The following is a 68,462-nucleotide window of genomic DNA, read 5'->3' as shown; positions in this document are numbered from 1 at the left end:
CCACTATCTATATTAGAGTTCAGGGTGGGGGCGGTGGTCGCCGGCGGTGGTGGGGCGGTGGCGTGGGGATCGCCGGAGAAAAATCTCGGCACGGGGGGGCTACATGGATGGCCGGGGCGGCGGCGGACTGGCGGTGGGGAGTGTTTTAGGGGCGGGCAGGGCGGTGCACTACCGGCCGCGGGCGGCGGGGGGCGGTTGTTTGGCCGGTGGTGGCTGGCGGCTCAGGGGGGTGGAGGTTGAAGATGAACTGCAGGCCCTTGATTTCGTATCCAACGGCTGCAAAATCGACTGACCAGAGGTGAAAAAGTCAGTCGACTGACTTGTAGCCTCACCTCTAGTGCGTTCAGTTTCGACAGTAAAATTCAGTTTCGACAGCAAAAATCAGTTTCGACAGTTCAGTTCAGTTTCGACAGTTAAATTCAGTTTCGACAGTTAAGTTCAGAGATGAGCGGCTGATGTATACATCTAGCACTTTGTGGTTATGTATTTTACGTCATCTATTGGAGATGCTATTAGAATTCCACTCGGGTTAACATTGTCTCTCTTGTCCTGCTTCAGCCTCGGCGTCGTACAACTCACCGGAGCTGCTCCAACGACGAAACCCTCCATCACAACGGAGCAGTACCTCGGGCTCCATCTCCAGACGCCTAAGATCTTCTTCCCCTCCTCCGACAGCCAAGTCAGCCGGAGCATCCTCACCGGCCAACCCAATCACGCTGAGATCGGCATGGCTTCGCGAAAGAGGTTGTACACTTCTTGTGGTTTGACTTAATCTCACCATGCTTCTTTGCATCATGTGATCTTCCAATTCTTGTGAACCAAACACCCAGATTGGCAGAAATCCTGTGTTTTTAAATTCTCTGTTTTGCACGTGCATTCCTATCCTATTCCTGTCTATTTCCTATCCTGCATTGTTAGAATCCTCAAATTCAAACAAGCCCTTACACAATTACTTCTGTTACAGATATGTGTCAAAGAAAACCTTGTGTGGTTCGTCCTACTCCTGTGGTGTTGTGTTCCACCCCAGCTCAGCTGCTCCAACAACGGAAGGGTTCACCACACCAGGGATCCGCTCTCCAGACTGTCTTTCGCCGCCTCAGATCTTCTTCCCCGCCGCCGGCAGCCATGACAACTGCATTACCATCATCAACTGAGCAGGTGACCTTGAGGACTACACGGGTCCGCAAGTGAGGTCGCACTCTTCCGTGTCTGCTTACGTTATGCATCGCTTAATATGATGACATGCTACTTTATCGTCGTGTTCACCTATTAGACTCCGACTCAGGTCCAAACTTATGCTGAAACTTGAGTTTTTAAATGGTTGTGGGGTACATATTGGGGCAGCAATCAGTACTATCTATCTATTATCTGGTTAATCTCGGGTGTCTACTATGAGTTTCATGTTGGGTGCAAACAAACATTAAAGGAGCCATTATCTCTATTTTTTAACTAAAGCTATTATCTGCCTGCTATCATTGGTTTTGGGTCTATCCACAGTTTGCTACCTTCACTCTGGATTTGTGCATGCACTCCTTACATAATCTCACTGTGTTTTATTCCTATGCATGTCAGTTATTGTACACAATGGAACTAAACATGTAGAGCAAAAGAGACGAGCCTTGCATGGCAATAAAATTTCATGCAGACGTCGCTCCATGGTGGGCGCAAAGGCAGCCCCCCTCCACCCATTTCGGATCGTAATCAAGAGGAAGATAACTGTTCTAAGGGGGATTCAGAAGCAGAAGACCACTCCTATTTACCCCATGAGGTCTTCGCTCTAACTTGGCATGCTGATGATGGTAATATCATGCATATGTTCCTTGCATTGCTTACTGTATACATCAAAGATGTCATCTGCTTAGTTTAGACATGCTTTGTGTCAATGCCATCTATTTAGTTTCTTTGTCGTATATGTGAATCATGCAATGCCATCTTGTTTAGCCAGGCATCATATATGTGAATTTTGCAATGCCACCCTGGTTAGCCAGTCATCTTATATGTGAATTATATCATGACATCATTTTTTTATTACGTGTTAAATTTGTCAACAATTTTAGTACATTCAATTACTCTTCCTGTGCATCAGCCATTCTGCACAGTCATGCAAAAATCTGGAGTGGAAACAAGGTCTTCAGAGCAGACAATGCTATCTGACGAAGCGCATGTCTTGCTGGTTACAGATAGCTCCTCGGAGGAGGATTCAGAGACAGATGACCAGTCCTATTCACTACAAAAAAAGACACATTCGTGACATTTTGGGCCGAACGAAATCTTTTATGTCATACTTATGACACTTCTATGACGATAATTGTGACAAAACCCAGTATCATCATAGATGTGGTGGGGTCCAACTTCTATGACAAAAAATCATGACAGAAAATGGGCTTTTCGTCCTGGGCGGGCCGGAGACGCACCTGCATGACATTGTTTGGGCCGTCCATGACGGAAAAAACCGTGGTAGAAGCAAGGGCGCGGAAAATATCAGGGAGTCCCCGGTTATGGTGGGTGGTCGGGGGCCGAGCGATGCGTGTTTCTCTCATACGTACGCACGTGTGTGCGAGGCGTTGGGCTCTAACTGAACCCGAGCGATTGCACTGCAGGCTACTCGTTACTGAACCCGAGCGATCGATCGATGGTTGTTAACTGAACCCGATCAAGCGATTCCTTCGCTACTGCTGCTAACTGAAGTCGATCGACGCTGCCTCTGGATGAACAGTGAGCGTTGCGGGGGGGTTGGATGAAAAGTTCCCGGTGGGGGTGGATGAACAGGACCCCGTGGCGTTGCCTCTGGATGAACAGTGAGTGTTGCTGGGGGGTTTGGATGAACAGTTCCCGGTGGGGGTGGATGAACAAGACCCCGATAATTCGAGCCGGTTGGGGCTGGATGAACAGGACCCCGTGGAGGGCAGGATGAACGGTAGACGGTGGAGGGCACGATGAACAGTAGCCCGTGGAGGGGTGGTTGAACAGGAGCCCGTGGAGAGGGCTGGTTGAACAGTAGCCGGTGGAGTAGCGCGCGGTGGAGGCTGGATGAACAGGAGCCCGTGGATGAACAGTCGCAGGTGGAGGCTGGAGGAGGTCGACGGTGGATGAACAGTAGCCCGTGGAGGCTGGAGGGGGTCGACGGTGGAGATGAACAGTATCCCGTGGAGTCCCGTTTTGCGGTACGCCACACCCCTCCCGATGAACAGGACCCCCGTTTCGACCATAGCGCTCCAACACAAGTCCGTTTCCTCTGTTTTGCGGTATGCCACACCCCTCCCGATCAACAGGACCCCCGTTTCGACCGTAGGAGGTCCGTTTCCTCTGTTTTGCGGTACGCCATACCCCTCTCGATGAACAGGATCCCGTTTCGAACGTGGCCGGTCGAACACAAGGCCGTTTCCTCCGTTCTGCGGTACGCCAGGCCTCGTTTCCATCGGCTGTTCCGTCCAAGCCCTCCCGATGAACACGACGACGCATTCCGTTCTGACCCAACCGGTTGGCTCCCCATGAACACGACGACGACGCTGTTTCTCCGTTCTGACCCAGCCATGTACACGAGCCCTGGCCGTACGTATGCGCGAGTAGGCGTTCGAGGCCCTGCCCGTATGTACGTACGTGGCCGTATTTTCTTTCTTGCACACTGGCCGTTGTACGTACGTGTACATGCTACGTGCGCGCCTCTACTACGACACGTGCGCGCCTCTACATCGACCAGTATGTACGTACACGTTCGTGACCAGAATGACAACGCTACGTACGCTTCGACCAGGTGGGTCCCGACTGTCAGGCACTTCCTTGCCTGCGAAGATGTAGTTGGTGGGTCCCAGCAGTCAGGGGGCGAATCGTTTTTTTTCAGACGCACTTCCTTACGTGCGAAGATGTAGCTGGTGGGTCTCAGCAGTCAGGGGGAAACGTTTTTTTCGAGAAATACGGTGGCCCGTCCGGTGGGTCCCAGCTGTCAGGTGGAGGAATAATTATTTTGCTTGTAATAAGGAGGCACTTCCTTGCTGCGGCCGTGGACCCAGCTGTCAGCCTCTCCACGTACAGTCCACGTCTGATGGAAGCCGTTCCTTGACCACGTTGACCACGCCGCGCCGAGAGCACCAGGGCGGTGGACGACGGCGAGGCCTAGGAAGGGGACGACGTGGAGCCGGGGAAGACGCGGCAGTGGATGCCCACGCGTAGAGGAGTACGAGGGTTCACCGGTTCGCTGCGGTGTGAGGCTGCCGTCGCCGCAGAATAACAGGGGGTGTGGGTGAGTAGAGGGATGGCCTGGCCAGCGGTGGGAATAGTAGGGGGCGGTGAGGCCTCCGTGGCAGCACAGCCGGCCACGGGAGGTAGGAGCATGCGGCACGACCGACGCTGCTTTGGGCGGCTAGAGCAACAAGACCAGAGGTTGAAGAAGCACTACGGCCGTTGGATGGACATCGTACGGTCACTGGAGCTAGAATCATTCGTATTGACTAAGTTGACAAATCACTCCGTCCCCGGTCAACTTAGTAGGCCCACAAGTCAGCCTCCCACCAAGGTGGGTCCCAACTAGCAGGGGAAGTATTCATTTTTTTGTGCGTAATAAGGAGGCACCTCCGGTGGGTCCGAGCTGACAGCAGGGAGAACGTTTTTTTGCGAAATACATTGGCCCGTCCGATGGGTCCCAGCAGTCAGGGGGAAACGTTTTTTCGCCAAATACGGTGGCCCGTCCGATGGGTCCCATCTGTCAGGTGGAGGAATAATTATTTTCCGCGTAATAAGGAGGCACTTCCTTGCGGCTGCCGTGGACCCAGCTGTCAGCCTCTCCATGTACAGTACTCTTCCGATGGAAGTCATTCCTTGACCATGTTGACCACGCCGCGCCGAGAGCACCAGGGCGGTGGACGACGGCGAGGCCTAGGAAGGGGACAACGCGGAGCCGGGGAAGACGCGGCAGTGGATGCCCACGCGGAGTGGAGTACGAGGGTTCACTGGTTCGGCTGCGGTGTGAGGCTGCCGTCGCCGCAGAATAACAGGGGGTGTGGGTGAGTAGAGGGATGCCCTGGCCAGCGGTGGGAGTAGTAGGGGGCGGTGAGGCATGCACGGGAGGTGGGAGCAGGCGCTCCCGCCGGTGCTGGATTTGGCGGCTGTAGCAAGAAGGTCAGAGATTGAACAAACACGACGGCCGTTGGATTGACATCCAACGGTTACGTCTGCTAGAATCGTTTGTTGATGTATATAATAACTAAAAAAATCTTGCATACGCGTCAACTTAATAGGCCCATAAGTCAGACCATTCCCTCTTTTTTTAATAATTTATATATGGCTCATTGCGACTTCTTATGCAATTTATTGCAGTCCGTTTTTTTGGTTGGCCAGGGCCAATTTCGCATATTTCTGTGGGTTCCAAACTATTTTTAATACCGAAATGTCGAGCCAGATTTAAAGTACTTTGAAGATATATTTAAATTAGGTTAATGCCCAATGAAATAGGAATCTGAAAATGTGAAAAAATTCAGAAATTATAAATTAATTGCCAATTTGTCATCTGTTTTTATATTTACAACCCATTCATATTACTTTCAAGATTTGCAGGCGTCTTGAAAGAGTTGCAGCCCATCAGGGCGTAGAAAAATAAGTAGGCCTGGATTGGGTATTCTTCAGAAAAAAGAAACTGGGCTCATTTTCACAAAGAAAAAATAGCTGGGCTTGTCACATGGTGGACATAAAATATAAACCTGGGCTAGACGGGCCATAGCCCAGTTCAAACCCTGCTCCGTCTCAACAATAACAAAAAAAAATACTACTCGAGCTGCTACGTCCCAGGTGTCAGCCGATCTTGCGTTGTTCTCTTGTCTATTGACTATATACGCTCACAATGTCGTGGGTCCCAGATGTCAGGAAAACACTAGGAGGAAGCATTTTATTTTTCCATACGCTGACATGGTGGGCCCTAATGTCATCCTCTCCACGTACTTTTGCCGATTCCTGTTTTTTGTTGACCATGTTGACAACGCGAGAGGGCGGTGCTGTGGCGAGCGCACCAAAGCGTGAGGAGGAGGACGGCGAGGCCTCGGACGTCGGCGTTAACGATTTAGGAGATGGTGGGGCAGCGATGTGTGCGCTGATGCGCAGCCAGCCGTGGGAGGCGGAAGCAGGCGGCCCCGCCGGCGCTGGTTTGGTTTTGGCGGCTGGAGGAAGACAGGACTGAAGAAACACGACAGACTATAAAAGCAGCAGGAGTACTTAACAACCTTAACTGAAACCAGCAGGGGCACTTAACAACCATAGCTGAAAGTAGTATGAGTACTTATACAGGTTCAACCGTACAAAGCACGCCTCGAACAGTGCTACTTTGCCTACAGTTAACCAAGGGTGAGGCCGCCAAGCCCCAGGACAAGGCCCAGGCGCCTCCCCGCGCATCCACAACCTTCTGAAAGCGGCTTCATCTCGCAATGTGATCAATAAATAGGATATTCGCTTTAGATCCATGGAAAAGCAGGAACATAATCTTCTGTCCTATTCTCGAAGATGGACGGGCCTTCATTATTTGAGACCACCCATGAATAAGTATCTTTTCACCTCCAAGGGGAATGGCGTAGGTCGACATAAACATCATGTTGTGACCAAGCGCAAGTCTGACCCGACCATGGTCAGGCATCTGTATAGGAACAATAGAACTGGGCAGTTTCTGTTTCAAGAAGATCACAGCTGTAAAACTGTGTATAAGCAATAGTTTATGAACAACATATATAACAGAAAATAGCTCGTACCATAAGTTTCTCGACACAGTTGGACCTGTTCAACGAATGCAGCAGTGGCACACATATCCCACGTGGCCTTCCACCATTGAAATGCCCCACAAGGACCTCAAGACGATCAATAAAGTGTAGGAACTTGTGGATGTCGTCCTAGTCAACTTCAGTGCCATCAGTAACAGCCGAGTTGTTACAGAAAAACAAACGAGCAGCCTGCTTAACTCTGAAAAAACCTACACGTGCCACCAATTATAAGAAAATATTAGTTACAAGTAGCATCTTCGTGAGAGATTCGTTGCTACTTCTAAAGTTAAATTGTGATCAGTTAAACAGAATAGGTGGATTAAGAAGTAATCGAGGCAACAAGCAAGAACCAGATACAAAACTAACATGGATGAACAATTGGAACGACGTCGGGGTGGAAGATAGCAGTGAAGATGAGACCAGGTTCTGCTATTTCCATCAACATTCGTGCACCAACTTTCAGTCCGTAACACTTGAGAAAGTTTATCCAAGTTTGGCCATAAAAAAAGCAGTGATCTTCTTGGTTCATGAACCCAACTCGAAACTTATATCCATGGCTTGTCTTCACTATTACCATTAAACTGGTGTATTCAGTTATGGCAAGGCCGAGCATCTTGAGTACATGTGTTCTGGTAGAGCAAGGAATGCACTGCAGGAAAAATAATATGAGAACACAGTGTATTCCCTATATCCAAGTCTAGAAATACTTTCCTCCTTCACGTCAGTGTTGACCATGGTACTAGTACCTTTTATCCAAATATAGCAATCCAAATTTCCAAATTAGTCGACATCATGTTCAAAAAACCCCACCCTCCCGGATGGAAAAGAGGATTCTAGGAACATACTGTGTGCGTTTTAAAATCCTGTGTTAGGATGAGAAGGAACAAGTGTGGCATCTCGCCGAGGGTGCAGAAACCTGTAGGGTCCTCGCACTTTGGGCACTGCAAATGAAACACACTAGATTCAGTAGGAAGAAAAATGCATCAACGGCGGCGGCTGCCATCCTAGGTGTACCCGCGACCAAGGGACTTGGATTTATCGGGGATGGATGAAGAATTCGTACCAAGTTCTCCATGAGAAAACCCTATGCAATCGCCGAGCGGGGGTTTTCTCTGAACAAGTAGACAGGGGAGAAGGGATTCAGTCCGACTGAAATATTGCCACTTCGTCTGTCCAGCTTGCTGCTAAAGCTGGAAAGGTGGGGGGTTTTGTGATTTGACGGCTCATTGGGCATTAATGCGGCGCTACGACCGGGGTGTGTCTACCGTGCAGTTGTGCACTCTAATTTGGTGCATATGGCATGTGGACCCCGTTGCCGGATGCCCCACATATCAGCGCAAGGAAGTAGAAAGACAGGAGTAGCTAGTTATTACACATAAATATATTTTTAACAGAGAGATATTCCCTCTGTAAAGAAATATAAAGATCTTTTATATCACAACTTTATACATAAGAAAAATCAAGGGGAATATATATAACATATATAATTATAAAAAAAAGAGTTTTTTTAACACGGTATAGATGAGTTGGTGATGATGGTGTGCTTGTTATCCTGCAATATAGGCCGTTCGATTTATATCTAATGGTTAGGAAGGAAACTATGGGAATTTTGCAAAAAGGTACCCACACACCTCTCCGCATTTGCAAATAAGGCCTTCCCTCGTTCATCCTTTTCTCTCACAAGATGAAATACTCATACAAATGCATCTTGATGTTACGTGCAACGCACGGGCATTATGGGGGTTCAGCTGAGAAATACTCAGACAGGCTCACGGTTCTGGACTTTGGGCCATAGGCCGGTGGGCCTGCATGTTTGGGGGCCCATGAGTTCTACCTCAGCGCTTTTCATATTGCAAGCGGTCGGTACGGCGCTAGTTTTAGATGATGTCGCAAGGAGAATACACAAATTGAATAAAGCACAGCAGTTGTTGGAATGAAATCAAACGACAGTTCCTAACCAGCAATCAGAGTTGCAATTCTATCAATGATACTGTCGTACTACTTATACACACAGGACACTTGTTTCACCATGCCAGAGTATTACACCAAAATCTCTCAGCAGATAGATCAGTTCAACAGTACTGAAGAATCTCAAAGTTGATTTGGACCAGCTCTCCTTGCCGAGAAAGTTTGATTTTGACATCATCCCCTACCGCAAGATATGATTTAGATTTGAACCTTGACCATCCTTTAGCACCAATCATCATGCGACCATCCTTTGTACTTACAGTATATTGAGCAGGTTCATTCACACCAAAGCTGCGCATGGTAAGAGAAACTTGGTCGCTGTTGCCCGGATTGTTGAACGACTCCCTCGTTGCTCTAGGAATTCTCTGTTTGCAAACAAGAAGACATATCCAAACAGTTAGATCAACACAGTGAATCATGCGAAACAACATGGAAATAAAAAAGAACGAAACACTTGGGCGCCCAATGCTTACCAAGAAGGTGGACATGTCGGTTTTTGTAAGGACTTTGGTATATGAAGTGCGAACTGCAGCCCAGTCTGTTGCCGGTGCAACTGCTCGTTCGGTTGCCGCTACACGGGCCAGAGCAGATGCAAGTGCAAGTGTTGGTGCAGGTGCCAAAGCCGCTGCTGCTGCCGGAGATGGTGCTCCTTGTAGAGCCGGTGCCGGTGTCGGAGCAGGTGCCGGTGTCGATGCCCGATCCTCCGGTAGATTAGCCTGATCCGCTGAGGCGGTTGGTGCCCAATCCTCAGTTGGATCAGACTGAGTTGCCGCTGTCAGTGCTAGAGCAACTGCCGGTGCTCGATCCGTTGCTGAAGGTGGTACCGATGTGCGAGACAGCGGCGATCGTGTCTGGTCTGGTATGATCAGCTTTCTAACTTGACTAGGCTTCGTGACCGTGATCCAGTTTTTTTCTTCATTTCTTTTAAACGCGAGAAGGACTAATTGTGGCGTTTTTGTTAAACCAAACTGCAGTTCATCATAGGGATTCAGCTTGTACTCAGACAACAGACTGATCCAATTTTTTCCAGTAATATAAGTGATGGACAGTGCCTTCGTTACTGACACGACATAAGAAGTGAAACCTGCAAAAATAGCCATCGTAGAGCAAACCAAATGGTTTATTCTATGATGAATGTAACATGGCAAAACCTGCATCGTAAAATTGCAGGAAAAGAAAGAAAACATGACATTAAATCAATAAGATTTAGACAGTAAATCAATAAGATTTACTTGATGTGACACGAGTGAATCCTTACCAGGAAATCACTATGTTGAAGTACTAAACAGAAGATTGATCGTCCAACTACGGGTGGCATGCAGGGGGCCCACCTACTCCCACAAGCAGGACAGTCCAAAGGTCGTCACAAATCGTATGGACCGAACATCCATGGGACTGGAAATCCTGGTGGGTGCGATAAACCCTGCAATGCATACAGATATTGGAGTGTAACCATAATTGATAAACCGTCCTCACAAAAAAGATGATTTGGATACTTCAAAATATACAGACTGAATTGAGTAGACAGACATTAACATAGACCGTTCTCAGGACTGACCACACACCAAAAGCGGCAGTACTAATAATACAGGGTTCACAAACACAAATCAAGTACTGAACAATAGTACTTACTACAGACAAGCAAAGTTGCACTAATTAAACTCTGCAGACTATTCTTGCCACCGACCTACGGGATGAATCCCGCATAACTGACTAGGCCATGGACTTCGTGAGAGGTGTCTACATGCACCATCACCATCTTGTCAACCTTGGAGAACCTAGCAGAGTGGTCTTTCCACTCATAAACATGATCATGAAGACAGGCCGCATCAGATGTTGGGAAGCTTTACAAGAACCACACCCTTCGTAATCGAAGGCACAGCCAGGAAATTGTTGTGGTCAAGTACAGACTCGAGAACACGCCTAACAACAATGCTACAGGAAAACACTAGTTCAGGACACGTGGCGACAAGGACACAGCAGCTGGATAGTTTAGCAGTTGAACTCATCCTCAGGTCTTCTAGTTCACACGGCATGACTTTGATAACTTCATCTCCACCGCGGACCTGGTTCTAATTCAAACAGAAACCATATTTTATTACTACCTCCGTTCAGAAATATAAGATGATATTTGATATTATACTCCATATATGACTACATATACGCACAGAAATGAGTGAACAAAGACACTAGAACATGTCTTCAAAGGCATGAGAGCAGATGGATTACTTGCAATATCCATAACACAAGTTACTGAGGCAAATATGCCCTCTTCAAAGGTAGCATTGATGTTCATAAAGTACTCCCTCCATCCCAAAATTCTTGTCTTAGATTTGTCTAGATACGGATGTATCAAGTCACATTTTAGTAAGATACATCTGTATCTAGACAAATCTAAGACAAGAAAATTTGGACAGAGGGAGTAGTTGAAAGTAATCTATAAGAAATCAGTGTCAACCTCTCGCATGTTTTGGTCAAAAGAGGAATTTAGAACCGTCATTTGGCACACAAAAATCACATGCAAGATCACCCAGAAAGTTGTACTACTAGTACTAGTACTGCGTGTTAGATGAAAAAACATGATCAAGATCGAGAAAAAAGATCGTCAAGAAGAGATATTACGTGGACTTGCTTAATGAGGGATCCCGGAGAGGGGGGCTTGGACAGGGCGATGGCTTTGAGCTTGTCTGCGGTAGTCTCGGCGGGGTGCTTGCGCTTCTTCGTACCATGAGCCTCGACGGTTTTGGCCAGAGCCATAGACATCACTTCGGTCGGTGCTCCAGCGTCCATCAAGAAACTGTCAAGTAGAAATAAAAGAAAAGAAACCATAATCACAAACCCAAAAGAAGAAAAGAGAGGGAGTTATAGGATCAGTCTCAAGGTTGCAAGACCGGGCCTTGGCCAGAATCAACACCATTGATGCGCTCACCTTTCCTTCTTTGGGAGAGAAGAACAATGGCAGAAGTAGGTCGGGGTTTTCTTGAAGAAATGAGGAACAAGATGAGGGTGAAGCGAGGGTTGGGTAGAGAGGAAGCTGAGAGAGAAGAGTGAAATGATGGTTGCTTCGTCCGTCCAACTTACTGCTGGAAAGGAGGGGGTTTTGTGATTTGACGGCTCATTGGGCATTACTGCGGCGCTTCGATCGGGGTAGTCTACCGTCACTCTACTACGGAGTAATTTAGTGCATGGCTGGTGGACCCCGATGCTGGCTGTCCCACACGTCGGCGAAAGTGAGTAATTTAATGCGTGGCTGGAGGAGGATCCACATGGTAGAGCGTGTCCACTGTTTTTCTGAAGAAGAAAATGATTACAGCAAGTGTTTCCACTCTTACGACGGAGGAGTGCGAAACACGGCAGCCACTTGAACATACACAGTGCTCCTACTACTAGGCATGTGTAGTGGTTCATACGTCGGTACTACATAATCTTGTTGCTAGTGTAGTAAGATATGATGACGACAAATGATGTTATGCGCATGTCAACTATATGAACAGTAATGTAGTAACATAGTACCGCTTTCTCGACTGTCCGGTCGAGAATGAACAGTGAGATCAATGTTAACAGAACTAGGTCTACAGTGCACGGAGAGTACGGTGCTACAGTACTCCACGAAACATGAACCATATGAAGCATGAATAGTGTTAGGCAGGGTGTATGAAGGGTGCACAGGATGGGAGCAAAAGCTCCCTTCTCGACCCACTTTTGGGTGTTCGGCAGAGTGCATGAAGGGTGCATGAGTCCACACTAGTAGGTTAACACAAATACACGAAGAGGAAACAACTACTCCGTCTAGGTGTGTAAGTCATCTTACGTTGTGCACTGCGACCAAGGAGGAGAGGAAAACGAGAAAACTTAATGTCTTTTTGCTAATTAATAGCATTGCATGCAATGAACTAACCACTGCATGTCATGTTTATTAGTCTCAAGTCATTGAAAGCATGCACGGCCCACGTCTCTTATTGGTTGATATGTCACAAAACAAGAAACGAGGAGGGAGTTAATGTACCGTACATAAGTGTTTTGGGATTATTTGGTTTTCGTAAGGTGACTATATTGAGATGAGAATGCAACCAAACATACCCACACGCTTTGTGCTACAATGACTGATCTACACCGTCTGAGTTTGATCCAACGGTCATGATGCGCCGCGACATGGACATGCCCATGCAGAGGGTGCCTAAACACCACCGAAGTCCCTCTGCTTCTCGAGGCGCACGACGTTGGTGATGCAGAGGGCAAAATGGGTGAAAGGCAATGCAATCTACGGGAAGGCGGAGGGAGCCAGCCGAGGAGCGGGGAATCTTTTGGTTTTCACCATGGTAAAACACCAGTCGACGACTTCTCACATCAGGGAGCAGTGGGTTTTACAGGTGGAGTCATCGTGACTAATTGCTGCCGCGCCTGCTCCCGTCAATCAAAAAATTAAAAATCCTGCCACGCCTGCTCCCGTCAATCAAAAAAATAAAAATCCTACCGCACTCAAACACCAGAGCAACGCCGCGGTGGATGTTTAAATTTACCTGCCGGCAAGTAGATAAAAAAAGGGGTGAAAAAACAAATGTGGCGGCGGCCTAGCTAATCGGTCGAACTAGCCCAACTAGCTAGCCACCATGCTTCACTGATGTACTCGGCGGGAAAAGTGGTCTTTCGTGATTTGACGACTCATTTATTTACTTGCTTCAGCGAAAACGCGCGGTAGGGCGTCCCACGTCAGGAAGAATATATGCGTGCACCACCCGAGAGGACCCCGAAACCGCGCGGTAGGGTGTGCCATGTCTCGGCACGGAGGGAAAATGTGCGTGTAAAAATTTACTGTATCAGACGTAGTACCTATGGTTCGACCTCGGGACCCAGCCAGTCGGTCGAAAACACCCCACTAGCCACACAGCTTCATCATGCTAACATGGCACGGAGGATAGGTGTGGTTAGCTCCGTCTCGACCAGCCACAACGTCTCTTGTTCTAGGCGATTCTTCTATTTTCCAAGCTTTTTTTTAGTTGTAATAACACCACGGCAAGCTAGCGCCCCTCTTCGTGTGTGCCCGTCCAAAGGTTAGACGATGGAGAGAAGAGAGAGATCGCAGACCTGGGACCCACCAGTAAGTGAGTCAACAGTCATGCACATGTAGACGAGGCACTCCCTCTACTCTACTCAATGTAATACTGTATAAAATCAAGTTATGGGACAAAGCCAACAACCGTTGTTGTTTCAGGCTATCGACTTACGCTTTGTAGTCCAGGTTGCCAGTTCGAATCTCGTCTTTCAGATTTGTTAGTTTTAGGTCCAAATTTGATTAATGACAAGTGGGACCCCCGTGTGTTGTTCCGATATTTCAGTGTAGGATGGTTTTTTTTAACAAACACTTTGCGCGGTTAGACAAGTAACGGCACAAGTTACACGTATTTTGCAAGTTTACGAACAAAAATGATAGCGGCATAGAATATCACATCCACCCCGCAGCTTAGATGCTATGGTGATACGAGTTTTTACACCGTTGGAAGTGGGATCCAATGGCTTGGGAGTAGTCTTTGTAATTATGCGCAATTTCCAAACTCTCCAAAGGTTTTTTTGCAAATAAAACATTCATGCCTCGTGTGTGCCGCTGCATCTTGGATCCAACGGCTCCCCGTTGCTCATATTAGGTGCTCCCCGTAGCTTAATTACCCACTACGGTGATATGAGCATCTAGGTCGTATGATCAGTGATCAGATGGCACATGCGTCGTACTTGTACTTTCTGCGCAATTCCTAAACTCTCTCAGCCGTATATTGCAAAAACATTCAAACCTCCTACTGTGGGCCGTTAGATCTCCCTGAACTCGTATCACCAGAGAATCTACGGTGCGGGAGCACCTCGTATTCTCCCGTGCGAGAAAACATAAGGTGCTCTCGCAGCTTGGATGCTATGGTGATACGAGCTTCGAGGTCGTTTGATCTGAGATCCAATGGCATCTGAGCAGTCTTTGTGCTTGTAAGCAGTGGCCGAACTCTTTGGGGGCTTTTCTGCAAAAAACCATTCAAACCACCGAGGAGGCGTTGGGTCACAAATCCAACGGCTCCGAAGAGCTTATATCACCAAAGCATCTAAGGTGTGGTAGCACATGATATTCTTACATACAGGAGAATATGATGTCCTCCTTCATCTTAGATGCTACGGTGATACGAGCTTCGAGGTCATTTGATCTGAGATCCAATGGCATCTAAGTAGTCTTTGTGCTTGTAAGAAGTGGCCGAACTCTTTGGGACTTTTCTGCAAAAAACCATTCGAACCACCGAGGAGGCGTTGGGTCACAAATCCAACGCCTCCGAAGAGCTTGTATCACCAAAGCATCTAAGGTGTGGTAGCGCATGATATTCTTACATACAGGAGAATATGATGTCCTCCTTCATTTTAGATGCTACGGTGATACTAGCTTCGAGGTCGTTGGATATGGGATCCAAGGGCATCTGAGTAGTTTTTGTACAAATTGTGTGCAATTCTCAAACTCATCAAGGTTTCCTGTAAAAATATTAAGACATCATGTGAGCTGCTATATCTCAGATCTAGAAGCTCCAAGCAACCCGTATCAGCATATAGCATCTAAGGTATGGGGGCACATGATATTCTCCCGGGGAGGAGGGGTGGGGGTGCACAACCAATCGGTGGTTGGGAGGGTGGGGACAAATATAATCTAAACAACCCTAAACAGAGCTTCACAATTTTATCTAAGGTCGAGGGGGTGACCCCCGACAATCATAGCTCCGCCTAATTAAACACAACATTTGCATGTATTGTAGTACTAGACTTAATATTCATGTTTCAGTTTCATGTTCGTTTTAAATATTGAATTGAGGACCATGCATGTCTTACATTTTACTCCCTTCGTTCCTAAATATTAGACTTTTTAGAGATTTCAAGTGGACTGGCACATACGGATGTATATAGACATATTTTAGAGTGTAGCTTCACTCATTTTGCTCCGTATGTAGTCGCTTGTTGAAATATCTAAAAGACTAGTATTTAGGAACAGAAGGAGTATTTTTGAATTCGTGTCATACATGCATGGTTTGAAAAAATAGATGCACTATACTTATTGGATTGTTGTTGTGTTCGTGTGTGGGTGTCATTTGCATTGAAAAACTTAGCAGGGATACCATGAAATGTGAAATCCACGTTGAGATCACTATATCACAAACTCACTCTAATTCAACAACTCGTCATAAATCAATTACCACGTTGAGATTAGTATTTGCAAGGAAAATACGGGCATTGAAATACACATAGATTCGTTCGCAACTTAAAAGGTTCCTTTCGTATTCTCGAATGGTAGGACCCAACGGCGTACCAGCCAGACCTTGGCTCGTGTTGATCCTAAAAAAATAAAAAATAAAAAAACCGAGCTCGTGTCCTTCTGGTGGCGTGCGTGGTACGCACATTAGGCAACCCCAACCAGTCGAGCCTCCGCATTTCGAGTCGAAATATCTGGCGGCCAGAATTCCAGACCTAGAAAATTCCCCTCATGTCCCCGGTCCATAATGACTACCGATGAACAACGGAGGGATGCTTTAGTAACTAGACAAGGTTGTGTTCAAAAAAGTAACTAGACAACGTTACCTACCGTGCCGAGCACGGTTCAATTCCCCCGGTCGCCGCTCGCCAAGGTCACCCGTCAACTGCATTGCCTAGTAGTAGTACTACTACTACACCAGGATGAGCACAGAATTGAGCCCGTTTGTTCGTGCCTAGTACTTGAGTTAATATATCAGGCAATGCACTGGTACGGAGGGATTATCCTTTTGCTCTGCATATATAACTTGTCTGAAGTCTAACTAAGCAAAATGTTTGACCAAATCCTTTCTTAAGAAATACAACAGGACAGATGTATGGCTTAAAAATTTATTGCATGATGCAGGTTATGATATTGTTTCGAATCCTGGATCTTAAATTTCAGAAAATCCAAAAGTGACCATAAATCCTTGAAACTGAGCATGGTCACGTGATATGGCACAAATATTACTTTGTAATTTGTTTCTTCAATTTGAGACAAGCTGCTTATGACAAGTTGCACAAATGAAGAGCCAAGGTATTTTGGAACAAAGATCTGTCACGTTAAGGCGAACGCTTTCACTATTGAAACCGTGGGCGTTTACGTGTCGCCACGAGTCCCGCTTCTCATCGGCAGGTGCCATCCGAGCAAGCGTGTGAGTCGACGGGAGGCGTGCGAGCAGACCGTTGCGCCGGCTGACAGGGAGGCGTGCGAGCAGACCGCTGTGCAGGCTCACCGGAAGGCGAGCCCTTTGACCAGGCTCCGCCGCCCACCTTCGTCCCAACTGCTCCCACTTTTAATGTCGTCGGCGCCGCAGTTTAAAATCAACCCCGCACTACCCGGTATCGCTACAATCTTCTCTCTTCCTCTCCGGTTCTCTTGTCGTCTACCTTCAACCAGCCTGACCTAAACGTACGCCATGCCGCATGACGATGGTCTGCCCTTAGTCTTCCAGTTTCCTGAGGAAGACACCCAGACGGAGTCTCAAGAACATAAGGCGCTTTGGGACGAGCTTCAACTGGCCTTGCGGGAAGGCGCCGTGCCTGTCCCCACTCCCGTTCCGGCTCCCGTCGCCCCGACTGCGCCAGCCCCATCCCCGTGGCATTGATGGGCTGCGAGCCGCACATTGTCGCCGAGCTTGATGCCACGGGGTTCCACGAGGTCCCCGCCGACTTTCACGTGCCCGTGCACCTGCCCGCGCATGCGCCTGCGCGTGCACTGACGCGCACGCCCGTGCCAGTGCCCGTGCACCTGCCAGCGCATGCGCCTGCGCGTGCACTGACGTGCGTGCCCGTGCACACGAATGTCTCTGCCGCGCCGTTGATAGCGCCTGTCCCCGCGCGGGTGCCAGTGCCCCCCTCCGCGGCAGCGCCTGTCCCCGCGCGGGTGCCAGTGCCCCCCTCAGCGGCATGGATGGCCGCCGTCGACCGCTTCCTTGCACCAACGCCAGTCGCCTCCTCCCGCCAGTTGACTCGCTCCTGGAGACCGAAGTCCAGAACATTGTGGCCTTCCTTGAAGCTAGGGCCAACGTCCATGAGTACGCCAACAACGGCGCAAGACGCCGCCGTCGCCGTCGGTCAGTGGCCCGACGACACACAGAGCACGGCAGAGGAGCCGCTTCCCATCGCAAGACGCCCCCGCCGCCGCCGCGTAATCTATATTTGCCATAAAAAACGTTCTGATTGCCATGCTTAAAATCCGAACGTTTATCATTTCCGTTTATTTTAGATCGGTCGTCGTATAATTTAAAGTTGGAGTCATACTGAACGAAATCTATGGTTTGACCGATTGAATGTTCTGCTACAGCCGTATCAAATTAAATATAAAACGTCATCAAGCCACATGTATTCCTTGTCATCCAACGACCTAGACTGCTTCAATGTCGAGCGCTCAACACGTTTAGCGTGCAGTTAATTTCATGCCAAAAATAGTGCTAATCACATAATAACACGCAAATAATATCCAACTTAATATCCGCATGCACTTAATATACTTCCAAATTAACGTGCATTGCACGTACACACTGACTAGTGCTGCTAGCACGTGAAACTGGTGCCGTAACTTATAAATGCGTCCAGATATGGTCAACGGCAACATTGCCCGTGAGAAGGAAAGGAGAGAGAGAGCACACATGGAACCCACCAGTATGTGAGAGCGAATAGTACTAAAAATAATATTACATGTTATCAATTAAATAGGTTGTGATAATATAAAAACATTATGTGAACAAAGGGAGGTACAACAAACATTGCTGTTCTACGTATGTTGCCTATTGACGTGCGGCTTGAAGGCCCTGGTCGCATGTTCGATCCTCGTCCTTTATTTTTTTAATTTGTACTAGTACAAATGCCCGTGCGTTGCACTGGGCAAAAAATAAAATATAACAATGTATTATTGTTTTAAATCCAATTATTACAAACGTTTTCATCCAATTTGCAACATTTTTAAAATCTGAAGATACACTATGAAAGGATATAAAGGAGCATGCACAACATGCGAACAGCTGTGCGAGAAGATGCAGCAAGAAGAAAAGGATGGATCTGAATCTGATAAGTCGCACCGTGTAGCCAGTCTCAGAAAATCTAGATAGGTGCCTTCCTAACTAAATACGACTTAGAAAAAGAAGATTCGCTAATGGAGGAAAAAAACATCACTGTCTTGCGTGCTTGCATATTTGGTTCGTTGGATCCAGGTGCTGCTCTTAAAAGTGAGGATTTGCAAGCATTTAAGACCTTCTGCTCTCTGTGCCACATTTTAAAGATATACATAACCTTGTGAACCCTTCTAGATGTTAGATAGATACTACTCCCTCCGTTCCGAAATATTTGTCTTTCTAGAGATTTCAACAAGTGACTACGTACGGATCAAAACGAGTGAATCTACACTCTAAAATATGTCTATATACATCCATATGTGATAGTCCATTTGAAATCTCTAAAAAGACTAATATTTAGAAACAGAGGGAGTACAACCTAACAAATATTCATCAATCAATTGCAGTAGTTGATGTCTAGTATCATTTGTTTGAGTTAATCAATGAATTATATGTATCAATATTTAAAATGCTGCTTTGAACGTATCAGCATACCATGGAGACAGAGAAAAAATGACTTTACATCATTCCACTTATATGCCCTTGTTCCGATGTTGATTTGACACCAACCTCTCTAGTAGACAGAGAATCCCTGTAAATAACAGCCTCTCGAGTCTCAAAGTACATACACATAAAATCTTTCTCGAGTAATTTTATTGTTTCCATAATCAATCATGAACCTACTGTATCAACATGAACAGTCAATAGATATTAGTAGTGTAGACAGAAATACATATCACATACTCTTGCCATCTCGTCACATACTCTTGATATCTCTCGCACACATGATGATCACATATTGTTGCTTCTGATTGCTTCTCCCTCAAACAAATACATCTATACGAATTGGGCTGCATATAATTAGGAGAATGTTATGGACCTCAAGGTGGGTGCAGGAATTTATCAGCTCAACCTACCTTCCATCACTGAAAAGACAGAAGAAAAAATTGCTTAGTTGTGAATTTCTTCAAGCATCTAATAAATAATTCAGACTAAAACTTGAGAACACGACATCATGTAATCAACTCGTACAGGGGACCAAGTTGACAATCGTGGATCAGGAATATAGTAGTAAGGGGACCAAGATGACATTTGTGGATCAGGAATATAGTAGAAGGGTGATCTGTTGGATATTCCTTGCATGTTCATCATATCCCCCTACAGTCGTACCTTTTTTTGCGTGGACGGTCCATAAGAAAAGACCAATCCGTGGCCCAGTAGGGCAGCGAAGACCGGGCGAGGCACAAGGAATTTTTTGCCGTACGATCCCGCAGCCGTAGCTTCAAAAGAATGTATTGTCTGCAGGAGATTGTTACTCGCGCTCACTCCAATTCTGGTGGCAATTCCGTGAATCAAATCTATGCCTCCTTTCATAGCAATGAGCTCTAGAACCTTAACCATCTAAGGGAAGATAATTTTTCATCAAAGTTATGAACATACCCAATTTGAATGTACCTCATCAAATGAAAGGTGCATAGACGTTTAACAGACTCAAGGTATGAAGAATCATAGAATTCAGAAGATGGCTATGCATACTATGTAGTAATGTCGCATGTCTTCAGAAACCTCTATCTACTTTTCAGTAGGAAAATTAGCTACTTTCCAGACTTATGTGCTCGACTTGATAACTTATAAACACTCTCGGTCATTAATCTATTTCGCAGACTTCAGCACAATACCTGTATAAAATTTATAGAAATTCTGTTCAAAAAATGTTAAGCTAAGTCGGCAATGCATATGTTACCCATCTTATTCTTCGACCAAAAGGAAGTAACAAACTCCTATAAGTATAGATGAAAAATATGTTATGAGCACCATAAAGACAAAAATTATCAAATGACAAGGGAAGCGTAGTTTTGCACAAGTTACCATTCATGCACCTTCAAGATAAAAAATAGAGCTAATAAAGGATTGAGTCGGTAATATCACCATCATCTCAAGGTTCTTCCACTATCTTCGTCCTTCCCACCTCCTCGCGAGCAAACCCACTGCCCCACCCAAATCCATGTCATGTCTTCATCGACCTCACAACCAAAGTACAAATCATCAAAAATTGAATCACCACTCTGGCTGGATGCTATAAATCTCGTTTTCCCTTTCAACTGAGCTCTACAATGTTGAAATTTCTAAATCCACGTGCTTTCCTTTTTCTGCGTTTCCACTGTCTTCGTGAAAGTGAAACTAACTTACTGAAACCGGACATGTCCTCCACAAACCCAAGGAAGCTCTAAGTATGCTAGTGACCTGTTTATCATTCAGCTTCTTAGAGTAACTTTGCCCTTCAACAATGTTGCACGCCTGCGGTCAATTTGTAGAATATACTGAACATCCGATGTCTAATTAAAATATGAGCATCCAATGTCTAATTTGTAGTAAACAGCGAGCATGGATACAATGCCTACGTAGGCAAATATACAGGCCGTGAATCACTTCTAGACTGCAGGTGCCAAGTAGTACTGCAGATTGTAGTTGTATCTTTGCATGAAGTACTGAACAACAAACATTCTGTTCCTCTCTCATCAACACGAAATCTAACAACAAAGAAAATGATAGAATAAAAATGAAATTAGAAAGAGAATAATAATCATGAATTGATAATAAAAGGGACTATGTGGTATGACATTCGTAACAAAAATGTGAACATGAGCAGGGATAGATCTTTGCAATGTTACAGAAATCAAATGCATGGGACCCAAAAGAATGTTCTACACAAATTATTTATCTAATTGATTCCAATGTCACACCAACATCAATGAGACAATGAAGAAGAACAAGCCAAAAATCTATACGCAAATCTTTCTAATGTTCCACAACACTGATTAGTCGCCCCAGAACATAGTGATAATTCTGAACAAACCAAACAACACCCAAATCAAAGCATGAGATGCAAGGAAGAGAGATAAATGTCACCCATCCTAGCAGGTCACCACATCGTGAAGCTTGATGCAAATCTAAAAGTAGAGACTCCAATTCCTCTTAATCCCCGAGGCTGACACTACCAGTCCACATCAAACGTCGCTGGTGTATTTGGTGCAGAGACTTATTCTGCTCTGCAGGACTGCCATCTACCGCTCAATCTAGCTCTATGCTGTGTGAGTTGGCGACCCCGGCCATCGCCTTGGCGGAGGCGGGCGCTCCTCTAGACCCCGCCCTGGCCGCTGCTTGGATGAGGTGGAGGAGTCTAAGCTAGTGTAGTGCAGGAACCAAGTCTCCACCTCCTTCTCGAGTCCCTTGACCATGCGACCGCGATGGCCGGCAGCCAGGGCAGCAATGTACCAGAGGTGTTGCGGGTGGAGACGCCGTGCTGGACGGTGTAGGCAGCGAGGCCGCTGGTTTACTCGTGGCCTCGCCTGATCCTGCCTCACCATCTGTAGGTGCTCCGTTTGGAGATGGAAGGATCCATGGGAGGAGGGAGGGGCGTCGTGTAGGAACGATGCCACATCATCAGCGAGGCGGCCGCGGAACCCCAGCGACGGCCGAGAGCAGTTGGGCGGCGGGCACGGCGATGCGATGGGGTGCCGAGTGCGGGCTGGGGAAGATGCCAGCGGCCGCGGAACCCCGGCGACGGCCGAGAGCAGTTGGGCGGCGGGCACGACGATGCGATGGGGTGCCGAGTACGGGCTGGGGAAGATGCGGGTGTTTTTTTAGCGGGCAAGAGTCCCGGTGGATGCCGCGGCGGCCATGACGCACGTGCTCCACGTCCGAGCAGCGGCGAGCGGTGATGGCGGCAGCGGCGAGCGGTGATGGCGGCAGCGGCGAGCGGCGATGGCGGCACCGGCGGCGTGCGGGCGGGGTGATGGCGGCGGCGGCGGCGGCGGTGGCGTGACCTAGCCCTCTTCTCAACCGGGGATGTTTGATTTAGGATCGCGGCTTCAATACAGATGAATAGAGGGGTTCAACGACAGAACGACCGCGGAGCAATAGTGCCAATGTAGAAAATAATATAGGTGAAAAAAACTGAAAGCGCAAATTCACGGGAAGAAAGCGTATTGTGATGGTGAACCCACGGAGTCAATTCGTGCTTTATTAAATTATATTATGTAATTATTAGGGATTAGGGATTAGGGATTAGGGATAGGGATAGATATGGGTCCAAATTTGTTTCATGACATGTGGGCCCCCGGTGTGTAGTTTGTAGCACTTTAATTTGTGGGTCCAAATTTGTTCCATTCCAAGTGGACTATCGGTGTGTGGTTTCTTCCTCCATTTTCCCATTCATACACGGTGGGCGGCAAAACAAACTCGACTCGGCCGAAATCGATGTAGGCAAATATTTTCAATAGGGGCAGGTTTGTAACTTCACTCAGACGTGACACAACCACCCTACCTGTCAGCCCCGTTCATACACCGTGGGCGCCAACCACCCTCTCCTCGCCCGAAATCGCTCTGGGCAAATATTGGCGAGATGCGAGATTACCGTCGTATCCCAACCGACGAGACGTCCAAATTTTAAACGGGGGCTAAGTTCGTAACTTTCCCATATTTCAGACAGGCGCGTCCCAAAAATATGGTTCCCCGTACCTCTCCCTCCATTTTCCCATTCATACACCGTCCGCGCTAGAACACCATCCCCACACCAGCCTCCGTCCGCCACCCCATCCATCGCCGTCGTCCTCCACCACATCCATCGCCGCCGTCCTCCACCACATCCATCGCCACCGTCCTCCACCATGCCGGAGCACCTACCAAGACCGCGTCGTCCACTGCTAGAGATGGACGTTTCTCATCCACAGCGACGGACCAAGAGCCTTGCATCACGTCCTCTCGCTTCATCGGCGCCATCGTCCTCTTTGCCGGGGCCGCTCACACGACCTTCTCTTCCACCGCAACGGGACTTATCCCCCGATGCACCCATCTACCGTCGCAGATCTGCTTCAACGCCACCGACAGCCATCGCACCCCCGATGCCTACACGGCGCCGCAAGAGAGGTGGTACTTCATATCTCCTCAACTTTTTGATGTCAACCAGAAAATAGATCTTAACTTGGTTACTCTACTTTCTTTTCAGCTCTTAGAATTTAGTTCTTAGTTCGAAGCAAACAATGGCTGCTAAATATCATTTCTCCGGTTTCCCCCTTTTATGATCACTATACGATCAGAATACATGCTTCGTGTCATAATAGCACTACTCGACCCATCAAGCTAAACAAGCTTAGTTGTTCAAATACGAATCTGATATTATTAAAACAGATTCGTTTAATTGGTCAGCTAAATGTTCCTAAATTAGTTTCGAAAATGCATGTTCGCCGCTCGGGTGTGTATCTCTACAGGGTGCCCACGGTGGGCCGGCCCACCCTGGGATTTTGGGTCGTCCCAGGCCCCGATTCCCCTCTGTTCTGCTGCGCGCTTCCGATCTCTACTCGCCCCCAGCCGCCTGCCTCGCCGGCGACTTGTCGTCCCCGGACGGCATGACTCTAGGAGGAGACGCCGGACTAACAGGAGGTCAGGAGCCGCTCACCCAACAGCGTCACCGCTGCCCGAGCGCGCCGCCGTGCCTACCTTCCCAGTCTGTTCAGGGCTCAGGCGTGCAGCACCCACTAAGCCAACCCGATTTATCCTGAGATAAGTCCTCAACACTCAGCAGCCACTCCTCATCACCCATTTTCTAATTGATTCATTACTCATTAGGCAGGACTGTCATTACGGTTTGTTGTGTGCTCAGTGCTACCTACACTTAATGGTTCAGATGTATTTCGGTAATCTTTAGTACCTGTAAAGTTCACAGGGTTTTCAAAATTCCGGCCCTAGGAACAGACACTAGTCATTTTGGATTGTTGGTCGTAGTGACATTGACCCAGATTACTACTGCAAGCCAGGTTTGTTGAAAAATTTACTTGTCTTTCTTACTCATTCGATATAATATCCAATTATTCACGTCGATTAGTTGCAAACAATAAGTGCTAGACAAACTTCTTGATTCATATTTTGGACGGTCTCTTACTGCAGTTACAATTCTGCATACTTGTCCTAGTGAGCTCACAAGTAAATGATTGATTCACTACATCTATGCTTGCCTTGTCATATTTGTTGTCAATATTCTTTTAGGGTGGACCACCCTGTTTCTAAATACTGCAACCGTGGACATGAGTGAATAGTATTTCTCTATGTGATCTCTTCCATCATGTGTGGGCAACGAACACTACATTGTATAGAAAGAAAGTGTCATTTCCAGCTTTTACATAGGCTTCGATCTTTTACAGGGAATACAATCTGCCTACTTGCTTTGTGTCGCACTACCAACACTCCACCCTTGAAGCTAAACATTATGCCACTCATAATTCCTTAGTTTATTTGTTCAAATACGAATTTCATATAATTCTAATGTTCCTACTTCAGTTTTGAAATGTGTGTCTGCCTGTTATAGAGACATAAGGGGTTTGTATTTCTGTGTGTGGTCTGGTCAGCACGGTTGGGGGTGAACTTTGCATATGCAGGGGTTTATAGGGAGACACTCTTCGAGTTGAATCCGCAATGCATTCCATAGATAATCTGACTACTTTTTATGTTTTCATGAATCTCAGATTCTGAATAGCAGCATAATGATTATGAGCTTGCGCGCATGAAAAGAATAAAGCAGAACAATGCCATGGCTGTCAAACTTGGCATTAAGGGACTGAAATCAAGTCTGGATGCAATGCAATGCAAACGCTCTCCACCTACAGATTCATGCTCAGAATATGATCCTAACAGTGATTCTGAGCTAGAGGGAGACCTAAGTCAATGTAGCTCCCTAGTGGAGGAGTCAGAGGAAGATGCCCTATCTTATTCACCCATCAAGGTGCTTGCTCTAACTTTCCAAGGTTATATTTGTCGCACATATCTTGCAACTGATGATTTGCATTGCTTCTACTTTGTTGAACTGCCATTAGCTTAGTTTACACATCGTGTATGTGAATACGGCCTGCCTATCCATTTTCAGTACATATTCCATCTATCATCATACCATATTTATCCATTCAAATGATGTTCTTGTGTATCAGACGTTCAAAAGGAAGAGGGCGATTGCTGATCGTGGAGGAGCGCAAGCAAAGTATTTGGAAAAGGTAGTGGCACCTGATAAATCAAATAGCCCATTAGGTGTAGTTGCAATATCACCTGACCCACAAAACACCCCAACTCTATCAGACTCTAGCCCTACTACACTGGTCATTTCTGATGCCCCAACTCAGCAGACCCCAGCTGCAGCAAACATTATGATTATGCCAGTTGACATAGCACCAGCTCTACGACGCAAAACCCCCATTCCAGCAAAGAGTACACCAAATCCAGTTGCCAAATCCCTTTTCGCACCAGAGAGAGCCCCAATTGCAGCGAATAGGACCCCTGTTCCATTTCTTCCCAGTTTAGAAGACAAAGCTTATATTGTTGTCAGGAACTTTGTGCGCATCTTTCCTTCATGGAAAGATTATACCGCAGACACAGAACAATTTCCAGTCTTCCTCCGCAACTTACGCGTAAGTAATGTACTAATGTTATTCATGGTCATTACTGCATATGTTTCTGCTGACAGAAGACACAAGATTTCATTCTTTTAAATAGGTGAGGACCAAACTGGATTGTGAAGACGAGCAAGGGTTGGTTGCGCTTTTCAAGCACTCGTTGATGAAGTATCGTTCCTACCTGAGGCAAGCGCACTTCGATGGCAAGCCTCTAAACGAAATTTCTGTAAAGTCTCTGGTGCTACATTTATCCAACGGTGACTGGAATAATCTTGTTACACATTGGTCTCGGCTGCAGCTTAAGGTACTATCTATGATATCACATCACAATTTGAACTACATTTCTGCATTTGCATTAACGTCTCACTTGTATGAAAACTGTTAGCAGGAGAACACTCGTTCTCAAGGGACCACAAAATCTCGCAACTATACTGCACACTGCATTGCTCTTGTGAGTACCTCTTGCCCTGTATGACCATACTTACTTTCATAGCTGTTTGATTGTGTAGCATCACTGCACATGTTAGCCTCGTTATCGTCCATTTGGTGGACATTATAAGATCCGTATGGACTCTTACATAAATTTAGAATCAACCCAATGCTTTTGAAGAGGTTTAGCTCTGCAGTCCTCTTGTAAGGACTGAACGTTGTCTATGACTGTACTTACATTAACAGCTACTCCCTCCGTCCCATAATATAAGAACGTTTTGTACTGTACACCAGTGTTCAAAACACTCTTGTATTATGGGAAGAGGGATTGGTTCATTGTGTAGCATTCTGATCTTATCTCCCTCGCCCACCATTTACTAAAAAAGATCAGATCTATATTTAATCTTACCAAAAAGTAGAATACACAGACAATGCCAGTGCAGAAGTGTAGCCCATTGCTCTTGTCAGTACATTTTGTCCTGTAATGCTTGTACTTCCAGGGATTGGTAGTTGATTATGTAGCATCAGTCTGCATCTTATCTTCATTATCCTCTATCCCTTCCAGTATTATCGTATCTATAATTACTCTCTACAAAATGTAGAGTACAGGCAATGCTTATAAGAAGATTCTATGCTGAAATTCTTGAGTTATCCTTCCCTTGACACGGAGAAGGGCATTATAAAGCCGGTGTTAACTGTTAATGTAAGTCAGTCCTTCTAAAGCCTTTATCCTCAACTGCTATTTAATTTTCTCATACTCCCTATCGTTTACTACTGTTTAGTTTGTTGTTTCTACCAAAATGCATGTTCGCAAGAACCGTAAGTTCTAAGTTTTACTTGTAAAACCAAATTCCTTATTCACACCATGCATGTTACTCAATACTCCCTATAAGTATGCTTGTTTTTGTGGATCTATAATCCAGTGTGTGGTGAAGCAGCCCACATTTGCACCTTGTCATCTCCTGTTTTATCTTACCGATGTGGCTGATGATATGAACAACATGCCATGCACATTAACCAAAATAGATACAATGATTTTCTTTGCCCTTCATCTATGTTTGTTATGTTGACATGGTAATCCAATAGTGTGGTGAAGCTCCCCGCATTATGAACAATGCCAAATTATGCTATTGATATTTTGAACTTACTCTTTATTTTCTAATTTGAAATTGGATGGAATTGACAGCACAGTTATCATCTTTGTTTATACACGTGCAAAACCTGTCATCCCTCTGCTTTGTTTCAGGGTGATATGCTTGATGCATGCACAAGTCTACTGAAGGCTGTGCGACAAACCCAACATATATTGAAGCAAAGAAGGCAAAACATCTTGAAGATAGCGAGACAACCCCAAAGTCTTGTCTTGATGCAGTGTTCAAGTTACTTGAGGCTAGCAGTCAGACAAGCTCACAGAATTTGTTGTATGAATCAGTTCGACTTCTTCAGTCCCAAGTTCTAGCAGAAAGGCATTCTGCAACTCAACTTCGACTTGAAGTCCTATCTCTAAGAAAGATTGCGGAGAACACCAATGAGAACCTCATCGCTAAACAGCTACACCTGGAAGCTATGACCGACATGCTAGGCCGGTCTCACAGCCTTGCTCAGCAGCTTGCGCAGCAGTTCTCGCGCAAGGCTAACCTTTCTTGAACTGTCTTGGAAGTGGTCTCGGTTCAGTATTATTTTGTTACGCTGCAATGGTGCCCAGTTTTTGTAATCTGCTTCTTCGTTGCACTTTATGATCACTGGTGGCGAACTTCGATGCCCAGTGGATGTAATATACCATAAATCCTTTATTGTATAGTGTAGGTTTATTCTTAGTTACTATGCCGTAATTTCTTTATTGTATAGAGTAGGTTTGTTCTTAATTCCTACTAGTTACTGCCATCATTCGCTATCTGAAAAAAAATCAGATGTAGTCGATGTTGGGGAACGTAGTAATTTCAAAAAAATTCCTACGCACACGCAAGATCATGGTGATGCATGGCAACGAGAGGGGAGAGTGTTGTCCACGTACCCTCGTAGACCGAAAGCGGAAGCGTTAACACAACGCGGTTGATGTAGTCGTACGTCTTCACGATCCGACCGATCAAGTACCGAACGTACGGCACCTCCGAGTTCAGCACACGTTCAGCTCGATGACGTCCCTCGAACTCCGATCCAGCCGAGTGTTGAGGGAGAGTTTCGTCAGCACGACGGCGTGGTGACAATGATGATGTTCTACCGACGCAGGGCTTCGTCTAAGCACCGCTACGATATTATCGAGGTGTAATATGGTGGAGGGGGGCACCGCACACGGCTAAGAGATCGTTGATCAATTGTGTGTCTAGAGGTGCCCCCTGCCCCTGTATATAAAGGAGCAAGGGGGGGTTCTGCCGGCCAAGGGGAGAGGCGCGCCAGGAGGAGTCTTGCTCCTACCGGGAGTAGGACTCCCCCCTTTTCCATGTTGGACTAGGAGAGAGAGGGGGAAGAGGTGGAGGGGAGGAAGGAAAGGAGGGGCGCCGCCCCCCTCTCCTTGTCCTATTCGGACTGGGGGGAGGGGCGTGCGGCCCTGCCCTGGCCTCCTCTCCTCTCTTCCACCTAGGCCCACTAAGGCCCATTAAGTTACCGGGGGGTTCCGGTAACCTCCCGGTACTCCGGAAAAATCCCGATTTCACCCGGAACACTTCCGATATCCAAACATAGGCTTCCAATATATCGATCTTTATGTCTCGACCATTTCGAGACTCCTCGTCATGTCTGTGATCACATCCGGGACTCCGAACAACCTTCGGTACATCAAAACATATAAACTCATAATATAACTGTCATCGTAACGTTAAGCGTGCGAACCCTACGGGTTCGAGAACTATGTAGACATGACCGAGACACCTCTCCGGTCAATAACCAATAGCGGAACCTGGATGCTCATATTGGTTCCCACATATTCTACGAAGATCTTTATCGGTCAGACCGCATAACAACATACGTTGTTCCCTTTGTCATCGGTATGTTACTTGCCCGAGATTCGATCGTTGGTATCTCGATACCTAGTTCAATCTTGTTATTGGCAAGTCTCTTTACTCGTTCCGTAATACATCATCCTGCAACTAACTCATTAGTTACAATGCTTGCAAGGCTTATAGTGATGTGTATTACTGAGTGGGCCCAGAGACACCTCTCCGACAATCGGAGTGACAAATCCTAATCTCGAAATACGCCAACCCAACAAGTACCTTTGGAGACACCTGTAGAGCACCTTTATAATCACCCAGTTACGTTGTGACGTTTGGTAGCACACAAAGTATTCCTCCGGTAAACGGGAGTTACATAATCTCATACTCATAGGAACATGTATAAGTCATGAAGAAAGCAATAGCAACATACTAAATGATCGAGTGCTAAGCTAACGGAATGGGTCAAGTCAATCACATCATTCTCCTAATGATGTGATCCCGTTAATCAAATGACAACTCATGTCTATGGCTAGGAAACATAACCATCTTTGATCAACGAGCTAGTCAAGTAGAGGCATACTAGTGACACTCTGTTTGTCTATGTATTCACACAAGTATTATGTTTCCGGTTAATACAATTCTAGCATGAATAATAAACATTTATCATGATATAAGGAAATAAATAATAACTTTATTATTGCCTCTAGGGCATATTTCCTTCAGTCTCCCACTTGCACTAGAGTCAATAATCTAGATTACACAGTAATGATTCTTACACCCATGGAGTCTTGGTGCTGATCATGTTTTGCTCGTGGAAGAGGCTTAGTCAACGGGTCTGCAACATTCAGATCCGTATGTATCTTGCAAATTTCTATGTCTCCCACCTGGACTAAATCCCGGATGGAATTGAAGCGTCTTTTGATGTGCTTGGTTCTTTTGTGAAATCTGGATTCCTTTGCTAAGGCAATTGCACCAGTATTGTCACAAAAGATTTTCATTGGACCCGATGCACTAGGTATGACACCTAGATCGGATATGAACTCCTTCATCCAGACTCCTTCATTTGCTGCTTCTGAAGCAGCTATGTACTCCGCTTCACACGTAGATCCCGCCACGACACTTTGCTTAGAACTGCACCAACTGACAGCTCCACCGTTCAATGTAAACACCTATCCGGTCTGCGATTTAGAATCTTTCGGATCAGTGTCAAAGCTTGCATCAACGTAACCATTTACGATGAGCTCTTTGTCACCTCCATAAACGAGAAACATATCCTTAGTCCTTTTCAGGTATTTTAGGATGTTCTTGACCGCTGTCCAGAGATCCACTCCTGGATTACTTTGGTACCTCCCTGCTAAACTTATAGCAAGGCACACATCAGGTCTGGTACACAACATTGCATACATGATAGAGCCTATGGCTGAAGCATAGGGAACATCTTTCATCTTCTCTCTATCTTCTACAGTGGTCGGGCATTGAGTCTTACTCAATCTCACACCTTGTAATACAGGCAAGAACCCTTTCTTTGCTTGATCCATTCTGAACTTCTTCAAAACTTTGTCAAGGTATGTGCTTTGTGAAAGTCCAATTAAGCGTCTTGATCTATCTCTATAGATCTTGATGCCCAATATATATGCAGCTTCACCGAGGTCTTTCATTGAAAAACTCTTATTCAAGTATCCCTTTATGCTATCCAGAAATTCTATATCATTTCCAATTAGCAATATGTCATCCACATATAATATCAGAAATGCTACTGAGCTCCCACTCACTTTCTTGTAAATACAGGCTTCTCCAAAAGTCTGTATAAAACCAAATGCTTTGATCACACTATCAAAGCGTTTATTCCAACTCCGAGAGGCTTGCACCAGTCCATAAATGGATCGCTGGAGCTTGCACACTTTGTTAGCTCCCTTTGGATCGACAAAACCTTCCGGTTGCATCATATACAACTCTTCTTCCAGAAATCCATTCAGGAATGCAGTTTTGACATCCATTTGCCAAATTTCATAATCATAAAATGCGGCAATTGCTAACATGATTCGGACAGGCTTAAGCATCGCTACGGGTGAGAAGGTCTCATCGTAGTCAATCCCTTGAACTTGTCGAAAACCTTTCGCAACAAGTCGAGCTTTATAGACAGTAACATTACCGTCAGCGTCAGTCTTCTTCTTGAAGATCCATTTATTTTCAATGGCTTGCCGATCATCGGGCAAGTCAACCAAAGTCCATACTTTGTTCTCATACATGGATCCCATCTCGGATTTCATGGCCTCAAGGTATTTTGCGGAATCTGGGCTCACCATCGCTTCTTCATAGTTTGTAGGTTCGTCATGGTCTAGTAACATAACCTCCAGAACAGGATTACCGTACCACTCTGGTGCGGATCTTAATCTGGTTGACCTACGAGGTTCAGTAATAACTTGATCTGAAGTTTCATGATCATTATCATTAACTTCCTCACTAATTGGTGTAGGTGTCCCAGAAACTGGTTTCTGTGATGATCTACTTTCCAATAAGGGAGCATGTACAGTTACCTCATCAAGTTCTACTTTCCTTCCACTCACTTCTTTCGAGAGAAACTCCTTCTCTAGAAAGGATCCATTCTTAGCAACGAATGTCTTGCCTTCGGATCTGTGATAGAAGGTGTACCCAACAGTCTCCTTTGGGTATCCTATGAAGACACATTTCTCCGATTTAGGTTCGAGCTTATCAGGTTGAAGTTTCTTCACATAAGCATCGCAACCCCAAACTTTAAGAAACGACAACTTTGGTTTCTTGCCAAACCATAGTTCATAAGGCGTCGTCTCAACGGATTTCGATGGTGCCCTATTTAGAGTGAATGCAGCCGTCTCTAAAGCATAACCCCAAAACGATAGCGGTAATCAGTAAGAGACATCATAGATCGCACCATATCTAGTAAAGTACGATTACGACGTTCGGACACACCATTACGTTGTGGTGTTCCGGGTGGCGTGAGTTGCGAAACTATTCCGCATTGTTTCAAATGTAGGCCAAACTCATAACTCAAATATTCTCCTCCACGATCTGATCGTAGAAACTTTATTTTCTTGTTACGATGATTTTCAACTTCGCTCTGAAATTCTTTGAACTTTTCAAATGTTTCAGACTTATGTTTCATTAAGTAGATATACCCATATCTGCTCAAATCATCTGTGAAGGTGAGAAAATAACGATATCCGCCACGAGCCTCAATATTCATCGGACCACATACATCTGTATGTATGATTTCCAACAAATTAGTTGCTCTCTCCATAGTTCCGGAGAACGGTGTTTTAGTCATCTTGCCCATGAGACACGGTTCGCAAGTACCAAGTGATTCATAATCAAGTGATTCCAAAAGTCCATCATTATGGAGTTTCTTCATGCGCTTTACACCGATATGACCTAAACGGCAGTGCCACAAATAAGTTGCACTATCATTATCAACTCTGCATCTTTTGGCTTCGACATTATGAATATGTGTGTCACTACTACCGAGTTTCATTAAAAATAGACCACTTTTCAAGGGTGCATGACCATAAAAGATATTACTCATATAAATAGAACAACCATTATTCTTTGATTTAAATGAATAACCGTCTCGCATTAAACAAGATCCAGATATAATGTTCATGCTCAACGCTGGCACCAAATAACAATTATTTAGGTCTAATACTAATTCCGAAGGTAGATGTAGAGGTAGCGTGCCGACGGCGATCACATCGACTTTGGAACCGTTTCCCACGCGCATCGTCACCTCGTCCTTGGCCAGTGTTCGCTTAATCCGTAGTCCCTGTTTCGAGTTGCAAATATTAGCAACAGAACCAGTATCAAATACCCAGGTGCTACTGGGAGCTCTGGTAAGGTACACATCAATAACATGTATATCACATATACCTTTGTTCACCTTTCCATCCTTCTTATCCGCCAAATACTTGGGGCAATTCCGCTTCTAGTGACCAGTCTGCTTGCAGTAGAAGCACTCAGTCTCAGGCTTAGGTCCAGATTTGGTTTCTTCTCCTGAACAACAACTTGCTTGCTGTTCTTCTTGAAGTTCCCCTTCTTCTTGCCTTTGCCCTTTTTCTTGAAACTAGTGGTCTTATTGACCATCAACACTTGATGCTCCTTTTTGATTTCTACCTCCGCTGCCTTTAGCATTGCGAAGAGCTCGGGAATTGTCTTATTCATCCCTTGCATGTTATAGTTCATCACGAAGCTCTTGTAGCTTGGTGGCAGTGATTGAAGAATTCTGTCAATGACGCTATCATCCGGAAGATTAACTCCCAGTTGAATCAAGTGATTGTTATACCCAGACATTTTGAGTATATGCTCACTGACAGAACTATTGTCTTCCATCTTGCAGCTGTAGAACTTATTGGAGACTTCATATCTCTCAATCCGGGCATTTGCTTGAAATATTAACTTCAACTCCTGGAACATCTCATATGCTCCATGACATTCAAAACGTCGTTGAAGACCCGGTTCTAAGCCGTAAAGCATGGCACACTGAACTATTGAGTAGTCATCAGCTTTGCTCTGCCAGACATTCATAACCTCTGGTGTTGCTCTTGCAGCAGGCCTGGCACCCAGCAGTGCTTCCAGGACGTAATTCTTCTATGCAGCAATGAGGATAATCCTCAAGTTACGGACCCAGTCCGTGTAATTGCTACCATCATCTTTCAACTTTGCTTTCTCAAGGAACGCATTAAAATTCAACGGAACAACAGCACGGGCCATCTATCTACAATTAACATAGACAAGCAAGATACTATCAGGTACTAAGTTCATGATAAATTTAAGTTCTATTAATCATATTACTTAAGAACTCCCACTTAGATAGACATCCCTCTAATCATCTAAGTGATTACGTGATCCAAATCAACTAAACCATAACCGATCATCACGTGAAATGGAGTAGTTTTCAATGGTGAACATCACTATGTTGATCATATCTACTATATGATTCACGCTCGACCTTTCGGTCTCAGTGTTCCGAGGCCATATCTGCATATGCTAGGCTCGTCAAGTTTAACCTGAGTATTCTGCGTGTGCAAAACTGGCTTGCACCCGTTGTAGATGGACGTAGAGCTTATCACACCCGATCATCACGTGGTGTCTGGGCACGACGAACTTTGGCAACGGTGCATACTCAGGGAGAACACTTTTATCTTGAAATTTTAGTGAGAGATCATCTTATAATGCTACCGTCAATCAAAGCAAGATAAGATGCATAAAAGATAAACATCACATGCAATCAATATAAGTGATATGATATGGCCATCATCATCTTGTGCTTGTGATCTCCATCTCCGAAGCACCGTCATGATCACCATCGTCACCGACGCGACACCTTGATCTCCATCGTAGCATCGTTGTCGTCTCGCCAGCTATTGCTTTTACGACTATCGCTACCGCTTAGTGATAAAGTAAAACAATTACATGGCGATTGCATTGCATACAATAAAGCAACAACCATATGGCTCCTGCCAGTTGCCGATAACTCGGTTACAAAACATGATCATCTCATACAATAAAATATAGCATCATGTCTTGACCATATCACATCACAACATGCCCTGCAAAAACAAGTTAGACGTCCTCTACTTTGTTGTTGCAAGTTTTACGTGGCTGCTACGGGCTTAGCAAGAACCGTTCTTACCTACGCATCAAAACCACAACGATAGTTTGTCAAGTTGGTGTTGTTTTAACCTTCGCAAGGACCGGGCGTAGCCACACTCGGTTCAACTAAAGTGAGAGAGACAGACACCCGCCAGTCACCTTTAAGCAACGAGTGCTCGCAACGGTGAAACCAGTCTCGCGTAAGCGTACGCGTAATGTCGGTCCGGGCCGCTTCATCTCACAATACCGCTGAACCAAAATATGACATGCTGGTAAGCAGTATGACTTATATCACCCACAACTCACTTGTGTTCTACTCGTGCATATAACATCAACGCATAAAACCAGGCTCGGATGCCACTGTTGGGGAACGTAGTAATTTCAAAAAATTTCCTACGCACACGCAAGATCATGGTGATGCATAGCAACGAGAGGGGAGAGTGTTGTCCACGTACCCTCGTAGACCGAAAGCGGATGCGTTTACACAACGCGGTTGATGTAGTCGTCCGTCTTCACGATCCGACCGATCAAGTACCGAACGTACGGCGCCTCTGAGTTCAGCACACGTTCAGCTCGATGACGTCCCTCGAACTCCGATCCAGCCGAGTGTTGAGGGAGAGTTTCGTCAGCACGACGGCGTGGTGACAATGATGATGTTCTACCGACGCAGGGCTTCGCCTAAGCACCGCTACGATATTATCGAGGTGTAATATGGTGGAGGGGGGCACCGCACACGGCTAAGAGATCGTTGATCAATTGTGTGTCTAGAGGTGCCCCCTGCCCCCGTATATAAAGGAGCAAGGGGGGGTTCTGCCGGCCAAGGGGAGAGGCGCGCCAGGAGGAGTCCTGCTCCTACCGGGAGAAGGACTCCCCCCTTTTCCATGTTGGACTAGGAGAGAGAGGGGGAAGAGGTGGAGGGGAGGAAGGAAAGGAGGGGCGCCGCCCTCCTCTCCTTGTCCTATTCGGACTGGGGGGGAGGGGCGTGCGGCCCTGCCCTGGCCTCCTCTCCTCTCTTCCACCTAGGCCCACTAAGGCCCATTAAGTTACCGGGGGGTTCCGGTAACCTCCCGGTACTCCGGAAAAATCCTGATTTCACCCGGAACACTTCCAATATCCAAACATAGGCTTCCAATATATCAATCTTTATGTCTCGACCATTTCGAGACTCCTCGTCATGTCCGTGATCACATCCGGGACTCCGAACAACCTTCGGTACATCAAAACATATAAACTCATAATATAATTGTCATCGTAACGTTAAGCGTGCGGACCCTACGGGTTCGAGAACTATGTAGACATGACCCAGACACCTCTCCGGTCAATAACCAATAGCGGAACCTGGATGCTCATATTGGTTCCCACATATTCTACGAAGATCTTTATCGGCCAGACCGCATAACAACATACGTTGTTCCCTTTGTCACCGGTATGTTACTTGCCCGAGATTCGATCGTTGGTATCTCGATACCTAGTTCAATCTCGTTACTGGCAAGTCTCTTTATTCGTTCCGTAATACATCATCCCGCAACTAACTCATTAGTTACAATGCTTGGAAGGCTTATAGTGATGTGTATTACTGAGTGGGCCCAGAGACACCTCTCCGACAATCGGAGTGACAAATCCTAATCTTGAAATACGCCAACCCAACAAGTACCTTTGGAGACACCTGTAGAGCACCTTTATAATCACCCAGTTACGTTGTGACGTTTGGTAGCACACAAAGTGTTCCTCCGGTAAACGGGAGTTGCATAATCTCATAGTCATAGGAACATGTATAAGTCATGAAGAAAGCAATAGCAACATACTAAACGATCTAGTGCTAAGCTAACGGAATGGGTCAAGTCAATCACATCATTCTCCTAATGATGTGATCCCGTTAATCAAATGACAACTCATGTCTATGGCTAGGAAACATAACCATCTTTGATCAACGATCTAGTCAAGTAGAGGCATACTAGTGACACTCTGTTTGTCTATGTATTCACACAAGTATTATGTTTCCGGTTAATACAATTCTAGCATGAATAATAAACATTTATCATGATATAAGGAAATAAATAATAACTTTATTATTGCCTCTAGGGCATATTTCCTTCAGTCGACCGGGCCGAGACATTCGCCTCTAACGGGCCTGGTGTTTAGCGGGCCACAATTGGGCCGGCCTGCATCATTCTTGGGCCCGAATGATTGGGGCCTTCACACTTTGCGCGAGGCCCACAACTTACAACGACCTATATTTTAGTTGGGCCTTTTGTGGACCCAGCGCTTAGTTTGGCCCAGGTAGCGTTGGGCCATTAACAGGCTGAATATTGTACTGGCATGTTACGGCACTGATGAAACCATGGGCCTTTAGCAGGCCGAAATGCATATTGGGCCTCAATTTTCACTAGTCGTCGACGGGCCTTCAGCAGGCTAAAATGTAAACCGGGCCTTTTTGGGCCCAGTTATATCACGGGCAGTTACCAGGCCGAAACATATCTCGGGCTTTACTTGGCCCACTGATATCATGGGCCTTTAAGAGGCCGAAAGCTTAATACAGACATCAACAGGCCGAATTATGGGACAGGCCTTTAACAGGCCCAAAGTCACGTTGGGCTTAACTGTTGCCACCTTTATCACGGGCCGTTAGTGGGCCCGATGTCTCGTCGGATCATATATGGCCCATGGGCAGCACGGGCCATTCCCAGGCCGAAAGTCAAACCGTGCTGAAATGGGCCCATGTCTACATCGGGCCTCTAACAGGCCGAAAGTCACTAGGCTGTAATTGGGCCCAAATATTCAGCGAACAATTAACGGGCCAGATCTGGCTTCGGGCCGTAAATGGGCCCAAATATTCGGCGAACAATTAACGGGCCAGATCTGGCTTCGGGCCGTAAATGGGCCTTTATTAAGCAGGTCGTTATTGGGCTGGCCCACTAGTACCTGAGTAAGTACTACGGGCCTTTGACTGGGCCGGCCTTTTTAACCTATATGGGCCTCTGTTGGGCCGTGCCACGTGTCGACGTATCATAGGCGCTTTGGGTCCAATGAGTGGATGACATCTGTCCCAACGGTGAGCCGACATGTGTTTCCTCCAGCCAATGATGATTTTACACGTGGAAAATCCCCATTGGTCGGGGCTGTTAACGGGTTATCGGATCCAAAGCCGGACCCGGTAGCTTAACGGCGTTCCATTACGGTGGATGCCACGTGTCGGTCACCCTTGACGAAAGCACTTCTGTGATGCGCGATTTATTGTCATGGAAGTGGACACTTCCGTGATGATAATTTTGGTAATGTCATGGAACACTTCTACGACAGCACATGTATGACTATCTTGATTCTGTCATAAATTTATCATGGATGTACATGCATGACAGAAAATGTGACCTACTGTGACAAACACGTATCATCACGGAAGTGTCTTTTTTTGTAGTGATCCCCCCCCCCGAGGTGCATGCTCTAACTTGGCAGGGTTATGTTGCTCATATCGTGCGTATGGTATCTTGCATTGCTGTGTCATTTGCTTAGTTTAGACATGATTTGTGTGAATGCCACCTGTTTAGTGTCTAATTACTATATATGTGAATTATGCAATGCCATCTTTTTGCAAGACATTATATATGTGAATTATGCAATGATCTTGTTGCAAGGCATTATATATGTGAATTATGCAATGCCATGCTGTTTAGCCAAGCGTCATATATGTGAATTATATCATGCCGTCCTTTTTTTGTATTTCTCATTGCTTTTGTCGACAATGTTTGTATATTCAACTGCTCTTCCTGTGCATCAGCCATTTGAATTGGTGATGGAGAAATATGGAGTGAAAACAAGGTCTTCAGAGCAAACAATGCTACCTGGTGAAGCAAATATGTTGCTGGTTACAGATAGCTCTTCAGAGGAGGATTCATAGGCAGATGACCAGTCCTATTATCCCCCTGAGGTGTATGCTCAAACTTGGCAGGGTTATATTACTCATATCATGCATATGTTGTATTGCAATGCTTAGTTTTTACATCATATACACGATATTGAATGCCATCTCCTTAGTTGACACATCATATATGCGATTGCCCTCTGCTCACTTCCTTAGTATATAAATCATATATTTGAATTATATCATGCCATGATGTTTACATAGACAGCATGTATCTGAATTATGGCATGCCAACCCATTTTCTAAAGACATAATATAGTTATATCATCTCATCTTGTTCACATAGTCATCATATTTTGAATTATGTCATTCTATCCGTGAATTATATCATGCCATCATGTTTCCATCAACGGCATGTTTGTGATTTATGGCATGCCAACCACTTTAATAGACACATCGTATAGTTATATCATGTCATCCTGTTTACATAGTCATCATATTTTGAAGTATGTCATTCTATCCTGTTTAGTTAGCCATCATACATGTGAAATTGTGTCATGCTATCCTGTTTAATTAGCCATCATATATTTGAAATTATGTCCTGCTATTCTGTTTGGTTAGACAACATAAATGTGAATTATTTCATGCCCTGTTTTCTTCCCTACTATCCATTGCACCTGTCTATCTTACAATGTTTGTACATTCAATTACTTTTCTTGTTTATCAGCCATTTCAATTGGAGGGGGTGATGGCAGTATCTGTGGGAGTAAAAACACGGTCTTCAGAAAAGATCGTGCTACCTGTCGATGGATATAGAACCACAGTTGTACTTGCCCAAGAACCAGCCCCACCACACATAACTCAGACTCACGCAGATTGTACCCCTACCCAGTTGGACAGAGAACCAGCTACACCCCTTCTAACCCCAACCCCAGCAGATAGTAACCCAGTTCCCGTTGACACATCACCATCTCCACCACAGAGCACCCAAACACGAGCAGTTAATAAGGAAACTGCAGTGCCCAAAGCACGAGGACCACCACTCTGAACCCCAAGTCAACGCTTAAAGTAGAAGAGAATTGTTCTCAGGTCACGTTCCGTAGCTATGGTTCATACTACTTTGCTCTTGCATCACTGTATTTACTCATACCAACTAATTTCAAATTTGAAGGATGCAATTGAAACTCTAATGGGGCAACAGGTGTATTTTAAACCTGTTTCTTTAACGTGTTTGCTGTTGTAACTTGCTCTATGTTGATTTCAGTTTCAATTGAATAAACAGTTATGTTCTCATGCCATGCACATTACAAGTGTTGTTATTGCTGTGTAGTTTCCCACACTTATATTATGTCTATGCTGCTTTGTCTTAAATAGATATGATTCGAACTGTATCTATCTTGATTTGGCAACATAAACTAGAATGATATAGACCATACAGTGACCATACTACATAGATATATGTTTGTTTCATGTTGTTATCCTGTCCACCTTACTACTGAACTGGTTTACCAAAATGAGTTTCGTATACTACATTGTAAACCTGTGATGTGTTTGTTTGTTTCTCCTTTACAACGCGGATAAAATATTGGAGAAGAGTACCCCGTTATGCAATGGTTAAGGAAGTAATGCAGATCAGGTTCAAGATAGTGAGACATCCCTGTTGTTCTCCAAGAAAGCTGATAAAAACTATATTGAAGACACTGAGACAACCCCAAAGTCTTGTCTTGATGTAGTGTTCGAGTTACTGGCTACTACTGCTGGCACTAGCTCTTCGAACTCGCTGCCTGAATCAGTTCGGCTTCTTGAGTCTCAACTTCAAGTTGAAAGACATCGATCAGATGTTATGCGACAGGAAGCCGAAGGACTGAAGAAGTCCCTGCAGAATTCAGATGCATACTTTCTGGTGCAACAGCAAGTGCTGGAGGATTTAAGCGCCAAACAAGAGAAAGTTAATAAGCTTGCTAAGCATCTTGCAGCATTATGGGTACCCAGGATATTGTTTCTTGAGCTCTTCTGAAGTGGTCTCAGTTCTGGACTTGTTTTGCTGCGACATTTATATGCTGCTTTGTTCCCTATATTTGCACTTGTGGCGAACTTTGATGCCCAGTGGATGTAATATGTGTAATAGCCGTGATAGCCTAGCGTAAGTTGCTTGCTTATTTATTTTCGTTGTCTTGTTTATTTGTTTTCTTGTAGTCAGTGCAGTTCTTTTTCCGCGGTTTGCTAGTGGCTGGAATAACCTATTTTTAAAACTAGGCCACATTAACAATGGGCTACATAATTACTGTAGTTAACATGGGCCTCCTACGGGCCGTAGAAACAATGGGCCTTCTAAGGGCCGTAGAAACAATGGGCCTTCTACGGGGCGTAGACACAATGGGCCTTCTATGGGCCGTATCATCAATGGGCCTTCTACGGGCCGTATGATCGGTTGGCCAAACATGGGCCAATAACAGACCACATTATGGTCGTAAATGGGCTAGAGTTGAAATCGTCCGTTCATGGTCCGACCATAATGGGTCGTCGTTAATAGGCCGTATTTGATGACGCTATGAAAATGGCCCAACGTATTAACGGGCCACAAATGGGCAGACTGTAACCACGGGCTGTATTTGGCCCACAAGCAGAAAATGACAGTAACGGGCCGAAAGTAAACGAATGCTGGAAATGAGCCCAAGAATAAATGGGCCCTGAGAAGGCCGAAAGATAACATGGGCTGGAAACGGCCCAATGGAATAATGGGCCGTTAATGGGTATAATTTATACACTCTTCATTACGGGCCAGTTTTACCACGGGTCGTTAATGGGCCGAGGGTTACTAAGGGCCTCATATGGGCCAAAAGACTTCATGGGCCATACATGGGCCAGAAGTTAAAACGGGCTGGAATTATATTGGACGGCCCAGATGACGCTACTGGGCCTAATTTGGATAGGCCGTAAACGAGCCCTGGGTTAGCGGGCTGTAAATGGGCTATATGCGAACAGGCCATTAACAGGCTTGCCGTGGGCCGGCCCGCCACCTTTTGACCAAGTCAAACGGGCCGGCCTTTTCACAGGAATGGGCCTCTGTTGGGCCGTGCCACGTGTCGACGTATCATAGGCGCTTTGGGTCCAATGAGTGGATGACATCTGTCCCAACGGTGAGCCGACACGTGTTTCCTCCAGCCAATGATGATTTTACACGTGGAAAATCCCCATTGGTCGGGGCTGTTAACGGGTTATCAGATCCTAAACCGGACCCGATAGCTTAACGGCGGATGCCACGTGTCGGTCACCCTTGACGAAAGAACTTCTGTGACGCGCGATTTATCGTCATGGAAGTGGACACTTCCATGATAATAATTTTGGTAATGTCATGGAACACTTCTACGACAGCACATGTATGACTATCTTGATTCTGTCATAAATTTGTCATGGATGTACATGCATGACAGAAAACGTGACCTACTGTGACAAACACGTATCATCACGGAAGTGTATATTTTTGTAGCGATGTTTCCTTCCGTTCCACCACAATAGCCACGCTGACAGCCCGGGCATTGGCAGCCACATATAACAGCAATGGCTCTTTATCAACAGGGGCAGCAAGAACAGGTGGCTCGGCTAATTGCTTCTTCAAGTCCTCAAACGCTATATTAGCGGCATCACTCCAGACAAAATTATCTGTCTTTTTCATCATCTGATAAAGAGGAATAGCCTTCTCACCTAGCCGGCTTATGAACCGGCTCAGAGCCGCAATACGACCCGCCAGACACTGAACATCGTTAACACATGCCGGTTTAGCCAATGAAGTAATGGCCTTGATTTTCTCCGGGTTAGCTTCAATACCCCTGTTAGACACTAGAAAGCCCAAGAGTTTGCCTATCGGTAAACCAAAAACACACTTGGCTGGGTTAAGCATCATCTTATAGACCCGGAGATTATCAAAGGTCTCCTTCAATTCGTCTGTCAACGTCTCCTTCTTTTTGGACTTCACCACAATATCATCCACATAGGCATGAACATTGCACCCAGTCTGATTATGAAGACAATTCTGCACACATCGCTGGTAAGTCGCCTGGGCACTCTTAAGCCCAAAAGGCATAGACACATAGCAGAAGGCTCCAAAGGGAGTTATGAAAGCTGTCTTCTCCTGGTCCTTAACTGCCATCTTGATCTAATGATAACCAGAATAAGCATCCAAAAAACTCAACCGCTCACAGCCCGACGTAGCATCAATAATCTGATCAATACGAGGGAGAGCAAAAGGATCAGCCGGACAAGCCTTGTTTAAATCTGTGTAGTCCACACACATTCGTCAGGTGCCATTCAAGTACCAGCACCGGGTTAGCCAACCACTTAGGATGAAAAACCTCAACAATAAACCCAGCCGCCAAGAGCCGAGCTACCTCCTCACCAATGGCCTTACGACTTTCTTCGTTAAAGCGACGAAGAAACTGCTTGACCGGTTTAAACTTGGGATCAATATTGAGAGTGTGCTCAGCAAGTTCCCTCGGTACACCTGGCATGTCAGAAGGTTTCCATGCAAAGATGTCCCGGTTCTCACGGATGAACTCGATGAGCGCGCTTTCCTATTTCGGATCCAGATTAGCACTGATGCTGAACTGCTTGGATGAATTGCCAGGAACGAAATCAACCATCTTGGTATCATCTGCCGACTTAAACTTCAGGACCGGATCATGCTCTGTAGTTGGCTTTTTCAAAGATGTCATATCCGCCGGATCAACATTGTCTTTATAAAATTTTAACTCCTCCGTTGCACAAACCGACTCGGCATAAGCCGCATCACCTTCTTCGCATTCCAAAGCTATCTTCCGGCTCCCATGCACTGTGATGGTCCCCTTATAACCCAGCATCTTGAGCTGCAGATAAACATAACAGGGCCTGGCCATAAACTTAGCATAAGCCGGCCGTCCAAACAGAGCGTGATACGGGCTGTGAATCTTGACTACTTCAAAGGTCAATGTCTCTGACCTAGAGTCATACTCATCTCCAAAAGCAACTTCCACAGCTATCTTACCAACCAGATATGCCGACTTACCAGGCACCACGCCATGGAAAACATTGTTCGAAGGTTTAAGTTTTTATCTGTCAACCCCATGCGGCGGAAAGTTTCGTAATAAAGGATATTGATGCTGCTCCCTCCGTCCATGAGTATCTTGGTGAACTTGTATCCTCCGAACTGAGGTGCGACCACCAAAGCCAGGTGACCCGGATTATCAACCCGGGGCGGGTGATCTTCCTGACTCCACACAATAGGCTGCTCAGACCAGCGCAAGCTTTTGATCCCGTTTGCATAAACTCATGGTGAAAATGTGGTACTACCCACTATTCAACTGCTTTGGGTTACTCTGATACCCAGACTGCTGCTGTTGATTCCCCTGACCTGACTGTTGATGGTAGCCACCCTGATTGCCTAGATTACCTTGATTCCCTTGATTCATTACGTAGAGCTGGCACTAAACATGGCACGCCCAAATTCCTAAAGGTTACACCGGGCTCCACCGAAGTTGACGGGCGAACCGGGGTAGGTTGACGGGCCGCATATTGTGGCGCTAATTCGGCCTCTCGACGTGCTCTACCTTGATCCACTACATTCTGAGCATCAGCACCACCGCCTGCCGGGTTATGTCCATGGGGCGGGTTATGGTTCTGTCCACTGCTTGACACAGCCGGCTCATCGATATGCCTGCTGTAATTCCGACTCGGGCAAGGGGTGGAATGAATCCTGTCACGACTGTAAGAATAAGCCTGCTGCTGAACCAAAGCTGTCTGAAGGAGCTCTCTAGCCCTCCGTGTTTCAACCGCCGTCGGAGACTCGCCTTCAACTGGGAGGGCTGCCAACCGTGACGCTGCAGCGATCATGTTATCCAAAGGGTTAGAGTAATGGCCCGGTGGCGTCGGCACATGCTGCGGTGGGTTATTGTTTTGACGAGGCGGGTCTGTTGTGCGTGGCTGAACCGGTGTACCCGTCCCAGGTGTTTCGACCTGGTTTACCACTGCCGGGTTACTGGTTCCTGCCCCTGGCATGTTAAAGAGATTTCTTGCCTCATAAACCGGGGGCAGATGACTCCGATGCCTCCTTCTCATGACATCGTTCGAAGCGTTTTGATCTAACATGAGCTGGTAAGGCTTCGACTGAATCCGTTGTGCCTGAGCATCCAAAGCGGCCCGCTCCTCGGTCATCCTAGCGTTTTCTGCGTTCAGCTCCTCCTTGGCCTGTGCTATCTCATCACGCAACTTTGCAACCGCCGCATTATGCTGATCCTGATCCGCCGGATTAACCACTGTTGTTAACAATGCTGTTAGCTTATCCAACAAGTCAGTTAAGACCTGAGCCGGCGGGCGCACAGGGCCTCCTGCCCCGGCAGCTGTCGCCGCTGCTGACCCGGAAATCAACTCTCCTGCAGTCGATGAGTGTTGCACGGGCTGCGTGCCGGCCATGAAGATCGCGACCCGGTTCGGCAGCTCGCAGGGGTCCGGAATACTGTCGCCATCGGAACAGCCCCCTAGCCGGCCGTCTTGCAGTTGATATAGTGACTCGGTCTCGCCGGTGGATGACTCATCATCAGAGTAAACGACCGTCTCACCACCAGACGCCGATTTATCCTCAGATTCCGCTCCATGGATGAATCCAACGAAGGCACGTTTCATGGCGGGCTGAACTCGGGCGGGTCTCGCACGCTGAGCCGTCTCGATGATGTCGGTGCAGATGTCCGGCACAGGGCCCGGCTCGCCGATTTTGCCAATGAAGACGTGAATTCCGCCGAAGGGGACCCGGTACCCATACTCAATTGAGCCGGCCTCGGGGCCCTAGCCTGCGTCGTTGATGTAGAGCTTGCCGCAACGACTCCTGGTCATCCGGCCCACAGCGTATCCCTTGAGCCCTTCAAAGTTTCCCTCTAAGAACCTGAAACCATTGTGTGATAGCCCCATAGTGGGCGCCAATTGTCGTGGAATTGTCACGGCAGATGTCCTAGTGTGAGGACTTAGTCGTGGAGCCATCGCAACGAACTTAGCTTAAAGGGGTTAAATAGGACAAAGGACACGAGGAGTTTATACTGGTTCGGCCCCTTGCGGTGAAGGTAAAGGCCTAATCCCGTTTGAGGTGGTATTGCTAGGGTTTTGATGACCAGGGAGCGAATATGCTTTGTCTGGCTCTCGATCTGTTGTTTTCTTGTCCCTAAACCGCCGCCGGGTCGTCCCTTTATACACAGGTTGACGCCCCGCGGTTCACAGAATCCCGGCCAGCTCATAAACGTGTCCGGCTCGGTATCTACTATTTCCTATCTTACAATACAAGTCATACGCCTATGGCGGTTTACATCTATGGGCCCTAACCCGCCTCTGGGCTTTGGGCCTTCTTATTAAGTCTCCTTCATAAGTCGCCATCTTCTATGTCTTCATGGGCTTCAATACTGGTAACCATCATGAGTATAATCTGGCCCCTCCTGGGCGGTTTATACTCAATAGTTATATCCCCAACACATGTCATTATCTTCGTTATATGTTTTTTGCATGATGAATTGTCTTCATAACTGAATAGGATCTCCACAAAGTAAAACCTGCCATGTGCATTTGCATTCAAAAGCAAACTACTTATATGCACATCTTTCGGGGGAGCCCTTTGGCATTTATGAAGACAACGCCTCAATCCTTACACTTTCACATACTTTAATCCCCGTTGAAAACTTCAACCAGTTTGTCATCAATCACCAAAAGGGGGAGATTGTAAGTGCATCTAGTGCCACCCCTAGTTGGTTTTGGAGTATTGACGACAAACTTGGTTGAGGGACTAATGTGTTTGTGAGAATTGCAGGAAAACACAGGTAGTAGTCCCACGTTGATTCGGTTTACCTACCAAAGATGACCCCTAAAATGTATGAAGACATTGGTGGTATGTGAAAAGATTCACATTAAAGACTATGACATGAGAAGACATCGCATGAGGACCATGGAGTGCGAAGACATAGTTGTTTCATAGTTTCCTTCTCTTCTTTGTTGAGTCATAGGAACCACCGTACTGTTAAGTGGGGTCCAAGTGAACAAAGTCAGAGTGACTGAATTGATGCTCAACCAAATCCTATGTCTTCGAGCAAAGACAATGAGAGCAAATCTTATCCAGAGCTGGATGAGTCAGCTTTACTTGTAGCCCAAGTCAAGCTGTCACGTGTGTTTGAAATCTGACCGTTGGACACGTGTCAGTTCCTTAGTAACCCAGGGTCATTTCGGACAAATCAGGTCGGGGTGCCTCCTGGCTATAAATAGCCCACCCCCTACACCATAAATTGGTGGCTGCTCAGAGTTAGTGCACGGCTTTTGTCGTTTGAGAGCAACCCACCTCCGAAGCATTTGAGAGAGAGAGAGAGAGAGATCCTTGCGAGGACAAATCCCAAAACACCCAGAGCCAAAGAGTGTTAGGCATCACTGAAGTCTTTCTGTCTGCGTGATCTGAAGACTTGTTACACTTGAGGAGTGTGAATCCTCTAGCCGGTTAGATGTCGCGTTGTGAGCATCCAAGAGTCATTGTGGATTGCCGATGAACGAAGTCTGTGAAGGTTTGGAAGTCTACCTTGAAGACTTACCAGAGTGATTGGGCGAGGACTAAGTGTCCTTAGCTCAAGGGGAATAAGTTGAAGACGCGGTCTTCTGAGTTGAATCTCAGCCTCCCTAACCAGACGTACAGTTGTCACAGCAACTGGAACTGGTCCAACAAATCCTTGTCCTCACCAAGCAACTGGTTCTATCTCTTACCTCTCTTTTCTTACAGTTTGTCTTCGTGAAGTCATTGCCTGATTACATGATCTGATTGACTTCACTATGTGAAGACTGTTGTTGTTTGGCTTCATACTATCTTCCATCCCGATCCATACTACCTAGCTGCTAACAGTCTTCGTGCTTTCACTTTATTGCTTACTTGACTATGGCTTGTCTAGTGTAGTCTACCTTCCGCTGCATATCAATAGGTTCATTTCTACTGTTTGTCTTCAAAACCACCATGTTTTGAAGACGTTCATAAAAATTGCCTATTCACCCCCTCCCTCTAGTCGATAACTAGCACTTTCAATAGGTATCAGAGTAAGGTGCTCCCTTGTTGTGTGTGATTCGGTTTAACCACCTGGAGTTTTAGCTATGTCGACTGCAGGGATAATCAAAGTCTCCGCTGGAGTTTTGTACGGATAGCTTTCTTGAGCTTTGGTATTTTGAAAGACATGATTGTTTGTTGGGATGCGTGAGTATTGATGTCTTTCTGTCAAATTACAGACTATTGCTTTGAATCACTTGTTTCTTAATATTCATGCCATAATTATATATATGATCAAGTTTATGCTAGGTAGCATTCCACATCAAAAATTATCTTTTTTATCATTTACCTACTCGAGGACGAGCAGGAATTAAGCTTGGGGATGCTGACACGTCTCCGTCGTATCTATAATTTTTGACTGTTTCATGCTAATATTATACAACTTTCACATACTTTTGGCAATAGTTTATATGATTTATTTGGACTAACCTATTGATCTAGTGCCCAGTGCCAGTTCCTGTTTGTTGCATGCTTTTGTTTCGCAGAAAGTCCATATTAAACGAAGTCCAAATGCAATAAAAATTTACAGAGAATTATTTGGAATATTTGTGAATTTTGGGAGGTGGAATGAACATAAATGGAGGCCCACAGGCCCCAAGATGTACCAGGGCACGCCAGGGGGTGCCAGGCGCGCCCAGGTGTCTTATGCCCTCCTCGTAAGGCGGTTGGAGCCCTTCTTCTGGTGCAAGAAAGATATTTATGGAAAAAATCCGTGTAAAAATTTCAGCGCAGTCGAAGTTACGGATCTCTGGGAATTTAAGAAACCGTGAAGGACTAGACCTGGGGAACGTGAAACAGAAGAGAACAGAGAGGGAGATCCAATCTCGGAGGAGCTCCCACCCCTCCGCCACCATGGAGACCATGGACCAGAGGGGGGACTCTCCTCCCATCTAGGGGGAGGCCAAGGAAGAAGAAGAAGGAGGGGCGCTCTCTCCCCTTTCTCCCGATGGCACCGGAACGCCGCTGCCGGGGCAAGGATCGTGATGGCGATGTACACCAACAATCTTGCTACCGTCAACACCAACTCTCTCCCCCTCTATGCACTGGTGTAACACCTCTTCTCCCCGTTGTAATCTGTACTTAAACATGGTGCTCAACTCCATATATTATTTCCCAATGATATTTGACTATCCTATGATGTTTGAGTAGATCTATTTTGTCCAGTGGGTTAATCGTGATCTTGGGTGGTATGATTGTATATTTTATTTATGGTGCTATCCTACGGTGCCCTCCGTCTCGCACAAACAGAGGGATCCTCGCTGTAGGGTGTTGCAATACGTTCATGATTCGCTTATGGTGGGTTGCGAGAGTGACACAAGCTTAAACTCGAGTAGGTGGGTTGTTGCGTATGGGATAAAGAGGACTTGATACTTAATTCTATGGTTCGGTTTCATGGCCTTAATGATCTTTAGTAGTTGCGGATGCTTACTAGGGGTGCAATCATAAGTGCATATGATCCACATAGAGAAAGCATGTTAGCTCATGCCTCTCCCTCATATAAAAATACAAGAATGATTACTGGTACTTGTTATCGATTGGCTAGGGACAAATGACTTTCTTGTTGACAAAAGCTATCCACTTTTATTACCTTGCAATTTATTCATAGCTTTATTCTCACAAAGTACTCGTAGTTTTATTGTTGCAAAATAGTTTAATACTTGTTCTAGGAAAAGCAAACTTTAAAGTGTGCGTAAAGTTGTACCGGTGGTCGATAGAACTTGAGGGAATATTTGTTCTGCCTTTAGCTCCTCTTTGGGTTCGACACTCTTATTTATCAAAGAAGGCTACAAATGATCCCCTATACTTGTGGGTTATCACCCGTCGTCCACCGCCTTGGTGCTCTCGGCACGGCGTGGTCAATGTGGTCAAGGAACGACTTCCATCGAAAGAGTACTGTACATGGAGAGGCTGACAGCTGGGTCCACGGCCGCAGCAAGGAAGTGCCTCCTTATTACGCGCAAAATAATGATTCCTCCACCTGACAGCAGGGACCCACTGGACGGGCCACCATATTTTGCGGAAAAAAATCCCCCCTAACTGTTGGGACCCACCAGCTACATCTTCACACGCAAGGAAGTGCGTCCATATTACGGGTAAAAAATATGATTCTCCCCTAGAGAGCTAGGACCCACCAGCTATATCTTCGCACGCAAGGAAGTTCCTTCTTACCTCCCTGACAGCTGGGACCCACCCGGTCGAACCGTACATAGGGTTGTCTGTCTGGTCGTGAATGTGTACGTACATACTAGTCGATCGGTCTGTCCGCAGGCTGCAGCGATGAACCGTGGCCGAGTAAGGAAGGGCACGTGTCGTAGTAGAGGCGCGGGCGTAGCATGTCATGCAGTCCCGCCTATATTGTGTACACGTACGTACGACCAGGGTGCAAGAAAGTAAATACGGCCACATACGTACATACGGGCGGGATCTCGAACGCCTACTCACGCATACGTACGGCCAGGGCTCGTGTACATGGAGAGACAGCGGAGAGCAGCAACGGCATCCTGTTCATCGGCAGCCAACCGGCTGGGTTGGAACGGAGAAATGGTGTCGCGTTCATCGGGAGGCTACTGAATGCGTCCTGTTCATCAGGAGCCAACCGGCTTGGACGGAATAGCCAAAACGAGGCATGGCATACCACAGAACGGAGGAAACGGCCTTGTGTTCGACCGCCTACGGTCAAAATGGGATCCTGTTCGCCGAGAGGGGTCTAGCGTACCGCAAAACGGAGGAAACGGACTTCTCTTCGACCTCCTACAGTCAAAACGGGGTCTTGTTGATCGGGAGGGGTGTGGCGTACCGCAAAAAGGAGGAAACGGACTTCTCTTCGACCTCCTACGGTCGAAACGGGGTCTGTTCATCGGGAGGGGTGTGGCGTACCGCAAAATGGGAGTCCACAGGCTACTGTTCATCCATCGTCTACTGCCTCGCTTGTCGTGGGAACGATTCCAACAATAATAAGGGATAGGGTAAAGAAGCATGATCTATCGAGATGCAAATGGGTGACACGATGGTCTTAGGGAGTTCGGGCCTCTCGCGGTGGAGATAACAGCCCTACCTCTCGTGCTCCGGAGAGGCTTTCTTTTATCTGTCATGAACACGGAGTTACATGGTGTATTTGAGAGAGAGAGGGGACAACGGATCTTCATGCCCGAGCTAAGTCATGAGACTAGAGGTGAGGTAGATAGATGAGAGCTAGAGGAGAAGAATGAGGGCCTGCCCTCAAGTATAGTGGTGGGGAGCGGCTTATATAGAGTGCACCACCCCCTCACCTCCTATGTTACAAAGTGGGGCATGGATGCCATAATGTCAGTCTACTACTAAGATGATGCTTCGAGTGCCTTGTCGACTGTTGGTCTTCGCGTATCCGAGTGAGTCATACGACCGAGTGGTCGACTTTCATCCGAGTGGATGGTACGTTGCTTGTCCGAGTGGATAGCATGTCTATATGAAATTTATCTGGACCCACCTGATGTGTGGACCCCATGCTTTAATATATTTTGACCCTTCATGGGCCTACCTGTTATGTGTATCCCCAACATTAGCCCCCGAATCGGTTGAGATTTTGCAAAACGAGTTTGTGAAAGACACAATTTGGCCCAAGTGATTACGGAAATACTCGGTGCCTCTCATCGTGCTTTTAGACAACCAAGGTTTGAACAAAATCTCAATGGATTCTGGCATTGTGCTTCCCGACTGACCTGGGGTAAGTGCCCGTGAGTAGCAACTTGGTGACATTCGTTCATCTCTCGAAAGAGGTTAATTCGTGATCTGAGTATGGGTGTGTCATTAAATCTGGGCAACAAGATTGACGCATGGACTGCTCTCTGGGAGAGATGCCATTCTTATCCCGGAGGAACGCCAATACGAATTGGTTGTAAATCCAAACTTGTGAGTTTCACGCTTTGAGTCCTAGAAGAAGGCTCAAAACAGGTCCACGGAGGAGCGTTAAACTCACCTTCTAGGAATTTTTTTGGTAGTCGGCGGGAGTCTCAGAAATTGTTTGTTTGTTGTTCGTCACTCGGACCGGTCAGGCCGTACCGAGTGGAGATTACTCCAGTGGGGGCACGCTAAGTGCACCCACTGGGTGTAGTCCCCGAGACCGCCGTCGACTGCGGGCAGTCGGCAGGGGTCTGAGAGAACTAAAAATCTTCTTAGTTGGTACTGATCGAACTTGTTCCTCTCCGACTCGGAGGTCGAGTAGTACTTGAGGATCTGGAGCTGGTCTTGCATCGAGTAACAGATTACTCAAAATTTTGTTCTATGGGTGCGCGATCAGCGCACCCATAGGGTGTAGTCCCCAAGACTCCGACTAATTGCTGATAGTCAGTTGGAGTCTTTAGGGTTTGTTGTACTTGAATGTTGATGTTGGACTTGACTGAGCAAAATGTTTCTTTCTGAGTTCTCTTCCAGTCGGGGCACGCTGAGTGCACCCACTGGGTGTAGTCCCCGAGCCTCTATCAGACTAGATGAGTATGGCAGAGGGTTTAAGTCTCCTGGTAAACCTCCGTGCAGTCGACACGGTAAATATCTTTTAGTCTGAAATTGAGTCAATCAGATGGATCTTCAAGCACTTGGCATGGTAAATAAGCTAAGCCTGGAACTGAGTTAGTCAGACTGATCTTCATGCACTTGGCACGTTAAATAAATTCAACTGATGGTGACACGCGGGGTGGCCGAGGGGCGAGGACGTGTACAACTGAGTGACGACGCGCGGGGCTGCCGAGTGGTGAAGACGTGCACAACCGAGTGGCGACGCGCGGGGCAGCTGAGGGGTGAAGACGTGCACAACCGAGTGGCGACGCGCGGGGTGGCCGAGTGGTGAAGACGTGCACAATCGAGACGCGCGGGGCGGCCGCGGGGTGAAGACGTGCACAACCGAGCGGCGACGTGTGGGGCGAACAAGTGGTGAAGATGTGCACAAGCGTGTGGCGATGCGCGGGGTGGCCGAGTAGTGAAGACGCGCACAACTGACTGGCGACGCGCGGGGCGGCCGAGTGGTGAAGACGTGCACAACCGAGTGGCAACGCGCGTGTCGGCTGAGTGGTGAAGACGTGCACAACCGAGTGGAAACGCGCGGGGCGGCTGAGGGGTGAGGATGTGACTAACGGAGTGGCGACGCGTGATACGTCTCCAACGTATCTACAATTTTTGATTGCTCCATGCTATTATATATTCTATTTTGGATGTTTAATAGGCTTATTTATACACGTTTATATTATTTTTGGGACTAACCTATTAACCGGAGGCCCAACCCAAATTGCTGTTTTTTTGCCTATTTCAGTGTTTCGCAGAAAAGGAATATCAAACGGAGTCCAAACGGAATGAAACCTTCGGGAGAGTTATTTTCGGAACAAACGTGATCCAGAGGACTTGGAGTGGACGCCAGGAAATCACCGAGGAGGCCACGAGGCAGGGGGGCGCACCTACCCCCCTGGGCGCGCCCTCCACCCTCGTGGGCCCCTCGTAGCTCCACCGACCTACTTCTTCCTCCTATATATACCTACGTACCCCCAAACCATCAGAAACGGAGCCAAAACCCTATTTCCACCGCCGCAACCTTCTGTACCCGTGAGATCCCATCTTGGGGCCTTTTCCGATGCTCCGCCGGAGGGGGCATTGATCACGGAGGGCTTCTACATCAACACCATATCCTCTCCGATGATGTGTGAGTAGTTTACCTCAGACCTTCGGGTCCATAGTTATTAGCTAGATGGCTTCTTCTCTCTCTTTGGATCTCAATACAAAGTTCTCCTCGATTCTCTTGGAGATCTATTTGATGTAACTCTTCTTTTTGCATTGTGTTTGTCGAGATCCGATGAATTGTGGGTTTATGATCAAGATTATCTATGAACAATATTTGAATCTCCTCTGAATTCTTTTATGTATGATTGGTTATCTTTGCAAGTCTCTTCGAATTATCAGTTTGGTTTGGCCTACTAGATTGATCTTTCTTGCAATGGGAGAAGTGCTTAGCTTTGGGTTCAATCTTGCGGTGCTCGATCCCAGTGACAGCAGGAGAAACGACACGTATTGTATTGTTTCCATCGAGGATAAAAAGATGGGGTTTATATCATATTGCATGAGTTTATCCCTCTACATCATGTCATCTTGCTTAAAGCGTTACTCTGTTCTTATGAACTTAATACTCTAGATGCATGCTGGATAGCGGTCGATGTGTGGAGTAATAGTAGTAGATGCAGGCAGGAGTCGGTCTACTTGTCACGGACGTGATGCCTATATAGATGATCATACCTAGATATTCTCATAACTATGCTCAATTCTATCAATTGCTCGACAGTAATTTGTTCACCCACCGTAATACTTATGCTATCTTGAGAGAAGCCACTAGTGAAACCTATGCCCCCCGGGTCTATTTTCCATCATATTAATCTCCCGTCAACAAGCTATTTCTGGCGCCGTTTATTTTGCTTTCTTTACTTTTTGTCTTTATCATAAAAATACCAAAAATATTATCTTATCATCTCTATCAGATCTCACTCTCGTAAGTGATCGTGAAGGGATTGACAACCCCTTTATCGCGTTGGTTGCGGGGTTCTTATTTGTTTGTGTAGGTGCGTGGGACTCGCGCGTGGTCTCCTACTGGATTGATACCTTGGTTCTCAAAAACTGAGGGAAATACTTACGCTACTTTACTGCATCACCCTTTCCTCTTCAAGGGAAAACCAACCCAGTGCTCAAGAGGTAGCAAGAAGGATTTCTGGCGCCGTTGCCGGGGAGTCTACGCACAAGTCAAGACATACAAAGTACCCATCACAAACTCTTACCCCTCGCATTACATTATTTGCCTTTTGCCTCTCGTTTTCCTCTCCCCCACTTCAGCCTTGGCGTTTTATTGGCCCTCTCTTTCCGTTCGCCTCTTTTCCGCTTGCCTTTCTTTCTCTATGTCTGAATCTGGGGAGGTTATCGCTAATTAAGGCAATAATAATAACATGGGAAACTTTGATACCTTCGATGATCCTCTTGAGGAACCTACTATCTTGCATACTAAAAGGTTTCGAGTCGGTAGTGGTAATATTATTGGGAAAGGAGTTATTCAAGATTTCTTTACTTGTGCCGGTGCTTTGCCCATCATGGGTGGCTCTATTCTTCACAGAACTAGTAGCCTTGCGTATGCGATATCTTTGCTCGTAGTTGAACTTGAAAGGCAATTTCTTCATATGCATCCTTGCATACAAAGAATTTTCCTAGAATTTTCTAATATTGAGTATTCTTCTGTTAAGCGTGCCGCTACTATCTTTTTGGCCCATGAGTTCAGATTTATAATAAAAGAAGCTAAAGAAATTTTTGCGCATTATAGGGTGGATGTTGGTCATCCTCCCATAGAAGCTATCCTTTTTAATCAAGAAGACATAATGCATTTACAATCTTTGGATCATGTTGCCTATAATGAAAACCTTGGAAAAAAGGTTCCTAATGATGTTTTAGTTGATAGAATTTCTGAACTTAATGATGACTTTGCTATTCAGAATAATGGGTTAGGTTTTTCTCTGGAGCAAAGTCTTGTGACTTTTTGCCAAAAGAATGCTTGTAATGATGATTTGGTTGTGCAATATAAGGGGCCAAGGGAGGAACCCATACCTCCCGAGCTTGATCTTGGGGACTTTTGTCCTATTAAATTTAACCCCTTTGATTACTTTTGCTTGCCACAAAGGAAACTTTCTGCTGAACGTAGATAATATGAAAGGAGTTTTCATGATTTACCTTACCATTATTATGGTAATACCTAGATATATCCTTGTTTTCATGCCTAGCTAGGGGCGTTAAACGATATCGCTTGTTGGGAGGCAACCCAATTTTATTTTAGTTTTTTCTTTTTGCTCCTGTTTAGGAATAAATCTTTGATCTAGCCTCTGGTTAGATTTGTTTTTGTGTTTTAATTAGTGTTTGTGCCAAGTGAAACCTATAGGATCTTCTTGGATGATAGTTATTTGATCTTGCTGAAAATTCCAGAAACTTTCTGTTCACGAAAACAATTGTTAAGAATCATCAGAACGTGATATAATACTGATTCCAATTTCAGAAGATCAATAAACAAATTATTTAGGTCGTCCTATTTTGGTAGAATTTTTAGAGTTCCAGAAGTTTGCGTTAGTTACAGATTACTACAGACTGTTCTGTTTTTGACAGATTCTGTTTTTCGTGTGTTGTTTGCTTATTTTGATGAATCTATGGTTAGTAAAATAGTATAGAAACCATAGAGAAGTTGGAATACAGTAGGTTTAACACCAATATAAATAAGGAATGAGTTCAATACAGTACCTTGAAGTGGTGTTTTGTTTTCTTTCGCTAATGGAGCTCACGAGATTTTCTGTTAAGTTTTGTGTTGTGAAGTTTTGAAGTTTTGGGTAAGGATTTGATGGATTATGGAACAAGGAGTGGTAAGAGCCTAAGCTTGGGGATTCCCAAGGCACCCCAAGGTAAATCCAAGGACACCAAAAAGGCAAAGCTTGGGGATGCCCCGGAAGGCATCCCCTCTTTCGTCTTCATCCATCGGTAACTTTACTTGGAGCTATATTTTTACTCACCACATGATAAGTGTTTTGCTTGGAGCGTCTTGTATAATTTGAGTCTTTGCTTTTAGTTTACCACAATTATCCTCGCTGAATACACTTTTGAGAGAGACACACATGATTCGGAATTTATTAGAATACTCTATGTGCTTCACTTATATCTTTTGAGCTATATAGTTTTTGCTCTAGTGCTTCACTTATATCTTTTAGAGCACGGCGGTGGTTTGTTTTATAGAAACTATTGTTCTCTCATGCTTCACTTATATTATTTTGAGAGTCATACAAAACAGCATGGTAATTTGCTTTAATTGTGAAGTTAGTCCTAATATGATAGGCATCCAAGACTAGTAAAAACTTTCTTATAAGTGCGTTGAATACTAAGAGAAGTTTGATGCTTGATAATTGTTTTGAGATATAAAGATGGTGATATTAGAGTTATGCTAGTGGAGTGGTTATGAATTTGAGAAATACTTGTGTTAAAGTTTGTGATTCCCGTAGCATGCACCTATGGTGAACCGTTATATGATGAAGTCGAAGCATGATTTATTTATTGATTGTCTTCCTTATGAGTGGCGGTCGGGGACGAGCGATGGTCTTTTCCTCCAATCTATCCCCCTAGGAGCATGCGCGTAATACTTTGTCTTGATAACTAATAGATTTTTGCAACAAGTATATGAGTTCTTTATGACTAATGTTGAGTCCATGGATTATATGCACTCTTATCCTTCCACCATTGCTAGCCTCTCTAATACCGCGCACTTTTCGCCGGTATCATACACCCACCATATACCTTCCTCAAAACAGCCACCATACCTACCTACCATGGCATTTCCATAGCCATTTCGAGATATATTGCCATGCAACTTACCACCGTTCCGTGTACTATGACACGCTCCATCATTGTCATATTGCTTTGCATGATCATGTAGTTGACATCGTATTTGTGGAAAAGCCACTGTTCATTATCTTCATACATGTCACTCTTGATTCATTGCATATCACGGTACACCGCTGGAGGCATTCATATAGAGTCATATTTTGTTCTAAGTATTGAGTTGTAATACTTGAGTAGTAAGTAAATAAAAGTGTGATGATCATCATTATTAGAGCATTGTCCCAAGTGAGGAAAGGATGATGGAGACTATGATTCCCCCACAAGTCGGGATGAGACTCCGGACTAAATAAAAAAAGAGGCCATAAAAAAAGTGAAAAGGCCCAACAAAAAAAATGATGAGAAAAAAGAGAGAAGGGCCAATGCTTAACTATAGACTGATATTTGATAAAAATTACTTTGAGACTATTGCTTTGCATGCTCCTTGTTTGTTCAACTTATCTTCAGGCAAGTATCTTGTTCTGCCGGAGGCCATTCATGCCTACCGGAACCTCACACCAGTTCCAGAGCCAGAGCCGGAGCCACAACTTGATCCTCACTGTCAGTCTGTTTACCAGTGGGATCCGGAGGAGATCGCCAACCAGTGGCACCCCAAGGATCCTTCTCAGTACGACCCCAGCTACAACTTTGGATATCCGCCAGGCCAGCCGTGGCCCTAGACCAACTTAGGCCAAAAGCCTAAGCTTGGGGGAGTACGTATCTCTCACCGACATTACATTTATGTTCATACACTCATTCCAGTTGTCGGTGCTCATAGTTTATTTTCTTTTCTAGCCTTCTTCTTGTGTGTTTGAAAAACCTTAAGAAAAACCAAAAAAGTTAGTTGTAGCTTTTAGCTAGTTTACTTTCCATGCCTGTAGTAGTAATAATTAAAAAGAAAACACAAAAATATTTCTCGTTCTTCTTTTGCTTGTTGGGAGCTTTCCCGGGTAAATAGTTTTATTTCATTTCTTTTCTTTGGGGGTCGAGAGGAGAAGACCATGATGAAAATGTTGAAGTGGCTCTTATATGCATTATTGTTGATTTTTCCGAGAGCCCATATTACCTTGTCTTCTCCCTTGTATTAAATGCTCGCAGATTCCAGCTTAGTCCAATGCACGTGCACTATTATTATTATCAACACCGTTCGGTCGTGCAAGTGAAAGGCAATAATGACGATATATGATGGACTAATTGAGATGAGAGAAGCTGGTATGAACTCGACCTCTCTTGTTTTTGTAAATATGATTAGTTCATCGTTCCTGATTCAGCCTATTATTAATGAAACATGTTTGCAATGACAATTAGAGATTATAGTTGCTCATGCCATGCTTAATTAGCAAGGAGTTTATAATGGTTTACCTTGCGTGCCAACATGCTATTAAAATGGTTGTGATGTGGTATGATAGGGTGGTATCCTCCTTTTAATGATTCGAGTGACTTGACTTGGCACATGTTCACACATGTAGTTGAAACAAAATCAACATAGCCTCCACGATATTTATGTTCATGGTGGATTATATCCTACTCATGCTTGCACTCGATGTTCATTAATTTTAGCGAATGTTCATGACTATTGTCGCTCTCTAGTTGGTTGCTTCCCAGTCTTTTTCTAGCCTTCACTTGTACTAAGCAGGAATACTGCTTGTGCATCCACTTCCATAAACCCCAAAGTTATTCCATATGAGTCCACTATACCTTCCAATATGCAGTATCTACCTGTCGTTCCAAGTAAATTTGTATGTGCCAAACTCTAAACCTTCAAATGAAATTCTGTTTTGCATGCTCGAATAGCTCATGTATCAACTAGGGCTGTCCGTATCTTCCATGCTAGGCGGGTTATTCTCAAGAGGAGTGGACTCCGCTCTTCACTCACGAGAAAATGGCTGGTCACCGGGATGCCCAGTCCCATGCTCTAAGCAAATTAAATCAAAGTAATTGCAAACAAAACTCCCCCAGAACTGTTGCTAGTTGGAGGCACTCGTTGTTTCAAGCAAGCCATGGATTGATGCTTGTTGGTGGTGATGAAGCTATGTACCTAGGGTAGGGTCATAAGCCTGACCAAGACACCCTCCCCTAGGACATCACCTTAAAGTCAGAACCATTCAAAGGATAACAACATCCACTCGACCAGAAACATTCCACTCGGAAGGTTCTATGTCACTCGACCGTAACAGAAACCACTCGACAGACAGAAGATCTAAAGTCACTCTGCATAGCAACGGTCGGGCGTTACTCATAGACTTAATGATCATTTATATCACTTTATTACGGACGTTACCTGTAACGCTCCCTCTTTATGTACATTGAACTCCTTGTAATGTGGGCTGGCTGGGGTCCTGGTGCACTCTATATAAGCCACCCCCCTCCACTGGCACAAGGGTTCGCACCCCCTGTAACACACACACACACACGCATAATTCAGTCGACCGCCTCCGGGCACCGAGACGTAGGGCTATTACTTCCTCCGCGAAGGGCCTGAACTTGTAAAACTCGTGTGTACAACTTCGCCATAGCTAGGATCTTGCCTCCTTATACCTACCCCCCATTCTACTGTTAGTCTTAGATCCACGACAGTTGGCGCCCACCGTGGGGTAGGTGTCTTAGCGACTTTTTGGTGAAGTTGCGTTTTTCCCGATTCCCATCATCATGGTTTCTGGCGGTGGGTTGGCTGAGGGCCGCGAGATCCATCTCGGCGTGCTCGTCTTCGTCGCCGACGACTCCGCCTGGCTTCAAGAGGCTCCACTCGATGTCGAGGCGCTCCCCGTCCGTGGGGCGACGCACTTTCGCGCGTGCGTCCGCATCGTCCTTCTCCGGCAGCCGTCGACCCAGTATCGGCCGGCTCCTGTGGTGTCCTCGCTCCCCGCTGTTCGCCGGCGCAAGCGTTCCGGTCGGTCGTGGCTCCAGCGGTGGGTGAGACACGCGGTGGCCCGTCAGTCGGCCACCCCACAAGTCGCGGCAATCGAGCCCGACGAAACTTTGTACGGCCTGTTCGACTGGCTCCGTCGAGACTGCATCCGAGTGCGACAGCAGCGATCTCGCGGCGGAAGTCTTGATGGTCAACGGACCACGTAGTCCTCCTGGCTTCCCCCGCGACGACGGCGGCGATGGCGGCGGTGATCCGTCGCGCGCTCACGAGGAGTACCGCCCCGAGCCCCTTTCTTCACAACAGAGGGAAGACCTTCGCCGCTGCAATATGGATGCACTTCACACTCCTATCGTTGGAGAAACCCCCGAGGCCCGGGCCTTGGAGGAGGCACGCCTGGCCAACTTGGCTGAGCGCACTCAACTGGAAAATCTGCAACATGCATTCGACGAGCGCGCTCGGCAGCGGATTCCTGAGTCCAGTCGACGACAGCTTTTTCTGCCTCAAACTCAGGTATACCGAACTCCGATTCAAAATCTCACAGCTGCAGCACGAATAACAGAGTCGATTCAGCCTATAGTTAAGCATCGATCCTAGTCGGAAGCTGGCAGAGGTTTGATGCAGATCCGGGCTTTACTCCGGGCAGCAGGAGAGCAGAACACAGCAGTATCTCAGTCATGGAATAGGATTCATAACAGATCTGTGATGGCAGACACAGTTCAGTCGGCTCACAGCCCAAGATCGCCCCCACGGCGTGAGGGATGTTGGGACCAGCGAGATCAGTTCAGAAACCGTGAGCAGTATGATCACCGACTCGACCACGATGACCGTCGTCGAGTGCCCACACCTCCCCCGAGGAGTGGGTCATATGTGCCTCAGCAGCATGATGACAGACGCCGTCATAGTGGCAGGCGAAGAATTCCAGTCGACCGCAGGGAGCCAGGCTTTGATGCGAGATCTATTCTCGTTCAAGGTCTGGTTGACAGGAACAGAGCACACAGAGAGGGTCATGACAGAGATCACCCGACTGGCAACAGAGTACATGTTTCAGGTCCAGAGTGCTTCAGCAGAGCCATCAGGGCTGCAGTGATTCCTCCCAACTTCAGGCTGGCGACTGGAGTCAACAAGTTCACTGGTGAGTCCAAGCCTGACACTTGGCTTGAGGATTACCGAGTGGCTATACAGATTGGTGGCGGCAATGATGAAGTGGCCATGAAGCACCTTACTCTTATGTTGGAAGGCTCGGCCAGAGCATGGTTGACTCAGTTGGCACTTGGCAGCATATACAGTTGGGAAGAACTCGCCAGAGTGTTTGTTATAAGTTTTGAGGGTACCTGCAAACGGCCGGTAGGGTTAACAGAATTACAGCACTGTGTGCAGAAGCCGAATGAAACCCCGAGGGACTATATCCAGAGATGGATCACGTTGCACCATACAGTGGAGAATGTGTCAGATCGCCAAGCGGTTTGTGCCTTCAAGGAAGGCGTTAAGTATCGAGAGTTGAATCTGAAATTCGGTCGGACAGGGGATATGTCCCTGACTCGGATGATGGAGATTGCCACGAAATACGCTAACGGTGAAGAGGAAGACCGACTCCGGAGTGGCAAGCACAAAACAGTCGCCCAGGAAACCGGAGGAGGGAATTCCAATCGAAAACAGAAGCGCAAGGCCGAGCCAGTTGCTCCTGGTGAGGCTTTAGTTGTGGCTCGAGGAAAGTTCAAGGGGATGCCCAAAGATCAAGCCGGAAATGATGTGTTGGATTTACCATGCCACATTCATACCAAAAAGTATGAAGAGGGTAATCTCATTTACCCTAAACACACCACTCGACAGTGTCAACTCCTAATCCAGCAGTTCCGAGAGAAACAACCCAATGAGAAGGAAAAGGAGTCGGACAAGGGTGAGGATAAGGAAGAAGATGATGATGGTTTTCCCAACGTCAATTCCACTCTGATGATTTTTGCTGATGTTGAGAGCAAAAGTCAATTGAAAGTTATCAACAGAGAAGTGAACATGGTTGCTCTGGCAACACCAAGTTATTTGAAGTGGTCCCAGACTGCCATCACATTCGACCAATCTGACCATCCAGCACGTATAGCCACCCCTGGGAGGCAAGCGCTGGTGGTCGACCCAGTTGTTGAAGGCACTCGACTGACTAAAGTGCTGATGGATGGTGGTAGTGGCCTAAATATCCTGTATGCTGAAACCTTGAAGGGAATGGGCATTCCGATGTCCAAGCTTAGTGAAAGCAATATGAGTTTCCATGGCGTTATACCTAGCAAGAAGGCTGAATCACTAGGCCAGATCGCCCTTGATGTGGTTTTCGGTGATTCTAAGAATTACCGCAAAGAAAAGTTGACATTTGAAGTAGTGGATTTCCAGAGTGCTTATCATGCTATTCTGGGTAGGCCTGCCTATGCACGTTTCATGGCTCGACCATGTTACGTGTACCTTAAATTGAAAATGCCTGGTCCCAGAGGAGTGATCACTATCACTGGTAATCGGCAGAAGGCAGAAGAGTGCTTACAGAAGGGCTCAAAAATCGCCGATGCACAAATGGCAGCAGTCGAAATGCAAGAATACCGGAAGAATGCAGATCCGAGTGATTTGTTGCGCTCCAAGAAGCCTACCACTGATTCTGTATTTCAGTCGTCCGATGAAACCAAGCCGATTCATATTCACCCGACCGATCCTAGTGCTACTCCTACTCATATCTCAACTTCACTCGACAGCAAATAGGAAGAAGCGCTCATCCAGTTCCTCCATGAGGATTGGGACATCTTTGCATGGAAACCTTCTGACATGCCGGGTGTACCCAGGGGACTGGCTGAGCATCGTTTGCAAGTTGACCCGAAAGTAAAACCAGTCAAGGAACATCTTCGACGGCCTGCCATACAGAAGAGAAAAGCAATTGGTGAGGAAGTGGCTCGGCTCCTGGAAGCTGAGTTCATCCGAGAGATTTACCACTCCGAGTGGCTCGCCAATGTTGTCATGGTCCCCAAGAAGGACGACTCACTTCGCATGTGCATTGACTTCAAGCATATCAACTGGGCCTGCCCGAAAGATCATTTTCCTCTCCCCCGCATCGACCAAATTGTTGACTCGACTGTGGGGTGTGAGCGATTGTCTTTTCTGGATGCCTATTCAGGGTATCATCAGATCCGACTGTATGGACCCGATGAGATAAAAACGGCTTTCATCACTCCATTCAGATGCTTCTGTTATGTTACCATGCCATTCGGCCTGAAGAACGCCGGAGCCACATTCATGAGGATGATTCAGAAGTGTCTGCTCACTCAAATCAGTCGGCATGTGGAAGCATACATGGATGACATTGTGGTCAAGTCACGTAAGGGTTCTGACCTGCTGGCTGACCTTGCTGAAACCTTTGCCAACCTCAGAAGGTATGATATCAAGCTTAGTCCATCAAAGTGCACATTCAGAGTTCCTGGCGGAAAGTTACTCGGCTTCCTCGTTTCCGAACGAGGATCGATGCAAACCCAGAGAAAGTTGGTGCCATACTCCGGATGAAGCGCCCTATGCGTGTACATGATGTCCAGAAGCTTACTTGTTGTTTGGCCGCCTTGAGTCGATTCATATCTCGTCTCGGTGAAAAGGACTTGCCTCTTTACCGACTGATGAAGTCTAACAAGTTCGAGTGGACAGATGAAGCTGACGCAGCGTTTGTAGAGCTCAAAGCCCTGCTTTCCACCCAGCCGGTGCTTGCTTCCCCAATCAGCAAAGAGCGTTTACTGCTTTATATTGCAGCCACAGGACAAGTTCTCAGTACGGTGCTCACGGTCGAGCGGGAAGAAGAAGGAAAAGCCTATAAAGTTCAGCGCCCATTATACTATGTTTCTGAAGTTCTGACTCCATCCAAGCAAAGATATCCACATTATCAGAAGCTTGTTTATGGGATTTACATGACCACGAAGAAGGTTGCACATTACTTCTCTGATCACTCCATTACAGTCGTCAGCAATGCACCATTGTCAGAGATCCTGAACAACAGAGATGCAACTGGTCGAGTGGCAAAGTGGGCGATTGAACTCCTTCCCTTGGATATCAAGTTTGAGGCAAAGAAAGCTATCAAGTCCCAAGCAATAGCAGATTTCCTCGCCGAGTGGGTCGAACAGCAACTGCCGACTCAGATTCACTCGGAGCATTGGACCATGTTCTTCGATGGATCCAAGATGCTGAATGGTTCTGGTGCTGGGGCGGTACTAGTAACCCCCCGAGGTGACAGACTCAACTATGTTCTCCAGATTCATTTTGACTCCTCCAACAACGAAGTTGAATATGAAGCACTTCTGTACGTGTTGTGCATGGCCATTTCACTCGGCGTCCGTCTCCTTATGGTCTACGGTGACTCGGATTTAGTGGTTAATCAAGTGATGAAGGAGTGGGACGTCAGAAGCCCAGCTATGACTGGCTATTGTAATGCAGTGAGAAAGTTAGAGAAGAAGTTTGAGGGGTTAGAGATCCATCACATACCCCGACTGAAAAATCAAGCAGCCGATGATCTGGCAAAGATAGGTTCCAAGAGGGAGGCCATTCCCAGCAATGTGTTCTTAGAACATATTCATACACCTTCAGTTTAAGAAGATCCTTTCACTGAAGAGCCCCCGCAACCAAAGAGTGCCACAGATCTGACTGAAGTCGAAGTCCCAGCCGTGGTCGACTTGATCATGGAGGTTTTGGTCATCACTCCCGACTGGACAGTACCGTACATTGCGTACATTCTTAGGAAGGAACTCCCAGAGGATGAAGAAGAGTCTCGACAGATCGTCCGTCGATCCAAAGCCTTTACTGTGATAAGAGGACAGTTGTTCAGAGAAAGTGTGACTGGAGTCTGCCAGAAATGCATAACACCAGAAGAAGGTCGAGTGATCCTCAATGACATCCACTCGGGAACCTGTGGTCACCATGCGTCCTCTCGGACCATCATGGCCAAAGCATACCGAGCGGGGTTTTATTGGCCACGAGGAAATGAAATGGTGAAAGAAATAGTCGACAGATGTGAAGGTTGCCAGTTCTACTCCAATATGTCTCACAAGCCTGCATCAGCCCTGAAGACCATTCCACTCGTCTGGCCCTTTGCTGTTTGGGGATTGGATATGGTCGGGCCTCTGAGGACTAGTAGGAGCAGCTTCAGTCATGTGCTCATGGCAGTCGACAAGTTTACCAAATGGATTGAAGCCAAGCCTATCAAAAATCTTGAAGCCAGTACTGCTGTGAGCTTCATCAGAGAGTTAACATTCAGATATGGTGTTCCGCACAACATCATCACTAAAAATGGGTCGAACTTCGATTCTGATGAGTTCAGAGCCTTCTGCGCTTCCCAAGGCACTCGAGTCGACTATGCTTCAGTCGCCCACCCCGACTGATGCGTGATCTCAAGCACGCAGCATGTGCCTGGGTCAATGAACTTCCATCAGTGCTTTGGGGATTGAGGACAACTCCCAATCGGTCGACTGGCCGAACTCCATTCTTCTTGGTCTATGGAGCTGAGGCTGTACTTCCGAGTGACTTGCTTCACAATTCACCCCAAGTCGAGCTTTTCTCAGAAGATGAAGCGGAACAGGCAAGGCAAGACGCAGTTGATCTCCTGGAAGAGGAAAGAGAGATGGCCTTGATCCGGTCGACCATCTATCAGCAAGACCTGCGTCGATTCCACGCCAGAAATGTGAGGGGTCGAGCATTTCAAGAAGGAGACTTGGTTCTTCGAGTGGATCAGCAGAAACCACACAAGCTTGCTCCTGCTTGGGAAGGCCCCTTCATTGTCACCAGAGTGCTCCACAACGGAGTGTACCACCTTTACAACGTCGAGCACAAGAAAGACGAGCCACGCGCTTGGAATGCGGAGCTGCTCCGCCCCTTTTACACTTAAGCATTCAGACTGTTGGGATGTAATAAGAAATACCTTCTAGTTTGATTATCAAAGACACAGTTTTACAGTCTCCTAAATGATTGCTGTTTCTTTTTTATATGTTTCAAATCCCCCAGTGGGTGCCTTAGATGCGAATCCGTTTTGCCTAAGTTTGAAAAAAAATCCTGTTGAGTGAAGAGCAAGCCTCTCACTCAGAGGCTTAGCTGCGAATCCGTTTTGCCTAAGTTTGAAAAATCCTGTCAAGTGAAGAGCAAGCCTCTCACTCGGAGGCTTAGCTGCGAATCCGTTTCGCCTAAGTTTAAAAAATCCTACCGAGTGGTGAGCAAGCCTCTCACTCGGGGGCTTAGCTGCAGTCCAGTACTCGCCTAAGTTTAAAAAATCCTACCGAGTGGTGAGCAAGCCTCTCACTCAGGGGCTTCGCTGCAGTCCAGTACTCGCCTAAGTTTGAAACACGTCCCGATCCGTAAGGACGACGAGGTGCAGGTCGACTGCAACCTTCTCTTCGGAGCTGCGCCACAAGTATAACATGCGCTCCATCCTGATCCGCAAGGACGACGAGGTGCAGGTCAACTGCAACCTTCTCTTCGGAGCGGCGCCACAAGTATAACGTGCGCTCCATCCCGATCCGCAAGGACGACGAGGTGCAGGTCGAATGCAACCTTCTCTTCGGAGCTACGCCACAAGTATAGCGTGCGCTCCATCCCGATCCGCAAGGATGACGAGGTGCAGGTCGACTGGGACCTTCTCCTCAGAGCTGCATCTCAAGTACAAAGATTATTCCGAGTGAAGGACAAGTTCCACTCGAAAGCAAACACAAGCATATCCGAAGATAAACCAAGTTCAGATAAATCCTAAGGTTCCGGACCGCGGATTAAAGTACTCGGGCATCAAGCCCGAAGGAGTTTAACGGTTACAAAATCACTCGGCATTCCGAGGCAAATTTAAGGTGAGGCATAAAAGTTTATTCACTCCGCTGGAGGAGGGCTAGGAGGCTCGACGAATTCGTCCAGGTCGATTCCGTTAGCAATCCGAGTGGCAGCAGCAATAAAGGTCTCCATGAAGGATTGGAAGTCGTGCCTCTTGGTATTGGCAACCTTGATCGCCGCCAGCTTCTCTTCTCGCGCTTCCTTGCAGTGGACACGAACCAAGGACAGAGCCACATCAGCGCCGCACCGAGCAGAAGACTTCTTCCATTCTTGCACTCGACCGGGAACCTCATTAAGTCGAGTCATCAAAGACTCAAGGTCATTCTTGAGCGTCACCCTTGGCCAGAGTGTTGTGTCGATCCGCGACATTGCGACTTTCTGTCGAGCAAGATAGTCGACAATACCAGCAACACGAGATTCCAGTCGGAGTACGTTCATGGCGGCTTCGTCCTTCACTGGAGAGTGGATGGGGTCCAAGCTTGTCTGAACTCGCCCAGTCTCTTCCTCGAAGTTCTGGCAAAACTCTGCATGCACAATTCAAAGATGAGTCAATGGTTGTATGTCGAGTCGACACTAACAAGTCAGTCGGGCTGAAGAAAATACCTTCAAGCATGACGAACAGCTTCTTGGCAAGACCTCCCAGATAGTTCTCCAGATCGTCCCTCTTGCGAGCAATGCCTTCCATCTTCTCGTTCAGATTGTTCTTGTCCTTCTTCAGGTGAGTCGCTTCCTTATTGGCTTCATCAAGGGCAGTTTTCAGCTTGGCGTTTTCTTCTTCCAGTTTGCCGACTGAAGCTAGCTTCTTTTCAGCAAGTACAGTTTTCTCATCAGCTGTTATCTGTGTGGCTGCAAGGTCTTGATCCTTTTTCGCTAGAGCTTGGTTCAGGTTCTCTGAAAGAAATAACGCTCGGTTCAGAAAGAGCAAATAACATCCGGTTCAGAGACAAATCAGTCGACAAGTTTTCTCTTACCAGCGGCTTCATCCTTGGCCTTCTGTAGATTTGTCTTGGCCAGCTCCAGATCGAGGTTGAGCTGAATCTACTTCTTCTCCAGGTCAGCAAAACGAGCTCCAAGTTCACAAGATTTCTGTAATCAAAAGACAGTCAATTGACAGATGAAAAGATTGGTTACTCCAGAGTAATGATCTGATAAATTCAACAAGTTCTAAGACTACTGCCGAATCAAACA

The 68,462-nt window shown here is 46.4% G+C and overlaps 1 long non-coding RNA gene across 2 annotated transcripts; it reads right to left on the bottom strand.

Moving 5' to 3' along the window:
- Positions 1–19,212: 19,212 nt before the first annotated feature.
- Positions 19,213–22,708, bottom strand: LOC123181647 (uncharacterized). 2 transcript variants are annotated; one of them, XR_006491791.1, is made up of 3 exons: positions 19,994–22,708; positions 19,568–19,749; positions 19,213–19,415 (listed from the first exon to the last, which is right to left on the bottom strand). It is a non-coding gene; the product is annotated as an uncharacterized lncRNA (long non-coding RNA). The 2 variants fall into 2 exon arrangements; XR_006491790.1 differs by having other exon boundaries at positions 19,404–19,749.
- Between the last annotated feature and the right edge of the window lie 45,754 nt (positions 22,709–68,462).

This window comes from Triticum aestivum, chromosome 1D (assembly GCF_018294505.1).
Source record: "Triticum aestivum cultivar Chinese Spring chromosome 1D, IWGSC CS RefSeq v2.1, whole genome shotgun sequence".
Taxonomy (NCBI): Eukaryota; Viridiplantae; Streptophyta; class Magnoliopsida; order Poales; family Poaceae; genus Triticum; species Triticum aestivum.
The sequence above is the reverse complement of the archived record's forward strand: the minus strand, read 5'-3'. Positions and strand labels throughout refer to the sequence as shown.